A 72,089-nucleotide genomic window follows, 5' to 3' on the forward strand; every position below is an offset into this window, starting at 1 on the left:
TTGTATGAGAAATATAGGCAATAAATAATAATAAATAATAGATAGATAGATAGGTTAGGTTAGGTTAGGTTTATTGGATTTATATGCCGCCCCTCTCCGCAAACTCGGGGCGGCTCACAACAATAATAAAAAACAGTACAGTACACAATACCAAATCCAATGCCCACCCATCCAGTTACAATTTAAATTAATAATCTCATAAAAACAGTATATATAAAAAACAGGCACACAATCAATCAATCAACAAAACAACATGGGCAAGGGGGAGGTAGATAGATAGATAGATAGATAGATAGATAGATAGATAGATAGATAGATAGATAGATAGATAGATAGATAGATAGATAGGCAGACAGGCAGACAAACAAATAATAAAATGTCATATTTGTATGAGAAATATAGGCAATAAATAATAATAAATAATAGATAGATAGATAGATAGATAGATAGATAGATAGATAGATAGATAGATAGATAGATAGATAGATAGATAGGCAGACAGGCAGACAAACAGATAATAAAATGTCATATTTGTATGAGAAATATAGGCAATAAATAATAATATATAATAGGTAGGTAGATAGGTAGACAGACAGAGAGATAGATAGGCAGGCAGGCAGACAGACAGACAGACAGGCAGACAGACAGACAGACAAATAATAAAATGTCACATTTGCATGAGAAATATAGGCATGCTACAAGAGCAACCAGCCAACTGGATACAGAGTAACTATCTGTGTCAAGACCTTGGAGAATTGCAAGTTCAAACTTAAGTTCATACATAATTTCTTTTTCTTTCCACTGCTGGGCATGTGGAGAGCTTTGCCACACATCTGACTCTTGATCCATTACACATCTCCACAGTGAAGTGTTGCCAAGGGACTTACTTTTTTTTATTCACTGTTCTAGTCTACTTTCACTTAAACACCCCCACATTTGGAGCAGCTCCAGATTCTCCATGACCAGTGCCATTTTTGCTACCCCACTGCGTCCGTCTGCCCCCCGTTCAGGCAGCAGCCCAACCCTGGTTGTACCCCATGATTTGCGCCAAAGACAAATTCCTTGTGTGTCCAATCACACTTGGCCAATAAAGAATTCTATTCTATTCTAATTCCACTCCTTTCTGAGCCAGCCGCAGATCCCTTACTCTGTTTAAATGTCTTATTCTCCCCCACGTTTGCCCTGTGTGAAGCCCCACCCTTTAAATTGCAGCCTTGGTATATTCTGCGGCCCAATCCTGCCCAAATCCCTCCATAAACGTTATTTTCGTGCTCCTGCACCCACTGAAGTCTCTTGAATATTTAATCTGAAATGCTCTGCAGGCCCATTAAAGAATTCTGCCTGCTGTGCCTGCCACTTTTCATTGTGTTCCTTACAACAGCAGTGTTGCGATGTCGCACCGCAAGCTTCCCCTCCTCTTTGGGCATGTATGTGACAACATGCCACAGAGCCAAGACTTGAATATCACAAAAAGTATTGCCCACAAGATCATATGTTGCAATGTCCTGCCTGTCAAAGACTACTTCAGCTTCAACCACAACAACACAAGAGCACAACAACAGATTCAAGCTTAACATTAACCGCTCCAAACTTGACTGTAAAAAATATGATTTAATATTCGGGTTGTTGAAGCGTGGAACTCATTACTGGACTCTGTAGTATTATCCCCTAACCCAGCGTTTCCCAACCGGTGTGCCGCGGCACAGTAGTGTGCCGCGAGACACGGTCAGGTGTGCCACAGGAAGCTCCAGGTGGGCGGGGCACTGCCAGTGCCAGACCGCCAGTGCCTCCGACCTGGAGCTTCCACTCGCAGCCCGATGCAGCTGTTTCCGGCTGGGCCCCAAAGAAGGAAGGCGGGAAAAAGGAGGCAGGGGCGGGGAGGTCCGGCAGTAGGAGTAAAGGGAGCCGCGGCCGCCCCTGCCTCCCCACGGTGCCTCTGGCCAAACGCGCCCCTGGCTTCTCTGCCCTGCCCCATTGCCCGCCCGATCCGCCCACTCTCCTCCTCCTCTGCCGCCGCCTCCTGTCTTGGGGCGTGATCCGCCCCCTCTCCTTCGCTGCCGGAGAGAGAATGGAAGGCGCCGTTGTCTTCGCCTCCGCCCGCCGGCTCCCCTCGCCCTCCCAGACGTCCCCAGCGCCCGGCCACGCGCCGCCTCCCGTTAGCCCAGCCGACCTTTCCCTGCTGCCGTTTTCTCTTCATGGCGCAAAGCCACACAGTCCCGGACTCCCGGATCGCTCGCTTCTCTGGTCAGCAAAGCCATCTGCCCAGGAAAGCGCCGCGCCGCGCTTGCTGGCCGGAAAAGCGAGCGATCCGGGAGTCCGGGACTGTGTGGCTTTGCGCCATGAAGAGAAAACGGCAGCAGGGAAAGGTCAGCCGGGCTAACGGGAGGCGGCGCGTGGCCGGGCGCTGGGAACGTCTGGGAGGGCGAGGAGGCTGATGGCTGCTATTGCCTCTTAGCTGCAGAGCTGGCGGGCGGAGGCGAAGACAACGGCGCCCTCCATTCTCTCTCCAGCTCTCTCTCTCTCTTTCTTTTTCTCTCTGTTGCCGGCATGGTGAACGAGAGAGAAAGAGAAAGAGAGAAAAAGGAGGGGAGAGAGAATGAGAGAGAAAGAAAGCAAGAGAAAGAGAGGGAAAGAAAGCAAGAGAGAGAAAGAGAGGGGGGAAGGAGGGAGAGGGAAAGACATGGAGGGAGAGAGAAAGAGCAAAAAAGAGGAAGAAAGAAAGAGGGATGGAGAGAGAGAAAGAAGGGAAGGAAGAGAGAGAAAGAGGGAGGGAGAAATAGAGTGAAATGGAGGAAGAGAATTTTTTTTGGTCCAAACTTTTCTTTATCCCCGCCCCCCGCCCCCCCCCTTCAGTGTTCCCCAGAATTTTGAAAATATTAGTAATGTGCCGCGGCTCAAAAAAGGTTGGGAAACACTGCCCTAACCCCCAACATTTTACCCTTAGACTATCCATGGTTGACCTCTCCAGATTCCTAAGAGGTCAGTAAGGGGCGTACATAAGCGCACTAGAGGGCCTTCTGTCCCCTGTCTTATAGTCTCTCCTATATCTCGTATTTCTTCTCTACTATATCGTCTATAACCATCATTGTGTATTATTGTGTATTGGACAAAATAAATAAATAAATAAATAAAAATAAAAAACTCTTTCTCTAGTCCAGGGGTCCTATTGTCTCTCCTATATCTCATATAACTTTTCTTCTATTCCTCTATCCTTTCTCTATTCTTTCACTGATACAAAGTGATCCCTCATTTTTCGCGGGGGATGCGTTCCAAGACCACCACGAAAAACGTATTTCCACGAAGTAGAGGAAATATATTACTCGTATTTAACGAGTATTTGGACTTTAAACCCTCCCTGTATTGTTAACAACCCACCGTGGCTGACCGCTGAGAGAGATCGGCTTCTCTCAGCTACCACGCGGGCTGAAGGAGGCCGCCTCTGCAGTTCTCTCCCACCCCACCCCGCACACACAAACTGCCCCTGCCCCGGCATTCTTTTCCCTTTGCAAAAACCCGTGAAATAGCGAATCCGCGAAAGATGAATCGCGAAGTAGCGAGGGATTACTGTACAGTGGTACCTTATCTTACGAACGCCTCTTCTAACGAACTTTTCATGATACGAACCCGGTGTTTAAGATTTCTTTGCCTCTTCTTCCGAACTATTTTCACCTTACGAACCCAAGTCACTGTTGCTGGGATGAAGGGGTTTCTTTTTTTCCCTTTTTTTGAAGAAAGAAAAGGGAGGGGCGGCTTGGAGGGGGAAAGAGTTTGCAAAGAAAAGAGTGCTTGAAGAGGCACTGAAAGGGTGTTTTTTGAAGAAAGAAAAGGGAGGGGCGCCCCCCTTGCCTTTCTTCCTTCCCACTCACCCTTTAGCTGCTCCTCGCTGCCCTCTGTTCGCCTCCCTTCTAAAGTTTGAGATTTTCCTGAAGGATTTGCACGCATTATTTGCTTTTACATTGATTCCTATGGGAAACATTGTTTCGTCTTACGAACTTTTCACCTTACGAATCTCCTCCTGGAACCAATTAAGTTCGTATCATGAGGTACCACTGTATTTTATTCCTATACATCTTCTATTCTTTCTCTGATATATTATACTATGAGTGTTCTGGTTTCTGGTAGAACTTTAGTTATAAAAAATAACTCTTACTGAATGCAGTATTTTTTATTCCATTTTTATTCTCTTCACTTCCTTATTCAAAATGCAATATATACTGGTGCATTCCTTTTCTCCCATTGTCTCTCTTAATTACATTACACCTGCATTCCTTCCAGCCTCCTCGGTCTCCCAAGATTTATGTACTTACAGCATGCTTCAAAAACAGCAGGAATGACTGAAAAATAACACAGAATGAACTTACTCGCTTACACATTTCATTTTAGAACTACAACATTGAAACTCCACCCTTCTTCCCCACTAGCCCCCTGACATACCAAATACATCACTCCAGTATTTAACCCATTCCTCCCCTTAATATCTTTTTCCTAACACCTGTTCCTTGCGTTTTTGGACCCTTCTGAATTGAGGATTGACCCAGCGAACGTCTGTTTCTTCCTCACTAGATTCTGGACTTATAGCAACATCCTGTGGCTGGCCTCCCACCTGTTCTAATACCTGTAACCCAGGGCCTACCACTAATTCATAAACATTATCTGTATCAGAGTCCTCAAGCTCTTCATCATCCTCCAATTGACCAGGGGTATGTACAATGAGTATATCCTCTATAACCTTCATTGTGTATTGGACTAACTAACTAACTAACTGTTCTGTCCGACTCTCTGGTAGACTCCTCCCAAAAATTCACAGGTACAAATTTCAGACACACACACGGTTGAAAATTCAAAACAATGTTCTTTATAATGAAAATTCACTTAAACTAAGCCCTCTTTTGGTATAGCAAAGAGCACTCGTCTCCAAACAAACTGGTAATTTGTAAAAGTCCCTTATCAGTTCTGTGATACTTAGCTTGCAGCTGTGAGGCAATTCACAGTCCTTCTTCTTTCACAAAGTGAAACACACTTCGCTCTGGTTTAGTTTCAAAGTGGGGAAAAATCAGCACACAAAAAGTTAAAGTCAGTAAAGCAGTCATGAAACACAACAATCAGATAATCCTCCACAATGGCCAAACCCACAGGCTGCTCTTTATAGCAGCCTCACTAATTACCACAGCCCCACCCAACCACAGGTGGCCTCATTTTCTTTCATAATAATCTCTCATTTGTTGTTGCCTATGCATCGCTCTCCGCATGCGTGGCTGTATCATTAACTCTTGTTCTGAATCCAAGGAGGAGCTAGATAATTGATCTCCTTCTGAGCTGTCTGCCACACTCTCCTCCTCCCTGTCACTCATGTCTTCTTGGTCAGAGGAGCCTTCATCAGCAGATTCCACCGGGGGCAAAACAGGCCTGCAGCATGTGGATGTCTCCCCCACATCCACAGTCCTTGGGGCAGGAGATGGGCCAGAGCTAACCACAACACTAACTAACTAACTAGCTAACTAACTAACTAACTAACTAACTAACTAACTAACTAACTAACTAACTAACTAAATAAATAAATAAATAAATAAATAAATAAATAAATAAATAAATAAATAAAATAAACCCGCAGCTCTGGAGCCACATGTGGTTCTTTCACCTCTCTGCTGCGGCTCCCTGGCCCCCAAAATATGTGTCACAACTGCTAAGGTGCGACACCCGCTGGCACGCAATTTATTGAGCTTTTCAATCCCGGGTCGACCAACCATGATAAATCCAAGAAAAGAAAAATTGCAGAAGAAAAGGGAACCTTTAATTCTACTATATATGCTAGTTTTGTGGCTCCTGAGGAAACAGTGAGGCATGGGAAGAATTTTGTGGCTCCCGGTGTTTTCTTTTCTGTGCGTTTTAAGGAGCTTACAAAAGGCGAGGAGGGTGGGGGCAATTCTGATCTCTTGGGGGAGCTGGTTCCAGAGGGTCGGGGCTGCCACAGAGAAGGCTCTTCCCCTCTTATTATTATTATTGTAAATAAACAGAAGCTACCAAGTGCTTTTAAAAGTTGTCAAGGTTTTAAAGAGAAGTTAGACTAATATTTCTATTCAATATGGGATCCACCAGGGTGTGGCGTAAGAGGCCGGAGAGACCAAGGGATTCCCTGGCCCAGCATTCTGCCCCCTTAATGACCCTCCAGCTGTGTCCCGCAAGCTCATAAGCAGGAAGTAGGGGCAACACAATCCTTCCATCTAGGTCGCTCTTCACTGGTATTGAAACCTTCCCCCACTTCCCAAATTTTATACAGGAGAGGTCATTGTTGGAATTACTAATTATCCCTTCCTTTTATGAATCTGTCAGTTTCTTTTCACAGCCAGCCCTGGAGCCAGGATGTCCAATAGAGCGCTAGATTCACCCACTTCTCCATGCAATGTGATAGATAATAGATAGATAACAGATAGATGGGATTGCTAGGTAGCTAGATGATAGATGTTATAGATAGATAGATAGATAGATAGATAGATAGATAGATAGATAGATAGATAGATGATAGATAGATATTATAGATAGATAGATGATAGATAGATATTATAGATAGATAGATAGATAGATAGATAGATAGATAGATAGATAGATAGATAGATAGATGATAGGTAGGTAGGTAGGTAGATAGATATTATAGATATATAGATATATAGATATATAGATATATAGATAAAAAGATATATAGATAAATAGATAAATAAATAGATAGATAGATAGATAGATAGATAGATAGATAGATAGATAGATAGATAGATAGATAGATACACAGAGAGAGAGAGAGAGAGAGAGAGAGAGATGATGGATGGAGGGACAGACAGACAGATGATAGATAGATGGTGGATGGATGGATGAATAGATTGGTAGATAGATGATAGATACAGAGATAAATAGATAGATAGATAGATAGATAGATAGATAGATAGATAGATAGATAGATAGATGGATGATAGGTAGGTAGGTAGGTAGATAGATATTATAGATATATAGATATATAGATATATAGATATATAGATATATAGATATATAGATATATAGATATATAGATATATAGATATATAGATATATAGATATATAGATATATAGATATATAGATATATAGATATATAGATATATAGATATATAGATATATAGATATATAGATATATAGATATATAGATATATAGATATATAGATATATAGATATATAGATAAATAGATAAATAGATAAATAGATAGATAGATACACACACACACAGAGAGAGAGAGATGATGGATGGAGGGACAGACAGACAGACAGACAGACAGACAGACAGACAGACAGACAGATGATAGATAGATGGTGGATGGATGGATGGATGGATGGATGAATAGATTGGTAGATAGATGATAGATAGAGATAGATAGATAGATAGATAGATAGATAGATAGATAGATAGATAGATAGATAGATAGATAGATAGATAGATAGATAGATAATCTGAAGGCCAATAAAAGGGATCTTTTGAGCCATGGTCCTTTAACAGAGACAGATGCTGCTGATGAGAGGAAACAAATGATTTGTTCAGGAGAGGAATCAGGAAGTTGGATCTGCTCCTAATAAAGTGGGAACATTTGGGACCCATCAGCGAAAGGAAAAATAAAGTGAGTGTCATGTTCCTACTGTCCATTTTGGCTTTCCTCCATTGTTTGCTTAGGTTCAGGAAAGAACAAAAACAAAGCAGTCCGTTTTGCCCTCTCGCAAAAATTATATACACCAACAAGCCAATCTAGCCTGACATATGATTTTCTGGTTTTTAGAAAAAGGATAGTGTCCAAAGCTGCCGTGTTTAGGCAAAGGTCACGTTGCGCCTGATTTTTCACACTCTGAATGTTGGCACGAGAAAGTGCAATTCCCACGGGAGAGGAAGTGACCCCTGTGGATTGGCCATGCTTCCCCCAACCCCAACAGCTCGGGTTGCCCAGAGGAAGAGAGAGATCATGCATACCACAAGTCTGTGCAATGGGAGGACCAGTGATGGGCAGCCAAAATTTTTACTGCCACACTGTGGGTGTGGCTTATTTTGTGAGTGTGGCTTAATGGTCATGTGACTGAGTAGGAGTGGCTTGCCGACCATGTGATCAGGTAATATTATTATTATTATTATTATTATTATTATTATCATCATCATCATCATCATCATTATTACTACTACTACTACTACTACTACTAGTACTTGTTGTGATTCCGTCTGAGGCCCCTCAGGGAACGGCTGATCCTCTGCCGGCTTCCTGCTCAGAGGGAGAGGATGAGGAACAGGAGGTTCAGGCAGACGGGGAGGAGGAATCTCAGGCTGAGGGAGAGGGAGGACAGCCAGAGTCCCCCGAGGGGGAGCTCTCCCCAGCAAGCAGCCTGGATTCCTTACATGAAAATGCACAAGCAATCATCGATCTCCGGCAGAGAAGAGCAACACAACGAAGGGGACAATTTAGCCAGGTACTTTCAGCACTAAAGAGGCAACAGCTGGGTTTGGGTGTGGTGCTCTCTGGAAAGGCTGAAAAGGCAGACCCACCCTTCCTGGCTTGTGGAGTATTATCTTTGGGAGTCCTGGGACCTGGCTGTGATCTTTGGCGTCTTGGAATTCTGGTTTGTGACTTTGAATACTGAAACCTTGGGGGGAAAAGGTGTGGGTCTTATTCTCTACAGTGGTGGGTGTGCCAGCAAGAGGTCTGCTGTATTGTCTGGCCATCAGGACTCTGCTGTGAAGTCTCATAGCCTGCCTGTTGGGAAGAACAGGTTTTTCTCTGTGTTTATTTGTCAAACTATAAAGTGCCTTTGTTTGTACCAGCGTGTCTGGCTGTTTTTTCCAGTTGGTGTTGAAGTCTGGGGGCACCCAGACAGAACACTACTACTGTTGTTGTTGTTATTATTATTATTATTATTATTATTATTATAATTCTGGAGACCTCACCTACAAAAAGATATTGACAAAATTGAAAAGGTCCAAAGACGGGCTACAAGAATGGTGGAAGGTCTTAAGTGTAAAACGTATCAGGAAAGACTTAACGAACTCAATCTGTATAGTCTGGAGGACAGAAGGAAAAGGGGGGGACATGATCGAAACATTTAAATACATCAAAGGGTTAAATAAGGTTCAGGAGGGAAGTGTTTTTAATAGGAAAGTGAACACAAGAACAAGGGGACACAATCTGAAGTTAGTTGGGGGAAAGATCAAAGGCAACATGAGAAAATATTATTTTACTGAAAGAGTAGTAGATCCTTGGAACAAACTTCCAGCAGACGTGGTTGGTAAATCCACAGTAACTGAATTTAAACATGCCTGGGATAAACATATATCCATTGTAAGATAAAATACAGGAAATAACAAAGGGCAGACTAGATGGACCATGAGGTCTTTTTCTGCCGTCAGTCTTCTATGTTTCTATGTTTCTATTATTATTATTATTATTATTATTATTATTATTATTATTAATAATTATTATTATTATTATTATTAGATTTGTATGCTGCCCCTCTCCGAAGACTGTCCAAAGAGGTAGGAGTGGCTTGAACGATCATCATCGTTCAAGTGAACTGTTAAGTCCTCGGCTTACAACCTTACCAGTGTCATTTGCTGTGGTGACAATTTACTTCACATTTCCTGCATTCTCCTTCCTGGGTCGCCCCTCCCGCCTCAGGCTGGATAGCTAGGCGAACGGGTGCTGCCAGAAGCATAAATGCTGCCAGTGCCGCTTTCACCCACGCCTTCTGCTTGCACTTCAGGCGTGAGGCTGGAGGGGAGCCAAGCAGGAGAGAGGGAACCTCATCTGAGGCCAGGAAGGAGGAAAGAGGAAAAAAGCGAGGAGCGCAGACGCAGCAGCAGCAGCAGGGGGAAAAAGGAGAGCCGAGCAGAGATCAGTAATCCAGGAAGTGACAGCCACCGATCAGCTGGAGCTGCACACGTATCTTCATTTTCACCAGTGGAACTGCGTTCCACCCCATCCTGCCTGCTGCCCACCCCAGGGGAGGACCGAGAAGGGAACTGCCTTTGCTGGTTGCTGCTGGGCTTCCCTTTAATCTCCCTGCTTGCAAACAGACCAGTTTCAAGGATGCTGAAAGGATACTGGAAATGTAGTGGAAACAACAAAGTGCTGGGTTCAAATCAGTAGTGTGTTGTTGCAAGGACGGTCCGGTGCGCAGTCCCAGTTGGAAAAACAGAGATGGTCATGCATCTTCGCGTTTCTGACATGCGCCTGCATGTGCCCACACAAGATTAAGCTGTTCTATTTATTTATTTATTTATTTATTTATTTATTTATTTATTTATTTATTTATTTTGTCCAATACATAATACACATTGAAGAGAAAGATATGTAATAATATAAGTAAAGAAAAGAATAGAAGAAAAGATATAAAAGTATAGGTGAACATATTTGAAAGGAAGAAAAGATACATGAGATAAGGAGAGACAATTGGACAGGGGACGGAAGGCACACTAGTGCACTTATGCGTGCCCCTTACTGACCTCTAAGGAACCTGGAGAGGTCAATCGTGGATAGTCTAAGGGAAAAATGTTTGGGGTTAATGTTTTTATTCATTGGATTTGTATTGTATATTGTTGTTGTGAGCTGCTCCGAGTCTTCGGAGAGGGGTGGCATACAAATCTAATTAATAATAATAATGATGATGATGATGATGATGATGATGATCATAATAATAATAATAATAATAATAATAATAATGATAATAATAATAATGATAATAACAACAATAACAACAACAACAACAACAATAATAATAATAATAATAATAATAATAATAAATCTCACACAAGGACGCATGGGCGGAAGCAAGGAGATCCCCCAAAAAAGCAAAATGTCACACGCACACGCATCCTCACATGAGATTTCACTTCCTGTGTGTGTGCAGAAGCCAAATCTTGCACCAGACACATTGTGAGGCTTACATCAGAAGTGTTCAACCTTGGCAACTTTAAGACTTGTGGACGTCAACTCCCAGAATTCTCCAGCCAGAGTTGAAGTCCACACAGGTCTTGAAGTTGCCAAGTTTGGGGACCCCTGGCTTACCTTAAATTACTGAAGACCCATCTATACCGCCAGGCATGGGGGAGGTGAGACACCTTTCCCCCAGGCTTTTTTATATTTATGTTTGGATATGTATGTGTTCTTTGCTTTTTAAATATGATAGGGTTTTAATGTGCTTTTTAATATTAGATTAGATTAGATTAGATTTATTGGATTTATATGCCGCCCCTCTCCGTAGACTCGGGGCGGCTCGCAACAATGGTAAACAATACATAGTAATATTTAGCAATCTAAATTACAGTTTTAAGATAAAAAAAATCAAAAAGAACCCCAATATATAAAAAACAAGCACACAATCGAGTCATACACAAAAACTACATGGGCAAGGGGGAGATGTTTCAATTCCCCCATGCCTGATGGCAGAGGTCGGTTTTAAGGAGTTTCCGAAAGGCAAGGAGGGTGGGGGCAATCCTAATTTCTACGGGGAGCTGGTTCCAGAGGGTCAGAGCCACCACAGAGAAGGCTCTTCCCCTGGGTCCTGCCAGACGACATTGTTTAGTCGACGGGACCTGGAGAAGGCCAACTCTGTGGGACCTAACCGGTCGCTGGGATTTGTGTGGCAGAAGGCGGTCCAAGAGATATTATTTATTTATTTATTATTTATTTATTATTTAGATTTGCATGCCACCCCTATCCGCAGACTCGGGGCGGCTCATAGCAGAATAAAACAATTCATAACAAATCTAAATTATAGTTTAAAATATTTAAAAACCCCATTTACTAAACAAACATACATACAAACATACCATGCATAAATTGTATATGCCTGGGGGAGATGTCTCAGTTCCCCCATGCCTGACGACAAAGGTGGGTTTTAAGGAGCTTACGAAAGGCAAGGAGAGTAGGGGCAGTTCTAATCTCTGGGGGGAGTTGGTTCCAGAGGGCCGGGGCCGCCACAGAGAAGGGTCTTCCTCTGGGGCCCGCCAACCGACATTGTTTAGTTGACGGGACCCGGAGAAGGCCCACTCTGTGGGACCTAATCGGTCACTGGGATTCGTGCGGCAGAAGGCGGTCTCGGAGATATTCTGGTCCAATGCCATGAAGGGCTTTAAAGGTCATAAGGTTAGATTTGTTTTCGCTAGAATATTGTTTTTATTGTTGTTGTGAGCCGCCCCGAGTCTTCGGAGAGGGGCGGCATACAAATCTAATAAATTGAATTGCAAGTGTGAAAGTACAAGGCACTTTTAACTTCTTGTTCCTTCCTAAGTTTCTTTCTTCAACCATTAAACCAGTGTTTTTCAACCAGTGTGCCGTGAGACATGGTCAGGTGTGCCGTGGGGAAATTAAACATGGGTCCCCAAACTACCATTCCTGCCAGGTTATCCCTTTTGTGTTCACACTCATTTAGAAACTATATTATTAACTATAGGTATAATATGTACTACGCTAGAGTGTCATTTTCTGTCATTTTGATTGGTGGTGTGCCCCAGGATTTTGTAAATGTAAAAAATGTGCCACGGCTCAAAAAAGGTTGAAAATCACTGCATTAAACCACTGGGACTCCTGCCTCTCTTATCTGATGGCTGCCTCCCTCAAGATCATGCACACATTCTATTACACTAGATAAGCTTCAAATGAAGTTTCCCTTTCCCTCCTGTTGTCTCTTATGAAACAAGGGTTCCTTGGAAATTGTTTGAAACCTCTTTCCTTGAAGCATCAGATAACACGTTTTGTTATGAATGTTCTCCTCTCACATACTTTTGTTTACCTTTCCTCCATGTTCCAACAACTGTCATAAGCGGCGTTCCCCAGGGAAGCGTACTAGGTCCTACTCTCTTCATTCTCTACATCAATGATCTCTGTGACCATATCGAAAGCAACTGTGTTCTTTTTGCCGACGATGTGAAACTTTTCAACACCACTGACAACACACTCACCCTCCAAAAAGACCTGGACTTTCTCTCAGAGTGGTCTAACACCTGGCAACTTCAAATATCAACCAACAAATGCTCTACCCTCCACATTGGCAAAAAGAATCCTAACCGCACATACGAACTGAATAAACAATCCCTCACTGCTAACCTGCATTCTGTAAAAGACTTTGGAATACTAATATCGAATGACCTAAGTGCTAAAGCCCACTGCAACAATATCGCCAAAAAAGCCTCTAGAGTTGTCAACCTGCAGCTTCTGCTCAGGCAATCTCACTCTACTCACAAGAGCCTACAAAACTTTTGCCAGACCCATCCTAGACTACTGCTCATCACCGTTCCCCGAAAGCTGCGCCCGCGCGCCCCAAAATACACCCCCGCGCGGCCTTTTTCACGGCCGTGTGCTCCCCATCCCCATGCCAGCCGCGGGGGGGGGGGGGGCGGGGAGGCGCCGGCAGCAGAAGGGAAGGGAGCCGCGGCCGCCCCTGCCTCCCCACAGTTCCTCCGGCCCCTCGGCCTTTCAGCGCTGCCCCCCGCCCGCCCCCTCTGCTCCTCCGCCGCCTCCTGCCTTTCGGCGCGGCTCCTCCCGTACCCGGAACACACACCCTGCCCGTCTCACCTTTGCCGAGACCACTTTCGTCCCGGGCTCTCGGCAAGAGGATTGCAGGAGAGGCGGAGCAGGCATTCTCTCAGCGGAGGCCGGCGAAGGTGATATTCAATGTCGGGGGCGCGCGAGCGGTTGCGCGCGCTCCCTATCTTCCTGCTAGCCCGCTCGGAATATTCAAAATAAGAAAAGCCTTCGCCGGCGAAGGCTTTTCTTATTTTGAATGTTCCGGGGGGCTAGCAGGGGGATTTGGAGCGCGCGCAAACGCCCACGCCCCCCCGACATTGAATATCACCTTCGCCGGCCTCCGCTGAGAAGAACGGAGAGAGAACAAGAGACAGTGAGAGCAACAGACAGCAAGATAGAAAGTGAGAAAGAGAGAGAGAGAGAGAAAGGGGGGGAGAAAAAGATAGCAAGAGAGAGAGAACAAGAGAGAGAAAGAGTGTGAGAAAGAAAACAAGAGAGAAAGAGTGAGTGAGAGAGAAAGAAAACGAGAGGGAAAGTGAGAAAAAGAGAGAGAAAGAGGGGGGGAGAGAGGGAAAGAGAGAGAAAGCAAGAGAGAGATGAGAGGAAGGAAGAGAGAGAGAGAAGAGTGGAAGGAAGAGATAGAGCGAAATGATAGAAAAAAGGGGAGAAAAGAGAAATGAGAAAATGATTGAGGCAGAGAATGACAGGAAAGAGAGAAAAACAGAGAGAGAAGTGACTCTTGATTTAAAGCATATGGTAAAAGCACTTAAATAATAACAGAAAAAAAACCCAGCCCTCACCTGTTTTTATTAATAGTTATGTTTTTGGTTTTGCTGGTTGATTTAGTTTTAATAGTAATGGATTTTGGTTTTTTTAAATTATTAATTTCTTTTAATAAAAAAGAAGGGATTTTTTTTCTTATTTATTTATTTATTTATTTATTTATTTATTTATTTATTTATTTATTTATTTATTTATTCTTTTATGCCGCCCAGTCCCAAAGGGACTGTCGCTCAGACACTATACTTTTCCGCCCACACCGGAAAAAAATTAGAGGGTACATTGCTGCTCATCTGTCTGGAACCCATATCACATCTCAGACATCAACACCCTTGAAAATGTCCAAAGATATTTCACCAGAAGAGCCCTTCACTCCTCCACTCGAAACAGAATACCCTACGAAAATAGACTAACAATCCTGGGCCTTGAAAGCCTAGAACTATGGCGCCTAAAACACGATTTGAGTATTACCCGCAAGATCATATGCTGTAACGTTCTACCAGTCAATGACTACTTCAGCTTCAACCGCAATAACACAAGAGCACGCAACAGATTCAAACTTAACATGAACCGCTCCAAACTTGACTGTAAAAAATATGATTTCAACAATCGAGTTATCGAAGCGTGGAACTCATTACCGGACTCAATTGTGTCAACCCCTAACCCCCAACACTTCTCCCTTAGACTTTCCACGATTGACCTCTCAAGGTTCCTAAGAGGCCAGTAAGAGGCATACATAAGTGCACTGGTGTGCCTTTCGTCCCCTGTCCAATTGTCTTTCCTTTCTTTTACCTATCTTATATATTCTCTTCCTTTCATATATCCTCTCCTCTAAGTTCACCTTCACCCTCTTTTATATTATCACATGTCTATTTTTCTTCCTATGTATTTGTGTATTGGACAAATGAATAAAAAATAAATTAATTAAAAAATTCCATTACACCAGATAAGATTCAAATGAATTTTCCCTTTTCCCCCTGTTGTCTCTTATGAAACCTAAACAAGGGTTCCTTGGAAATTGTTTGAAACCTCCTTCCTTGAAGCATCAGATAACATGTTTTGTTATGAATGTTCTCCTCTCACATACATTTGTTTAACTTTCCTCCATGTTCCAACAACTTCTCTTGATTCTTCGACCCCAAACATCTACCAAAGGAACAATAACACTCAGGACAGCGGAAAGCTGTAGCAGGCTGACGCTGTATTTTGGTGGCAGGGAAAGGGCATGTGCTAGAAGAGAGGAGTTAAGGTTAAGAGTTCAGCCTCCAAGATACTTAATTTATTGGGGGTTTATTTTAAAGGAGGGGGTCACCAATTCAGTGATTTATAATTTGTTTTCAATGGAAGACCATCTAAGATTTCAGAGTAAGATCAAAGCTCGTTGGGTGTACTTGTGCTCTGTAAACTGAACAAGAATGGCCATTTTGGTGGGTAAATTCAAGGAAAGAAGAAAGGAAATACTGTAGAGTCAGTCCCACAAAAGTTTAATGTTCTATGTTGGTTGAGGCAGGCAGGGTTCCCTTGGGTCCCATTTGTTGGGGCTCAAGGGAAAGGGAGGGTTTTGCCTTCTCTTTCTGCTCAATTGGTGGACCACTGTGGGACACAGAATGCTGGACTGGATGGGCTTTGGCCCAATTCATCAGGGCTCTTCTTAGGTTCTTATGTTACAATTTGTTTTTGAAATAATTTTAGATGGTGCTTTTTACCTTTTGATGGAAATGTATTTCATAGGTATAATGTAAAGATAGAATACTGTTGAACACTTTGGATGGGAGCTGCCGATAGCCAAAACGAATCTTTGAATATCAGAGTTGGAAGGGAAGTTCTAAAAGTGCACAAATAGTTTTTCTGTTCTTGTATGCATTTGGGAGAATGTTAAGTTCCTCCTGGATGAACATCGAATCCCAGCGACAGGTTAGGTCCCACAGAGTTGGCCTTCTCCGGGTCCCGTCGACTAAACAATGTCGTTTGGCGGGACCCAGGAGAAGAGCCTTATCTGTGGCGGCCCCGACCCTCTGGAACCAGCTCCCCCCGGAGATTAGAACTTCCCCCACCCTCCTTGCCTTTCATAAAGTTCTTAAGACCCATCTCTGCCGTCAGGCATGGGGGAACTGACACATCTCCCCCGGGCCTATACAGTTTATACATGGAATGTTTGTGTGTGTGTTTGCTTTTAATAATGGGGTTTTTAGCGTTTTTTAAATTATTAGATTTGTTTTTACATTGTTCTTGTTATTGTTGTGAGCTGCCCTGAGTCTACGGAGAGGGGCGGCATACAAATCTAATTAATTAATTAATTAATTAATTAATTAATTAATTAATTAATTAATTAATTAATTAATAGACAGACAGACAGAGAGACAGACAGACAGACAGACAGATAAATAAATGCAAACCTATTTAACCTAAGTATCCCAATTTTGTTGACTTTTGCTACAATCCCATTTCCTCCCATATTCACATTTTGTTCATGAGGCAAGAAAAAAGATACAAGCCGTTTAATGTTTCCAAAGATAGAAGCTGCAGTTTAATGTTTCCAAATGTAAAATAATGCACTTGGGGAAAAGGAATCCTCAATCTGAGTATTGTATTGGCAGTTCTGTGTTAGCAAAAACTTCAGAAGAGAAGGATTTAGGGGTAGTGATTTCTGACAGTCTCAAAATGGGTGAGCAGTGTGGCCGGTCGGTAGGAAAAGCAAGTAGGATGCTTGGCTGCATAGCTAGAGGTATAACAAGCAGGAAGAGGGAGATTGTGATCCCGCTGTATTGTGCGCTGGTGAGACCACATTTGGAATACAGTACTGTGTTCAGTGCTGGAGACCTCACCTACAAAAAGATATTGACAAAATTGAACGGGTCCAAAGATGGGCTACAAGAATGGTGGAAGGTCTTAAAGCATAAAACGTATCAGGAAAGACTTAATGAACTCAATCTGTATAGTCTGGAAGACAGAAGGGAAAGGGGGGACATGATCGAAACATTTAAATATGTTAAAGGGTTAAATAAGGTTCAGGAGGGAAGTGTTTTTAATAGGAAAGTGAACACAAGAAAAAAGGAACACAATCTGAAGTTAGTTGGGGGAAAGATCAAAAGCAACATGAGAAAATATTATTTTACTGAAAGAGTAGTAGATCCTTGGAACAAACTTCCAGCAGTATGTGGTAGATAAATCCACAGTAACTGAATTTAAACATGTCTGGGATAAACATATATCCATCCTAAGATAAAATACAGAAAATTGTATAAGGGCAGACTAGATGGATCATGAGGTCTTTTTCTGCCGTCAGTCTTCTATGTTTCTATGTTTCTAAGCCATGTGAAAAGGATGACAAATGGGAAGGAAATGCCTTGGACCTCTCATAAAGCCATAATGGAGACACGTTTATTGCATAAGTAGGCAAAGTCATCTTTGTTTATAATGCTTCTAGATTTTCGGTCTTCTTTTTCTTAAGCCAGAAAAAAAAATCTGTTGACAGAATGGGAATAGCCCCAGAATGACTTTAGATAGAAAAGGTTAGGCACTCTCCATTGGGAAGCACTATAATAATATACAAAATGCAGGGGGTCCATGGCTATAATATTTTTCTTTGCAAAGAAAAGAGGATTCCCTTCGAAACTTTCAGCTGCTGCTGCTAATGCGCACAGCTTCGTACGATCCTGTGTTCGAGTTACCTTCTTAATCCATTTTTGAAGGGTTGCACAATACACAGAATCACAAATTAAGAGGGCATGACTGGTAAAGCGAAGCGAAGTTAATTTTATAGCTTCTAGATCAGGGCTGTCAAACTCAAGGCCCAGGGGCCAGATCCACCCTGCGGGGTGCTTAGATTTGGCTTGCAGGGCTGCCTGGAAACAGCGAAGGATCGGTCCACGTCCTTTGCCAGTGATAATAGATTTAAGGAGGGCCGCAGGCAACTTGGTTTAGGACCGGATTAGTTATGTGTTGTGGTTAGCTCTGGCCCAGCTCCTGCCCCAAGGAATGTGCAGGTGGATGTGGGGGAAACATCCACATGCTGCAGGCCTGTTTTGCTCCCAGTGGAATCTGCCGACGAAGTCTCCTCTGACCAAGGAGGCCTGAGTGACAGGGAGGAGGAGAGTTTGGCAGACAGCCCAGAAGGAGATCAATCATCTGTATCATCTCTGGATTCTGAACAAGAATTAATGACACATCCACGCATGCGTAGAGTGATGCATAGGAAGCAACAACTGAAGGATTATTGCAAGAGAAAATGAGGCCACCTGTGGTTGGGTGGGGCTGCTGTAATTAGTGCTGCTGCTATAAATAGCAGCGTGTGGGTTTGGCTGTTGTGGAGAGTTATTTGATCCTTGTGTTTCATGAATGTCTTGCTGCCTCCGGCCTTTGTTGAGTTTTCACCACTTTGAAACCAAAGCAGAGCAAAGTGTGTTTCACTTCGTGGAAGAAGAAGGGCTGTGACTTTCTTCACAGCTGCAAGCTAAGTACTTACGAACTGATAAGGGACTTGTACAAACTACCAGGTTGTTTTGGGACGAGTGCTCTTTGCAATACAAAAAGAGTGCTTAGTTTATTTTGAATTTTGTGATAAAGAACATTGTTTTGAATTTTCAAATGTGTGTGTGTCTGAAATTTGTACCTTTGAATTTTTGGGAGGCTCCTACCAGAGAGTCCAGCAGAACAGTTATGGGACCGTTTACTACCTCATATATCCCAGTGGCTGATTAGAGCCCACAGAGTCAGCCTTCTCTGGGTCCTGTCAGCCAAGCAATGTCACCTGGCAGGACCTAAGGGAAGGGCCTTCTCTGTGTTAGCCCTGGCCCTCTCGAATCAACTCCCCTCAGAGATTGGCGCCTCCATCACCTTCCTGGCCTTTTGTAAGGCTCTAAAAACACATCTTTGCTGGCAAGCTTGGGGCCGTTGAGCATTGTCTTCTCGATTCAGCTGACAATATGAGTGAATGATTATGACTGGTTTGCAGTTAAATGATTTTTTCATTGTTACGGTCTCAGATTTGGTTTTATATTGTGTTTTCCATATTTTGTATTTTCTATTGATTTTATCTTGTCAGCTGCCCTGAGTCTGTTGGAGAAGGGAGGCCAAGAAATCCAATAAATAAATAAAATAAACTCTCTGCAGCAGAAAGTTGCAGTTGGTCGTTGCAATCGAAAATGAAGTTTGGGAACCAATTTTCACTGGCAGAACACTGGAGCCATCACAGGCACCTCCCAACATTGAGCTGGCCACGCCCATCCTGGCCACGCCCACCTCAGCTCCCTGAGGTCAAACACAACCCTGATGTGGATTGACACCCTGAGTTTGACACCCCTGTCCTAGATGAATTGGCAATACTATTTCCAGAATTCCCAGTCGATATGGGTTTTCCAACTGGGAGTTTTAGTGCTCTCAATAAATTAGAACAATATGCACAGAAACATAGACAAGAGAGATGGCAATCTATGTGCCCAGTGTTCAACTATTGAGATATTTCTAAGAAGTTAAAATTGAAGAGATGAGGAAGTCCGTGCATCAGAAGATGAGAAATTCATTTCCGATGCTTGTATTCTGTTGGTTGGTTGGTTTTTGTTCTTCTTGCTGCCTTTTTTATTTATTTATTCATTCATTTATTTATTGTTAGAGTTGAAAGGGACCATGAAGGCCATCGAGTTCAACCCCCTGCCCAAGCAGGAACCCTATAGTACACCAGTCAAGTGGCAGTTCAATCTTCTCTTTAAAATGTCCAGAGTGTTGGAGTTCACAACGTCCGCTGGTAGGTTGTTCCATTGGTTGATCACTCTGACCGTCAGGAAGTTCCTCCTTATCTCCATGTTGAATCTCTCCTTGGTCAGCTTCCAGCCGTTGTTCCTTGTCCGGCCCTCTGGTGCCCTGAAGAATAAAGTGACCCCCTCCTCTCTGTGACATCCCCTCGTATACTTGTGGACTGCTATCATGTCCGCTCTGGCCCTCCTTTTCTCTAGGCTATCCATGCCCAGTTCCCTCAGATTGGTTTCCAATCCCTTAATCATCTTGGTTGCTCTTTTTTGCACCTTCTCCAGAGTTTCAGTGTCTCTTTTGAAGTGTGGTGACCAGAACTGAATACAGTACTCCAGGTGTGGTTGGACCAGGGAGTAGTAGAGTGGTATTAAGACTTCCCTGGTCTTGGAGTGTATCCCCCTGTTGATGCAGCTTAGGATTGTGTTGGCTTTTTTAGCTGCTGCAGCACATTGAGGCAGACAGGATTCCCTTTTTATTTTTTCAGCTTTGCTGAAAAGTACAGAGATTAAAATATTGCTTGGCAGTCCTGTTCTCTGATTTTACGAAGCTTTTCTGTGGATTTCAGGCGACCTGAGTCTTAAGAAAACGGCAGGCAGGGGCCAAATCTGGTAGCCACCTTGAGACATAACCTGGATGCCCCAGAAACTGTTGGCAAGATCAGACCATACTGTGCCATGGGAGACTTCTGATAATTGGTGGGTGGGGAACCAGTTCTGTGATTGAATGTAGGTCAGTTAGGAAGTTTTGATCACTGAATTAAATTAAAAGAGAAGGGAAGTTTTCAATGTGTAAAATGCAGAAGAGAACTCCGCTGGCGTCATGCCCGTGGTTGGTTTTGGCAGATCGGATTCCTTGCTTGAATTGCATAAAAACAACAGGGGGATGGGTTCGATCAGTCACTGTCATCGTCTATGTTCCGGATCCGCCCCGTTTCCCAAAGTTGAGCCAGGGCGCTCCTCCGGCAGATCGGTTTGATGGAATTCACAACCTGTGATAAAGCAAAGCCTTCATCAGATAAGAAGAACGCTCCTGTCTCAAGCCTTTCCATAGAGGCCCACGGAGAGAAAGAGAAATCACTCGCAGTCCGGTCATAGCCAGGTATAGTATTTAAGACCCACCGTTAGGTACAATATGCAATACAGCATGTTTAACATTTCCCGTCAACTAAACAATGTCGTTTGGCGGGACCCAGGGGAAGAGCCTTCTCTGTGGCGGCCCCGACCCTTTGGAACCAACTCCCCCCAGATATCAGAGTTGCCCCCACCCTCCTCGTCTTAAAACCAACCTCTGTCGTCAGGCATGGGGGAATTGGGACTTTCCCTCCCTCTAGGCTTATAAAATTTATCCATGGTATGTTAGTATGTATGATTGGTTTCTAAATTGGGGTTTTAAATTAACTTAAATATTAGATTTGTTTACATTGTATTATTATTGCTGTGAGCCGCCCCGAGTCTGCGGAGAGGGGCGGCACACAAATCTGATAAATAAATGAATGAATGAATGAATGAATGTTAAATCCTTGATTAACTCCCCACCTAAGCCACATTCTGTATATTTGCCTTCATTTGTTGACTATTTCTTGAATATTTGAATGACTATTTGTTCATTTGTTGAACTTTAAACTGTCTACAGTCAACCTCACCCTGTTCCTAAAGGTCTATAAGGGCCTTGCATAAGCACCATCATGCTACTCTCCCTGTCTTATTGTCCTATTGTCCTGTTTACCTGTACCTACTTTACTTATGTTTATGTTTATTATTCAATATCTGCTATCATGTACATATTTTGACAAAATAAAAGTAAATAAATAAATATTTATCTGCTTAGATTATATAATTTGAGATCATCCAAGGGCATGGCGTGAGTTACCATCAGTACACTGATGATACTCAGCTGTACATCTCCACCCCATGTCCACTCAGCGAAGCAGTGGAAGTAATGTGTCGGTGTCTGGAGGCTGTCAGGGTCTGGATGGGTGACAACAGGCTCAATCTCAAGCCAGACAAGACGGAGTGGTTATGGGCACTGTCTCCAAAGGACACGTCCATCTGTCCGTCTATCACCCTGGAGGGAGGGAACTATTGACCCCATCAGAGAGGGTTTGCAACTTGGAGATCCTCCTTGATCCACAGCTGACGTTAAAACACCATCTTTCGGCTATGGCGAGGGGGGCATTTTCCCCGGTCCGCCTGGTGTAACACTTGCGGCCCTATTTGGACAGGGAGTCTTTGCTCCTGGTCACTCATGCCCTTATCACCTCTAGGTTTGACTACTGCAATGCTGTCTACATGGGGCTACCTTTGAAGATTGTTCGGAAACTTCAGCTCGTCCAAAATGCAGCCACGTGAGCAGTTTTGGGCCTTCCGAGACATGCCCATATCTCATCATCACTCCATGGACTGCATTGGCTACTGATCTGTTTCCGGACACAATTCAAAGTGTTGGTTATGACCTATAAAGCCCTACATGGCATAGGACCAGACTATCTCCGAGACCGCCTTCTGCTGCACGAATCCCAGTGACCAGTGAGGTCCCACAGAGTTGGTCTCCTTAGGGTCCCGTTGACCAAACAATGTTGGCTGGCAGGACCTAGGGGAAGAGCCTTTTCTATGGGGCCCGGCCCTCTGGAATCAGCTCCCCCCAGAGATTCATACTGCCCCCACCCTCCTCATCTTACAAAAGAATTTAAAAACTCATCTTTGCCGCCAGGCCTGTGGTTCCTTAGATCTTCCCCCCTGACCAATGAATGCTTGAATGTTGAATGAATGATATTGATAGTTTTTTAATTAGAATTTTAAGATTGCTTTTTAATGTATTAATTGGATTGTTATTATTGTTTCTTGTTTTCTGTACATGCTGTGAGCCGCCCCGAGTCCTTGGAGAGGGGCAGCATACAAATCCAATTAAATATGAATCTAAATCTAATTTGCATTATGTATAGATTTTGTAATTATTTTTTGTCCTTTTAATATTGGGAACCACCCAGAGTTACCCTGTGGTAAAATAGGCATTCAATTAATTTGGTAAATAAATAAAATAAACAAAAATAGCAGATGATAAAGAAAAAGGGAACTGAGCTTGCTACTGCCAATATAGTCAGTGAAGTGTATCTGATTTTTACTTGGGGTAAAACTGCTGCAATTTATTGGTTGCTTAAGGAGAAAACACTACCATAATGGTAACATAACTAAGAATAACTTCCATCTGTCTGCAGTATGGGCTTGGGGTAGAGGTGGGCTGCTCCGGGTTCGCTCAGGTTCAGGTGATCCTCTAGTGAAAATTCTGCGTAGTTTGGTTGGAAGATGAGGAGGGTGGGGGCAGTACGAATCTCTGCGGGGGAGCTGATTCCAGAGGGCCGGGGCCCCTAGAGAAGGCTCCTCCCCTTGGTCCCGCCAGCCGACATACATATATAAAAACACAAAATGAATTAGCTGCTTGAACTAGTCTGTTTTCCTGTTATTCCCAAAGAAATGCTAAGATGTACTTCTTCTCACAGTTACCTCAGTGTCGATCTCGTCGTTGAGTTCAATACCAGCATACTGAAAAATAGAAAAAATAGGACAAGGAGTAAGACAAGAAGTTCGAAGGCAGGAGTTAAAAGCAAAGTTTGCAAACCGTGAAATGTTGACTGTCTTCCAATATTTTGGGGGGCAGGGCCAGTCAGAGGTGGTATTTACCGGTTCTCCGAACTACTCAAAATTTCTGCTACGGGTTCTCCAGAACTGGTCAGAACCTGCTGAAACCCACCTTTGATCCTAATGAAAGACAGGTTTCTGAATATAAATATGGGCTAGTGTTCTTTCTATGTTCAGTTTGTATAAGGCAGTGTTTCCCAACCTTGGCAACTTGAAGATATTTGGACTTCAACTCCCAGAATTCCCCAGCCAGCGAATGCTGGCTAGGGAATTCTGGGAGTTGAAGTCCAGATATCTCCAAGTTGCCAAGGTTGGGAAACACTGGTATAAGGAACTGGAAGAGTGGATGTACAGGGAGTGGACATAAAAATAGAAACACTTGACTTTTTGACACCATAATGTTTGAACATGTTCAAATCAATCAAAACTTGACATATTTTAATGTTTTTTAAATTCTGTTATTTGATATGGTTTTTAAACTACCTTTTTTTAAAACAGAAATTTAAGGAAATTGGTTATAACCTTCTAGAAATGACAAACCTCTCAGACTTTCAAAGAGGCCAAATTGTTGGTGCTCGAATGGCAGGCGCTAGTGTAACAGAAAGTGACCGAATGTTTGGCGTTTCAAGAGGTCATGTCTCAAAAGTAATGACTGCTTTTGAAAGAGAAGGGAAAACGTCCTCAGCCAAGCACAGGTCTGGTCAAAAGTCGAAGTTGTCTCAGAGAGACAAGCGAATTGTTAGAGTGGATCGCAAGACCGCAGCTCCTAAAATCACTGCAGAGCTCAATAGACACGTACAGAACCCAGTTTCCACAAAAACTGTTCGAAGGGAGCTTCACAAATCTGGATTCCACGGAAGAGCTGCAAGGTGTTTCCATTTATTTGTCCACCCTCTGTAATACTCCATATAAACGGTCTACCTAACGGACTGTCTCTTGCCTTGTGTATCCCAGCGGCTGGTCTGGGTTCACAGAGTTGGCCTTCTCCAGGTCCCATAATGCAATGCTTTCCCCCACCCCACGCATGTGTTCACAACCATTGTTCGCAACAATGTGTTCCGGAGGGTGGGGGGCAGTAATGGGTTGGAGCCGGTTAGGCTGGGATAGGGGCTCCGGTAGCAGAAATTGAGATGCACACTCCCAATGTGTGTACACACACACCCATGCGAGCTTTGCCTTCTGCACATGCACAGCAAGCGAAATCTCACGCGAGAGATTATGCCGATTTTTGGCAGGTTTTTTTGCTTCTGCACATGTGCGGAAGCGAAGAAAACAGCTGAAAATTGGTGAAACCTCACGCACACTGGTGTCCTCATTCGAGATATTGCTTGCTCCACATGCGCAGAAGCCAAATCTTGTGCCGACTGCTGCGCATGCACCCGTTGGACACGCCTGCGCCTGCTATGATCCCAGAGAACATACCAGTAGCAGCCAGTACGTGGAACCCCCGCCTGGTAGGGGGAGGCCGTTTTTGCCCTCCTTGGGCTTTAGGAAAGCCTCTGGAGCCTATGGATGGAGAAAAACGGGCCCAACGGGCCTACCAGAAGTTTGGAAACAAACTTTGGGTTGGGCCGTTGGGCTATTTATTGCTGTCCCCAGGCTCCTCTTGAGGCCTGGGGGGAGTGGAAACCAAGGGTGGGCAGCAGGCAGGACGGGGTGGAACGCAGTTCCACCGGTGGAAATGAAGATGCGTGCGCAGCTCCAGCTGATCGACAGCTGTCACTTCCTGGATTATTGGTCTCGCCTCAGCTCTCCTTTTTTTCCTTGCTGCTGCTGCTGCTGCTGCTGCTGCTGTGTCTGTGCTTCTTGCTTTTTTCCTCTTTCCTGGCCTCAGACGAGGTTCCCTCTCTCCTGCCTGGTTCCCCTCCAGCCTCACGTGGCCACCTCCCGCCTGAGGTGCAAGCAGAAGGCATGGGTGGAAGCAGCGCTGGCAGCATTTATGCTTCTGGCAGCACCCGTTCGCCTAGCTACCCAATCCTGGGGCAGGGAGGTGACCCAGGAAGGAGAGTGCGGGAAATTCCTATATCTCCTATACCTTTCTCCTATTCCTATATCTCTTCTTCTATTCTTTCATTGATATGTTCTATTACTATATCTTCTTTTCTATTATTTCTTAGATATATTTTACTATGAGCATCTCCTCTATAACCTTCATCATGTATTTTACTATGTGTATATTGATATATACCCACTAAAACCCTCATTGTGTATTGGACAAAATAAATAAATAACTAAACTAAATACGAAGTAAATTGTCACCCCAGCGAGCGACACTGTTAAGGTTATAAGTCGAGGACTTAACAGTTCACTTGAACGATGATGATCATTCAAGCTACTCCCACCTGGTCACATGGCCGACAAGCCCCTCCTACCCAGTCACATGACCATTAAGCCACACCCATAAAATAAGCCACACCCACAGTGTGGCAGTAAAAATTTTGGCTGCCCATTACTGGTGGAAATGTCCTCCCCCTGCCTTCCGGAATGCCAAAAATCAGTTGGTCAGCATGCTGGAGTGGACATAGGGCAACATCTCATTTGCCCTCACTTATGGCTCCACATGCCACCTGTGGTACATGTGTCATAGGTTTGCCATCACAGAAATAGAAGATCTCCGAGGTCCCTTCCTATTCTATTATTCTATGTTCTAAGATATTTTCTTCTGTTGGAGTTCTGTGATTCTGATTACAGATGAGTTTGGCTTATCCATCATCCCTGCTACTTCTAATAGCAGTCAAAAAAAATTCCTTCTGGTGTTTAAGGTACAGTGTCCCCTCGATTTTCGCAGGGGATGCGTTCCGAGACCGCCCGCGAAAGTCGAATTTCCACGAAGTAGAGATGCGGAAGTAAATACACCACTTTTTGGCTAAGGACAGTATCACAAGCCATCCGTTAACACTTTAAACCCCTAAATTACCATTTCCCATTCCCTTAACAACCATTTACTCACAAATATTACTGGTACTCACCATTGAATAAAACACAGTGATATTTATAAACATCCTGATATTTATAAACATAATTATTTATTAACAATAATTTTTTTTTGTTATTTATTTGCAAAAATTATTAGTTTGGCGATGACGTATGACATCATCGGGAGGGAAAAACCGTGGTATAGAAAAAAAATCGCGAAGTATTTTTTAATTAATTTTTTTTAAAAAAAACGTGGTGTATAGGCTATTCGCAAAGTTTGAACCCACGAAAATCGAGGGAACACTGTACTTCTATTGATCCTTGGCTAGTAGTGTTTTGAGATAAGCTATCTCTGATCCTGTAGGCTTCACCTAGCCATTCTGACCAACTGTTATTGCTGGAAACTCCTCTTCTGGGTAAAGCCTCCCTCCATTAATCCAACTCTTTTCCCAATCCTTACCTTGCCATCCTCCTTTGGTCTCATCCTCGATTGTCTTGGACTCTGGCAACTTCTGGAATTTGTTTCAGGGGAGTTTGTTGTCCAACTGGGTCGGTACAGGATGGGTGAAGTAGGTAATCTCACAGGTGAATTGGGAACAAGGACAGGTGAAGAGGAGACGGAGTATCTGCCAGTATCTCCAGATGCAGCTAAAGAGGAAAAATGTAGGAGTGTTAAAGTCCAGCCAAACCATTGCTTCACCACGTGTCCCCCTGCTAATCCCAGGAGGAGTCAAGCGGAAAGACAAAAGAGAAGAGCTTGTGCTGGAGTGAAATTTGAACTCAGAGCTTTCTCATTATTTGTTTGTTTGTTTGATTGATTGATTTCTATGCTGCCTTTCTCCTGATACTCAGGGCGGCTTACAACATTATCACTTGTTGTCTTCTGATGGGCAACTGAACCTGATGTCTTGCATGCAACTGACAGTTCTGTGGATAGTGTTAAAGTAACTGTAGACATGCATAGATATGCAAAATAATAATAATAATGAGGGTAAGTGCTCTGAACTGAGTGGAGAAGGAGAAGAAGAAGAGGAAGAGGAAGAGGAAAAAGAAGATTATTGTTATTATTATTATTAATAATAATAATACATTTTTATTCACAAATAGAAAAACAATACAATTCAAAAAGAATAGTAAACGATTATTACAAACATGTAATTAAGAGAAAGAAAAGAAAGAGTAGGGAGAAGGGGGGGGAAAAGGAAAAACCTAGCAAAAGAGGAGAAAAAGAAACGAGAAAGATGGACATAGAGAGAAAAAGAGAGAAAAGAAAATAGAAGAGAAAGAAAAAGAATAGAAAAAGAGAGGAAAATAGTTACATAGTACATCATTTCTATTTTGTTTGCATTCCTGGGGAATCAAAAAGCAAACTCTATATATCTCCTTATTGCTTTATCTCTAATCCATATTTCAATTGTTTACATTTTTATGGTGTTATTTATAGTTAGCAATTATATCCATATATTATTTACTTGTTTATTAGTTATTTCTTCTGGTTTCAAGTCTGAACGCCATTCAGGCCCCCAGTTGATGTTTCACTTTGCAAACAAACTCCATTGGTGATGTTACATAATGTTTCTCTCCTTGTTTAGTTTCCACCCATTGCTTCTTGTTCTACCCTCAGGTGCTTTGGAGAATAGTTTGATCCCCTCTTCTTTGTGGCAGCCCCTGAGATATTGGAAGACTGCTACCATGTCTCCCCTGCTCCTTTTTTTCATTCAACTAGACTTGCCCAGTTCCTGCAACCATTCTTCATATCTTTTAGCCTTCCATCCCCTAATCATTTTTGTCGCTCTTCTCTACACTTTTCATAGAGTCTCTACATCCTATTTACATCGTGGCGGCCAAAACTGAATGCAGTATTCCAAATGTGGCCTTACCAAGGTGTTCTGTCTGGGTCACTCCGGCAGCCAATACCAACCCAAAAAGAGAAGCCAGACACACCAGTAAAAGGCAAAGGCAGTTTATAAAATTCAAGAAAATCACAGGTAACAGAAAATGTCCTTACAAACAGGAAAACGCTGTATCTTCAAATAAATCCACGAAGGCAAAAGTCCATGCAGCAATACAGGATTCTTGCTGCCAAGATGAGGCTGTAGATAGCAGACCTACACCTCCCACGGGTCTTCCAAACTACTGGGCCACAAGCCAGGAACAGAGACGCCGAGAACAAAGCAGGACACCGTAACTCCAACGGATAACACTCCACATGGCTTCAAGGGCTTGCCTGCCTTTTAAACCCTGCTAAGGAGGACCACACCCAAGCCCAGCTGTTCCTAATTCAGTGCTGATAATACTTCTTTAATTGCTCCTTTCTTTGATCTGACCGTCTCTGTCGCATGTCAATGACAGCTTGTGCTTCATCACCTAATGACTCCAAGCTACTGGCTGGGGAGAGCCCCCCCCCTGGGGCTCTCATGCTGTTCTCCTTCGTCCCATTCCTGACTTTCCTCTCCCCCGTCCGACTGTTCAGCCCCCTCCTCTTCGCTGTCATCCTCCTCCGGGCATGGAGCCAGCAGAGACACAGCCGGTCCCTGAGCAGCCTCAGGCTGAACCACAACACCAAGGTATTAAGAACTGGCATTAACAATGGAATACAACTTGGAATACAAGTAGTCCTCAACTTCCAACCACGGTTGAAATCAGAATTTCTATTGTTAAGCAGAGCAATTATTAGGTGAGTCATATCCTCTTTAAATTTTATTTATTTTTTGAATGGTTAACATGAATCATTGCAATTGTTAAATGAATCAGGCAGTCCTTCAGAATCTGGCTTCTCCCATTGTCTCTGCTTGTGGGAAGCCATCTGCGAAGGTCACAAAGGTGACCCCGGGACATTGCAAGTGTTTATAAATATACACTGGTTGCCAAAAGTCTGAATTTTGCTCACATGACCGTGGCAATGCTGCAATCGTCATAAGTGGACGATGTAAGTTGTAAGTCATTTATTTTTCATTGCCACGGTAACTTTAAACAGTCGCTAAACAAAAGGTTGTTGAGGACTTCCTGCACTATTTTAAATCACTGTAAAACAGGTTTAAATAAAGAGTGATGAGATATATTAATCTCAGCAATTTAAATCAGGGAGTTTCCAATCTTGGCAACCTGGCGGACTTCAACTCCCAGAATTCCCCAGCCAGCAAAGAATTCCCCAGAGCCTAAATCTGTCTGGGGAATTCTGGGAGTTGAAGTCCGCCAGGCTTAAAGTTGTCAAGGTTGGAGCCCCCTGATTTAAAGGGAGGAAAAAAGTGGAAGAAAATGGTGGGCAGATGGAAGAATATTGGCCCCAATTTTTAAAATCTTAGTTAAAAGAAGAGCAGCCTTTTATTAAAAGCAGTTTATCTGTTTTATCCAGAACAAGATTTTAGGATAGAGCTAAAAAAAACCGGAACTGACAAATATACAGTATCTCTCTCCACAGTAACTGAATTTAAACATGCCTGGGATAAACATAGATCCAACCTAAGATAAAATACAGGAAATAGTATAAGGGCAGACTAGATGGACCATGAGGTCTTTTTCTGCCGTCAGTCTTCTATATTTCTAAAAAAAAAATCACTGAAATCTCACGCGCTTGTCCCTTCACAAGATTTCAGAGCATTTTTTTGCTTCCTGCGCATGCACAGAAGCAAAAACACGCTGGGGCACGTGCACGCACATGCAAGAGAACCAAAGCTACGTGCATTGTGCACTGGTAGCAGCAATAATGGCGATGCAACCCTGAACCAGAGATGGGTTCCTTCCAGTCCAAACCAGTTCAATGGAACTAGTAGTAACTTGGTGGCCTTAGTTGCTGCCACACACAATGACTCAGGCCTGTTATACCCACACCTTGTTTTTTGCTTCTGCGCATATGCGCACCCCCGCGCACTACACGGAGCAAATCGGCAGTGAAGAAAACCAGAACCCACCCCGGGGACCAACCATGTCAAATGCTGACTTAACACTCTTATTAATCCAGTTAGTACTAGAAATCTCTTGAGCAGTAACCATCCTTGAACAATGCAATCCCAGGCCTGTAAAAGGAAATAGCAATAGCATTTAGCATTTAGAATATACCACTTCACAGTGCTTTACAGCCCCATCTAAGTGGTTTAACGAGAGTAAGCATAAACAGAGAGTAAGCATATTTTGGATGCAAAAAAGGATGTTGAGACTCTAGAAAAAGTGCCGAGAAGAACGAGAAAGATGATTAGGGGACTGGAGGCTAAAACATAGGAAGAACGGTTGCAGGAACTCGGCATAGCTAGTTTAATGAAAAGAAGGACCAGGGGAGACATGATAGCAGTGTTCCAGTATCTCAGGGGTTGCCACAAAGAAGAAGGAGTTAAGACCTGAGGGTAGAACAAGAAGAAATGGGTGGAAACTAAACAAGGAGAGAAGCAACTTAGAACTAAGGAGAAATGTGCTGACAGTTAGAACAATTAATCAGTGGAACAGCTTGCCACCGGAAGCTGTGAATGCTCCAACACTGGAAACAACTTTTCAAGAAGATGTTGGATAACCAGTGTAGGGTTTCCTGCCTAAGCAGAGGGTTGGACTAGGAGACCTCTAAGGTCCCTTCCAACTCTGTTGTTGTTGTTGTTTGTTTGTTTGTTTGTTTGTTTATTTATTGATTAGATTAGGTTAGGTTAGGTTAGGTTAGGTTAGGTTAGGTTAGGTTAGGTTAGATTAGATTAGATTAGATTAGATTACATTAGATTACATTAGATTACATTAGATTACATTAGATTAGATTAGATTTGTATGCCGCCCCTCTCCGTAGACTCGGGGCGGCTCACAACAATAATAAACAATATATAACAAATCTAACAATTTAAGAGAAACACTAAAAACCCCATTATTAAAAGCAAACATACACACAAACATACCATACATAAACTGTATAGGCCTGGGGAAGATGTTTCAATTCCCCCATGCCTGACGCCAAAGGTGGGTTTTGAAGAGTTTACGAAAGACGAGGAGGGTGGGGGCAGTTCTAATCTCTGGGGGGAGCTGGTTCCAGAGGGTTGGGGCCGCCACAGAGAAGGCTCTTCCCCTGGGTCCCGCCAAACGGCATTGTTTAGTTGACGGGACCCGGAGAAGGCCAACTCTGTGGGACCTAATCGGTCGCTGGGATTCGTGCAGCAGAACAAATTATTACATTGCCCCCAACAATCTGGGTCCTCATTTTACCGACCTTGGAAGGATGGAAGGCTTAGTCAACTTTGAGCATACTGAGATTCGATCTGCCAAACTGCTGGCAGCCGGTGATCAGCAGAAGTAGCTTGCGTTGCACTCTAACCACTGCACCACCGAGGCTCTCTGCCGCCGATGCCATAGTACATAGCACTATGGTATCTTTTCCACTTATGCTACATCATTGGTCAGAACCCGCCACGCTTCCGTTGCTATTCTCCGTTTCTCTTACCTGAACATTGGGAGGATGCCGGTGAAGTTGGGAGCTCCTGCGCAGTCAAACTCGTTTTTCTCCTCTGCTCTTGAAGTTCCAGTTCTCTTTGCAAAGCATCCTGGATCTCCTGGTCAATCAGAATGGACGTCCGGGGCCGCCAGGTCTTCACAGTATAAAGTTCCTCCCGCAGAGCTGGTTTCTGAGATTGATGCTCCCTTCTCTGAAGGCTTTGAGGTCCCTGCTCTTCAGGAAAAGAGAACTGGAATTTGCGAACTGGGATGGCAAAATGCTTCTTCTTCAACACGAACTTGTCTCTTGGAGCTTTCAAATCCTGGCTGCAGGGAGGACACCGGCTAGGGGAATCCATCTTCGGAGAAGCAGCAGAGCGCGTTTTTAAGGATGGCTCATTTCCTGGGGTTTTCTTGCCAACAGCTAGAAGTGAAGAGGGCCGATGGATCTCCGAGCTCCAGTTCAGATCCTGGCTTACAATTCCCTCTCTGGGTGGGACAACATTGCAACAGGGTGTTGCAGAGTCTCCACCGAGGAAGGTCTCCAGCCGTTCCCCCTGTTTCTTCTTCTCTTTGCCCAGAGGAGGCAAGGGAACCTCTTCCTCCTCCCGCTCAAAAACTTTCCGACGTTCTGCAAGTTCTTGGCGAAGCCCTGGGTCGTACGTTCCCAGCAGCCTCCCTTCCTTTCGCAGGTCCTCCTCACGCTTGGCTTCCTGCTCAATCTCCCTCTGGACATAAAAGGAAGTGTGAGGTTTATCCTTCCCTTTCCTGGAGGAAGTTGGAGAAGTGGCCAGGGCAGAGAGGAGCGGCTTGGATCGGATCTCCACCAGGTCATCTCTGGAACTCATTCGCTCGATGCCTCTTTCCTTCCAAAGGTTCTCCTCCCGCTCCAGGGCCAACCTGATTTCCCGCTCAATGGGGGTCTCGTTCCAAACTTCTGGCTCTTTGGCAGGTCCTTGGCCTCTGGCCAGTGGATTTCCTGATTCTTCGTGGAATGTCCTCTCATTAACATTCCCGGTGCTCATATCCAAGCCAGAGAGCATCTTTTCTGCAGAAAGCAAAGTGGCTTCTCTTTGGGGGAGAATGAGAAGGTTTCCACCTATTGGGGTTTCTCTCCATTGTCTCTGGGTGGACTCATCTAATTCCTTACCATCCCTTGGCATTTCAGGATTCTGGGGTTCTTTGCTGCCATAAGCAGGGCTTGTGGCCTTGAGCTCCCTTGGAGAAGCAACGTGTCTCTTGGGTTCCATCAACATCTTTGGGTTTGTCTTTTCCAGCGTGAGAAACTGTTGTCGGGCAGCTGCAAAATCGATCTGTTCTGTGTCTATGTTCTCAGGATTGACAGGAGCGATTGTCCAATCCGGGGAAGGGTTGTCAAAACAAAGAGCAAAGCTGGTGGGGTTGTTCCTTCTGGGTTCTGTGGCCACCTGGCCAAGAGAGGACGTGTCAATGGCTTCCAGCTCATTTGTCGAGCTCCATTTTTCTGCCATCGTGTTGCTTTTCCTCACCACTTGTCTCCTGATAATCTCCTGCCGTTCATCATCCAGTTCTCTGGCTATTTCTGGTGAGACACCCTTGGAGGGAATCTTATACTGCAACTCCTCCTCATCCTCGTCTTCATAGAGTCTAGAAGGCTTCTCCTCCCTTTTGTAAGCCCGGATGTCATAGTGCGAGCCAGATCTGAGAACTTCCAACTTGGATTCTCTGTCTGGGGATGGCCTCCAGGGGTCTGTCCTTCCATTTATAGATGTGGTCATGTGCAGGGATTGATCTTCTGCGGCATCTAACATCTTCCATCCATTTTCAACCTTAAACACAGGTTGTTGACCCAAGTCAGGAATCTCACCTTCTTTGTCCTCAGGTCTCATTTCTTGTTGTAAGGCCACTCCTTGACCACTCTGCTCATGTTGATCTTCATAACTAAGCTCTGTGTTCTGGGGGGAATTGAAGGGTGTATCCTCAGTGCTGGACTTCATTTTTGGAAGAGAGGTTTCATAGATGTTGTCTTGCGTTTGTGAAAGACGTTCTTTAGTGATAGGGATCTCTTGGGTCATCCAGTTTTCTTGAGAAATATTTGCATCAACAACTGGGCTTTGTCGATTCTGAAGGACAAGATAGGACATTTATTATTATTATTATTATTATTATTATTATTATTATTATTATTATTGGGGCAGCTTACAACATATAAAAAACAAACAATATAAGCTTTCTAATCCAATTAATATAACTAATTAGTCTAAAACCCAATAATATTAAAAAAATCAGTCATTCCCATGCACGCAATACATACATTACATTTCAACGGCCAAGGGGCTAGAGCAGGGCTAGGCAAAGTTGGCTCTTCTAGGACTTGTGGACTTCAATTCCCAGAATTCCTGAGCCAATCATGCTAGCTCAGGAATTCTGGGAGTTGAAGTCCACATGTCGTAGAAGAGCCAACTTTGCTAAAGTCTAATAGCCCCAAGCCTGGCAACATAAGGAGTCTTTAGAATCTTGCGAAAGGTGAGGAGGGTGGGGACAGTCTGAATCTCTGGGGGGAGCTGATTGCACAAGTTGGGCCCCCCACAGAGAAGACTCTTCACCTAGGCCCTGCCAAGTGACATTGTCTAGTTGATGGGACCCAGAGAAGGCCGACTCTGTGGGATCTAACCAGTCACTGGGACTCATGCGGTATGTAATTTAGATAAATTAAACTTATCTAAATTACAATGTAATTTAAACGAATCCCAGCGACCAGTTAGGTCCCACAAAGTTGGCCTTCTCCGGGTCCCGTCGACTAAACAATGTCATTTGGTGGGACCCAGGGGAAGAGCCTTCTCTGTGGCAGCCCCGACCCTCTTGAACCAACTCCCCCCAGAGATCAGAATTGCCCCCACCCTCCTCGCCTTTCGTAAGCTTCTTAAAACCCACCTCTGTCGTCAGGCATGGGGGAATTGAGATATTCCCTTCCCCCTAGGCCTATACAAGTTATGCATGGTATGTTTGTGTGTATGTTTGGTTTTTTTAAATAAGGGTGTTTTAATTATTCTAAATATTAGATTTGGTATATGTTGTTTCATTATTGTTGTTAGCCGCCTCGAGTCTACGGAGAGGGGACGGCATACAAATCTGATAAATAAATAAATAAATAAATAAATAAATGAATAAGTCGTTTGGCGGGACCCAGGAGAAGAGCCTTCTCTGTGGCGGCCCCGACCCTCTGGAACCAGCTCCCCCCAGAGATTAGAACTGCCCCCACCCTCCTTGCCTTTCGTAAAGTTCTTAAGACCATCTCTGCCATCAGGCATGGGGGAACTGACACATCTCCCCCGGGCCTATACAGTTTATACATGGAATGTTTGTGTGTTTGTTTGCTTTTAATAATGGGGTTTTTAGTGTTTTTTAAATTATTAGATTTGTTCTTACATTGTTCTTGTTACTGTTGTGAGCCGGCCCGAGTCTACGGAGAGGGGCGGCATACAAATCTAATAAATAAACAAACAAATAAACAAACAAACAAACAAATAAATAAACAAACAAACAAATAAATAAACAAACAAACAAACAAATACATAAATGGATGGATGGATGGATGCATGGATGGATAGATGGATAGATAGATAGATAGATAGATAGATAGATAGATAGATAGATAGATAGATAAATTACATCTCTTAATATATATTACACAAAATAGAGTAATGCTTAAGACATTGAACTAAAACTGGGAAGACTCAAAGTCAACTCTGCATTAGATCTATAATTCTTTGGGTGATTTTGGGCCTCCTCTCCTCCCTTCCCCTCTATTCCCCTCCCCTCTTTTCCCCCTCATCAAGTTACCTCATATGATAGTGTGGTAGAGATAAGGTAACCATATGGTAGATAAGGTTTCAGGATTAAATCTTAGAAAGTGGATCTATTTCACTAGAAATTCATGAGCCCTTGGGTGCAGAGCAGAAAATTGATGGGTATTTACGAGGGTTATCTGGAAAGTAAGGTTACAAGGCACGCAGCTCCCTTGGGAAATGTTTGCGGGGAGGGGGGAGTTGGTATTATTATCGTGTAGCGGGAAAACAGCGGGAGAGACCGAGCAGTGCCAGGGGTCAGTAGATCCTTGACTGGCATTGTGGTGAAGGTTAGAGATGAGCGTCCTCATTCCGTTTCCCTCCAAGTGTGAAATGTGTGCTGTTATATGCTACCTGACCACTGCTGTGATGTTTGCCCAAGATTTGTGCGCGATGGGTGCCCAAGATTTTTCTCGCCGATTGCTGAGTTTTGAAATTTTGGGGCTGAAGAAGAATGGGTATGGCGCCACCCGTTTTCTGAATGGGGATTGAATGGGAGTCCGGGGTCAGAGGGTGGTGGCTTGTCGGCTGAGTCCTCCGCGGGGAGAGAAGAGGGAGGGTGAAAGAGGGAAAAGAGAGAGAGAGAGAAGTGGAGAGAAAGAAAGAAAAGGGGAAGAGGATGGAAAAAGAGCGAGGGAAAGAGAAGTGGAGACGAAGGAGGGAGGGAGGGAAGGGAGGGAGGGAAGGAAGGAAGGGGGAGAAAGAGAGGGAGAGAGAAAAGGAGGGAGGGAGGAAGAGAGATAGCAAGAGAGAGAGTGAGAAAGAAAGCAAGAGAGAGAGAGAAAGAAAGCAAGAGAGAGAGAAAGAAAGCAAGAGAGAGAGAAAGAAAGCAAGAGAGAGAGAAAGAAAGCAAGAGAGAGAGAGAGAAAGAAAGCCAGAGAGAGAGAGAGAAAGCAAGAGAGAGAGAGAGAGAGAAAGAAAGCAAGAGAGAGAGAAAGAAAGCAAGAGAGAGAGAGAAAGAAAGCAAGAGAGAGAGAAAGAAAGCAAGAGAGAGAGAAAGAAAGCAAGAGAGAGAGAAAGAAAGCAAGAGAGAGAGAGAGAAAGAAAGCCAGAGAGAGAGAGAGAAAGCAAGAGAGAGAGAGAGAGAGAAAGAAAGCAAGAGAGAGAGAGAAAGAAAGCAAGAGAGAGAGAGAAAGAAATAAGGTATGTGCAGTGTGCATAGGAATTTGTTCATAGTTTTTTTTATAGTCTGGCCCCCTGTGTAAAAGGTTTGGGGACCCCTGTGCTGGAGTATGGGGATAAGCCTGAGTTTCATCTCCTGTCACTATACAGTTAAGAAAAGCCTTGCTTTCAATCTCAAAACGGTCAAGAAATTCTTGGGTGGCTCTGACTCTGTCGATTTTGTGGGCTTCAGTAAGCATCTCAGGCAGTGCATAAGCTGACATAGGGTAGCACCTTGCGTGCCCTCGGATATGGCTCTATGTGCCACCTGCAGCACCCGTGCCATAGGTTTGCCATCACTGGCATATCTCATTATTATCCCAGTATCCCATGGATCTCTCAGCTCTGCAGTCTTGTGGGCTTCTGCAGGCAAGGCTGGGCAAAATTTTGACAGGGGTCCTATTTTACCTGCATAAGTTTAATCAGCTTATGGGGAATTGCAATTGGTTGCCGATTGGTTTCCGGTCACAATTCAAAGTGTTGGTTATGACCTATGAAGCCCTTCATGGCATCGGACCAGAATATCTCTGGGACTATCCTCTGCCGCACGAATCCCAGCGACCAGTTAGGTCCCACAGAGTGGGCCTTCTCCGGGTCCCGTCGACTAAACAATGTCGTTTTGCGGGACCCAGGGGCAGAGCCTTCTCTGTGGTGGCCCTGACCCTTTGGAACCAACTGCCCCCGGATATCAGGGTTGCCCCCACCCTCCTTGCCTTTCGTAAGCTCCTTAAAACCCACCTCTGTCATCAGGCATGGGGGAATTGAGACATTCCCTTCCCCCTAGGCTTATAAAATTTATGCATGGTATGTCTGTTTGTATGATTGGTCTTTTAAATTGGGTTTTTTAAAATTACTTTTTATATTAGATTTGTTATATTTGTCTTTTTTACTGCTGTTAGCTGCCCCGAGTCTCGGAGAGGGGCGGCATACAAATCTAATAAATATAATATAATATAATATAATATAATATAATATAATATAATATAATATAATATAATATAATATAATATAATATAATATAATATAATATAATATAATATAATACAATACAATACAATACAATACAATACAATACAATACAACACAACATAACATAACATAATATAATAGCAACAACAGAGTTGGAAGGGACCTTGGAAGTCTTCTAGTCCAACCCCCTGCTTAGGCAGGAAACCTTACGCTACTTCAGACTGATGGTTATTCAACATCTTGTGTGCTTCAGTAAGCATCTCAGGCAGTGCATAAACTTCCAGTGTTGGAGCATTCACAACTTCGGGAGGCAAAATGCTCCATTGATTAATTGTTCTAACTGTCAGGAAATTTCTCCTTAGTTCTAAGTTGCTTCTCTCCTTGTTTAGGGTCCACTCATTGCTTCTTGTTCTACCCTCAGGTGCTTTGGAGAATAGCCTGACTCCTTCTTCTTTGTGGCAACCCCTGAGATATTGGAAGACTGCTATCATGTCTCCCCTGGTCCTTCTTTTTATTAAAAAAAGCCATGTCCAATTCCTGCAACTGTTTTTCATATGTTTTAGCCTCTAATCCCCTAATCATCTTTGTCACTCTTCTCTGCACTTTTACCCTTTACTCACAATACCATTCTTTCTTTACATGTGTTGATTTGTTAGGGTATGAAGAGGAGTTTGCCCCTGAAATTGAGACCTGAGAGGATGTCTTGTTTTGGACAAAATTCTGCAAAGCATTAAACACAAGACACCACTATCCCAGGATCTGTGGCTCGGCCAAGCTGACTACCCTGTGATAAAAGATGAGTAACTATTACCCTCTACTGGATGGATCAAGAGTTTCAATTTATGTTGAATAGGTGTGAGAGAAAACAAAACTTGTAAAAACAACCATTTATTTTTACACAATCCACAATTAGCAGAATCCAAGCTTATTTTTAACGAGTATGTTACCAGAATTGAGGTTTTTGACACCGTTTTGAGGGCAAAGCAACAAAAAGTATGTGTGGTAAATTGTTTCACAGCAACAAAACAGTATACAGGTAGTCCTTGGCTTATGATCGTTTAGGTCCCACAGAGTTGGCCTTCTCCGGGTCCCGTCGACTAAACAATGTCGTCTGGCGGGACCTAGGGGAAGAGCCTTCTCTGTGGCGGCCCCGGCCCTCAGGAATCAACTCTCCCTGGAGATTCGAACTGCTCCCACCCTCCTCGCCTTGCGCAAGACTCTGAAGACCCATTTATGTCGCCAGGCATGGGGAGACTAATTGCGCCCCCCTTCTGACTAGTAAGACTTGAGTATGGTGTGATTGTGTAGTATTGATTGTTTTTTAATGATAGTGGGGTTTTAATTTTAGTTTTAACTATTAGATTTGTACTATATTGTTACCTTTATTGTTGTTGTGAGCCACCCCGAGTCCTCGAAAAGGGGCGGCATACAAATTTAATAAATTATTAAATTATTATGATGATGATGATCGCAATTGACTCCAATATTTATGTTGTTAAGTGAGTTTAGCCCCATTTTACTAACTTTCTTGACACAGATGCTAAGTGAATCATTGTAGTTGTTAGGTTAGCAACAGTGGTGAGGGAATTATTTATTTAGCGGAGTGATGGCATTCGGGGGGGAAACTGTTCTTGTGTCTAGTTGTCTTGGTATGCAGTGCTCTATAGAATAGAATAGAATAGAATAGAATTTTATTGGCCAAGTGTGATTGGACACACAAGGAATTTGTCTTGGTGCATATGCTCTCAGCGTACATAAAATAAAATATACATTTGTCAAGAATCATGTGATACGACACTTAATGATTGTCATAGGGGTCAAATAAGCAATGAAGAAACAATATTAATAAAAATCTTAGGATATAAGCAACAACTTACAGTCATACAGTCAACACGGGAGGAAATGGGTGATAGGAATGATGAGAAAAACTAGTAGAATAGAAGTGCAGATTTAGTAGAAAGTCTGACAGTGTTGAGGGAATTATTTGTTTAGTAGAGTGATGGCGTTCGGAAAAAAACTGTTCTTGTGTCTAGTTGTCTTGGTGTGCAGTGCTCTGTAGCGACGTTTTGAGGGTAGGAGTTGAAACAGTTTGTGTCCAGGATGTGAGGGGTCAGTAATATTTTCCCCGCCCTGTTTTTGATTCGTGTAGAATACAGGTCCTCAATGGAAGGTAGGTTGGTGATGGCGAAACTTTTTTTTTCTTGGGTGCCAAACGGGTCCTTGCGTGTGCCCATACCCATCATGCAATGCCTTCTCCACCCAACATACACACACAGCTCCCTGTGCTGGCCCCTCCGCGCATGTGTATAGGCCTCACTGAAGGCTCCAAATTTCCGGTAGGCCCGTTGGGCTGTTTTTCGCCATCCACTGGTTCTGGAGGCTTTCCTGAAGCCTGGGGAGGGCAAAAATGGCCTCCCACCCACCCTCCAGGAGGCTGAAAATAGGGCTGGCCATCGCTGGAGCTGACATAGGGCAAAGCCTCGCATGCCCTCAGATATAGTTCCATGTACCACCTGTGGCACATGTGCCATAGCTTCGCCCTTACGGCTCTATAATGTCATTTTGAGGGTAGGAGTTGAAACGATTTATGTCCAGGAAGCGTGGGGTTTATTAAATGGCTTTATGTCTATTAAATGGCTTTCCTCACCCAGTTCAGATTATGACATTTAGACCTGTCGGGCTCTCTGGTAGACTCCTCCCCAAAATTCACAGGTACTAATTTCAGACACACACACGTTTGAAAATTCAAAACAATGTTCTTTATAATGAAAATTCACTTAACCAAAGCCCTCTTTTGGTATAGCAAAGAGCACTGGTCTCCAAACAACCTGGTAATTTGTACAAGTCCCTTATCAGTTCTGTGATACTTAGCTTGCAGCTGTGAGGCAATTCACAGTCCTTCTTTCACAAAGTGAAACACACTTTGCTCTGGTTTAGTTTCAAAGCGGGGGGGAAATCAGCACACAAAAGGTCAAAGTCAGTAAAGCAGGCATGAAACACAAGGATCAGATAATCCTCCACAATGGCCAAACCCACAGGCTGCTATTTATAGCAGCCTCACTAATTACCACAGCCCCACCCAACCACAGGTGGCCTCATTTTCTTTGATAATAATCTCTCAGTTGTTGCTGCCTATGCATCGCTCTCCGCATGCGTGGCTGTATCATTAACTCTTGTTCCGAATCCAAGGAGGAGCTAGATAATTGATCTCCTTCTGAGCTGTCTGCCACAGTCTCCTCCTCCCTGTCACTCATGTCTTCTTGGTCAGAGGAGCTTTCATCAGCAGATTCCACCGGGGGCAACACAGGCCTGCAGCATGTGGATGTCTCCCCCACATCCACAGTCCTTGGGGCAGGAGCTGGGCCAGAGCTAACTACAACAGTTTCCATTTAAGTTTTGTGGAAAAAAACCTAATATGCAAAATAAAAAATAGCAACACTGTACTGTTTCCTTGGAGCCCTGCTTCCAAAGGAAACCAAACCCAGAAGATAAATCCCCTCGGGAGAACATTTCAGGACCCGCAATCCTGTGGAGCTAGTAATTCTGGTTTTAGAAATGGGATCAAATTTCTTTGCAAGGGAAATAAAATTTGACCCGAAGAGAAGAAACAGCCCAACTCCAAGTTGGAGAGCTGTCAGATTTCATCTTCTTTCAATCTTCCATTTTTTGCAATCTTAAATTTCATTATTTTCCTGCATCAGTCTGGGAATTTTTTTTAAAAACCCAAAACTTTGCAGGTACATTTACCAAATCCCACTGCAACAATATAGCCAAGAAGGCTTCAAGAGTTGTAAATCTAATCCTACGTAGCTTCTGCTCTGGCAATCTCACACTACTTACCAGAGCTTACAAAACCTTTGTCAGACCCATCCTTGAATACAGCTCATCTGTTTGGAACCCATATCGCATCTCAGACATTAACACCCTTGAAAATGTCCAAAGATACTTCACCAGAAGAGCCCTTCACTCCTCCACTCGAAATAGAATACCCTATGAGACTAGACTTTCAATCCTGGGCCTAGAAAGTTTAGAACTAAGACGCCTTAAACAAGATCTAAGTATTGACCACAAGATCATATGCTGCAATGTCCTGCCTGTCGGTGACCATAGTTCCCTCTAAGCTGAGCGGTGAGCAATCGCTCACTTAAAAATCATCATCAACTCAGAGTTTTCCAAACCTGCCCAGAAGCCGAGAGGGAAAGAGTGAGAGGGAAGGAGAGAGAGAGGAAGAGAGAGAAACAGATAGAAAAAAGAGAGGAAGGAAAAGAGAAAGAAAAAGAATGGGAGTAAGGAAGAGAGAAAGAAAATCAAAATCTAGTTTGAAACTAGCTCAACTATTTAAGTGGCATTTTGATATTGATAGAGTTGCCCTATTACGAGCTCACTGTTATAGACAAACAGTACAGTATTTTATTTTGAAATTCTTTGAGGCAAAACAGGGTGGGTTTTTTATTTGTTTGTTTGTTTATTTATTTATTTCGTTATTTATTTAATATTTCTGTGCCGCCCAGTCCCAAAGGGACTGCCGCTCAGACACTATACTTTTCCGCCCCCCCCCCAAAAAAATAGAGGGAACACTGTCGGTGACTACTTCAGCTTCAACCACAACAACACAAGAGCACACTTAATATTAAACTTAATATTAACCGCTCCAAACTTGACTGTAAATAATATGACTTCAGTAACCGAGTTGTCGAAGCGTGGAACTCATAGTGTCATCCCCAAACCCCCAACACTTTACCCTTAGATTATCTACGGTTGACCTATCCAGATTCCTAAGAGGTCAGTAAGGGGCGAGTACAAGTGCACTAGAGTGCCTTCCGTCCCCTGTCCTATTACTCTCCTATATCTCCTATACCTTTCTTCTATTCCTATATCTCTTCTTCTGTTCTTTCATTGATATGTTCTATTACTATACCTTCTTTTCTATTAATTCTTAGATATATTTTACTATGAGTATATCCTCTATAACCTTCATCATGTATTTTACTATGTGTATATAGATATATACCCACTAAAACCCTCATTGTGTATTGGACAAAATAAATAAGTAAGTAAGTAAGTAAGTAAGTAAGTAAGTAAGTAAGTAAGTAAGTAAGTAAGTAAGTAAGTAAGTACGTAAGTAAGTAAGTAAGTAAGTAAGTAAGTAAGCAAGCAAGCGAATGAATGAATGAATGAATAAATGAATGAATGAATGAATGAATAAGTAGTTTTGGTCTGCACTCCGCCTTTTCCAGTGTTCTTCATTAACATATCTACTTTGCAAATTATATTGTTATCTTTAAGAAAGAACCATATTGCAAAACTCAGATGGCTGCAAATTCTTGCACCAACCTAAAAATAAAATGTGGTGAACTAAGAATTTCTCTTCCGTCCCCACGCCAGGTATAATTGAAGCTGACCCTAAAAACTTTAACAAAACAACCCAGAGACAAACTTTGATGTCTCAGAGTAGCATTGGGAAGCGGAAGTAGTACAGGTCATTTTTGAGTTATTTCTTGGCACCTGCTGCCAAGCTTCCTGATTTACGTAGCCTAAAGGGAAGTTTCTTTTAATTAAAAGAAAAAGAGCATCTCGAGCCTCCAGTGTGTGTGTGTGTGTGTGTGTGTGTGATGTGTGTGTATATATATATATATACACACACATCACACATCACACACACACACACACACACACACATATATACACACAGTGTGTATGTATATATATATATATATATATATATATATGACACAGTGTGTATGTATATATATATATATATATGACTTTGTAAACTCCATTAAGATGCTCAGGATTAAATACGACACCTCCGTGCAGTCGGCAACTTCAATTGAAAGAGTTAGGAAAATAAATTAGGAAAGGGAAGAAAGGAAGGGAGGGAGAATGGATTAAGGGAATTGAAATCCATCCTCAAATTGCAGGAAAAGAACATCCTTACTGCCCACTTTCAGCTCAGGAGAGAATAATTCAGTGTACCTTCTGTTCTGAGCTGAGCTGATTGGAATCCCTCACCTGGATTGGAGCACCACATTTCTGGGTTTGGGACCAACCTCCTTAGGGCCTGACCCACATTTATCACCTCCCCAGATGGCTTGATGTCCCCAAACGAACCTAGCCCAATCCCATTCTTTATACATTACCTGAAGACGCTGAAAATGGTCCCTGTGGTGTGAACAATCCCACCATGACAACAGAAAGGCGACTAGTTTGACTGTGATGTGGAGACAGGGTGGAATTTGACGCCCAGAAGGTATATTTTGGCTGCTGCCCCCTCCACCCAATGCTACATAGATAGCTCGGTTTGTTCAGGCTCCAAGCCAGATGCTTCCCTTTGCCACCCCAGGGAGCAGAGAGATGTTTGAGGCGGATGTGGGGTGGGGAGAACAAAGTGTGCAATAGACTGCCGTTATCTGAGTCACAGGTTCTCTCCCCAGGAGAACAAGCTGGCCTTGTTTAATTCTCACTGCGCAGTGGGAATCGCATCTATTGTGTGCGCTCCCAGGTGTTTGGTATCTAATGCCGAATTCTTTCTGTTCCTCGAATGTTCAGCTCCGAGGCTTCTCTGTGTGAAAGGGATTACTTGAGAATCTCCACTGGGCAGGCAAACTGAGATTTATTTATTGATTGATTGATTGGACTTTTATGCCGCCCCTCTCCCATGGACTTGGGGCGGCTCACAACATATCAATAAAAAACAATAGAAACAAAAGATTGAGGGCAGAAAAAGACCTCCTGGTCCATCTAGTCTGCCCTTATACTATTTTCTGTATTTTATCTTAGGATGGATATATGTTTATCCCAGGCGTGTTTAAATTCAGTTACTGTGGATTTACCAACCACGTCTGCTGGAAGTTTGTTCCAAGGATCTACTACTCTTTCAGTAAAATAATATTTCAGTAAAATAATATTTTCTCATGTTGCTTAGCTATCTAAAATCCCTAATTATATTAAAATCAATCACACCCATTCTGTACAGCAATCTTTATTACTCTCTTCCTTCGCTGTTGTTGGGGGGTTTAAAATCCCTTAAAAACATGTTAACAAAACCAACAATAGAGCTACCAAACCAAACAGAAGAAAACTCTCATTTGCCTCGAAGAAAAAAAGGCACCAAAAATTGTTCCGCTCTCTTGTTTTCTTCTTGTTTTATGCCTAATTTTATTTCTGGGTGGATGACAAAAATGACCTGTTGACATGCTTCCTTCCTTATGATGCCAGGGCCTTGCTAACTCCCACTGCTAATATATTAAAATGTACTTTAAATCAATCCCCTGGAATGCTACTTAATTGAGTTAGTTATTTACTTAGCTGAGTAGCTATTTCTCGGCTTTTCAGAGAGCGGGAAGGAGATTTTTGTTCCATGTCCTCCCCCATAAGGTAAAGCCGAAGTAGCAACTCAGGAATTTCTGTCCACACCCTCAACCCGTCCCGGCTGTCCCCAGGTATTCCCCCCCTCCCCTTTTCACTAAATTCTTCAAGTTGTACTCATTCCACCAGTTTGTTCACTCTATTCGGCCTGACCTTTGGCCACAGCCAAGATAGATGTTTATGACCTCTCTCTTCAGCTTATCATGCCTGGGAGTCGAAAGTCCAGCCAAAGAGGGTTCTGGCTATTGTAGAAATGCCAGTCAGGCATTAGCTTGTTTTTATTTTATTGTTTTGTCATATTGGTAGTAGAAACACAGAAACATATAAAATTGATGGCAGAAAAAGACCTCATGGTCCATCTATTCTGCCCTTATACTATTTCCTATATTTTATCTTAGGATGGATCTATGTTTATCCCAGGCATGTTTAAATTCAGTTACTGTGGATTTACCAACCACGTCTGCTGGAAGTTTGTTCCAAGCATCTACTACTCTTTCAGTAAAATAATATTTTCTCACGTTGCTTCTGATCTTTCCCCCGACTAAGCTCAGATTGTGCCCCCTTTTTCTTGTGTTCACTTTCCTATTAAAAACACTTCCCTCCTGAACCTTACTTAATCCTTTAACATATTTAAATGTTTCGATCATGTCCCCCCTTTTCCTTCTGTCCTCCAGGTTATACAGATTGAGTTCATTAAGTTTTTCCTGATACGTTTTATGCTTAAGACCTTCCACCATTTTTGTGGCCCGTCTTTGGACCCTTTCATTTTTATCAATATCTTTTTGTAGGTGAGGTCTCCAGAACTGAACACTGTATTCCAAATGTGGTCTCACCAGCACTCTATACAGCGGGATCACAATCTCCCTCTTCCTGCTGGTTATACCTCTAGCTATGCAGCCAAGCATTCTACTCGCTTTCCCTACTGCCTGACCGCCCTATACAAAGATATAACAATGTTTATATACAGTACATGATACTAATAAAAGAGAAACATTAGGACAGGGGACAGAAGGCACACTGGTGCACTTATGCACACCCCTTAATGACCTCTTAGGAATCGGGAAAGGTCAACAGTGGATAGTGTAAGGGTAAAAGTTTGGAGGTTAGGTGATGATACTACAGAGTCCGGTAGTGAATTCCATGCATCAACTACTCAGTTACTAAAGTCATATTTCCTGCAGTTGAGTTTAGAGTGATTTACTTTGAGTTTGTTTCTGTGGTGTGCTCCTGTGTTGTTGTGGTTGAAGCTGGAGTAGTCATTGACAGGAAGGACATTGTAGCAGATGATTTTATGGGCTATTTATTTATTTATTTATTCGACTTCTATGCCGCCCAACCCTGAAGGACGCAGGGCGGCTTAGGTCGTGTTTAAGGCGATGTAGTTCTAAGCTTTCTAAGCCTAGCTTATAGCTGGTATCAACGTGAAATAGTCTCTCCCCCCCATTCCCTTTGCCAAGGGTATTATTTGAGTTTGGAGAATGCATTTGCTGAGAAAAATCCAATTTTCGGGTTAGGATAGTCTGGGGCTGGATGGGAATGGAATGAGAGGTTGTTAGAAGACCCACTCAGAGTATTGGCTTCTATTGGTGAGTTTGCCCCCATTGCACCGGTAGGAAAAATGGAGCTGCATGCATAGCTCTGGGTGACTGGCAGGGGCGTGTGTGCCCGTGCAAGATTTGGCTTCTGCGCATGTGCAGAAAATCAAATCTCATGCGAGGACGCTCTCACACATAACATTTTGCTGGTTTTGGTGGGGTTTTTTGCTTCCATGCAGCAAAAAAAAAAAAAAAAGCCAAAAATTGGCAAAATACATTTTTTGATTTGATTTGATTTGATTTGATTTGATTTGATTTGATTTGATTTGATTTGATTTGATTTGATTTGATTTGATTTGATTTGATTTGATTTGATTTGATTTGATTTGATTTGATTTGATTTGATTTGATTTGATTTGATTTGATTTGATTTGATTTGATTTGATTTGATTTGATTTGATTTGATTTGATTTGAATGCTGCCCCTCTCCGAAGACTCAGGGCGGCTAACAACAATAAAAAAGACAATGTGAACAAATCTAATATTAAAAATAATCTTAAAACCCCAATTTAAAGAACCGATCATACAAACAAGCATACCATGTATAAATTCTATAAGCCTAGGGGGAAGGGAAAATTTCAATTCCCCCATGCCTGACGACAGAGGTGGGTTTTAAGGAGCTTGCGAAAGGCAAGGAGGGTGGGGGCAACTCTGATATCTAGGGGGAGCTGGTTCCAGAGGGCCGGGGCCGCCACAGAGAAGGCTCTTCTCCTGGGTCCCGCCAAATGACATTGTATGAGATTTGGCTTCCTGTGCATGCACAGAAGCCAAATCTTGTGTGGGCACGCATGCACACACAACAGTCACTGGGAGCTGCACGCACAACTGCATCGGCAGCTGTGGCGAAGAAGAACCCTTGCCTGTACCCATCCACACACACACCTATACACTGTCCTCTTTTTTCCACAAAACACACTGCTCAAAAAAATAAAGGGAACACTCAAACAGTCTCAAAATGGGTGAACAGTGCAGTCAGGCGGTAGGAAAAGCAAGTAGGATGCTTGGCTGCATAGCTAGAGGTATAACAAGCAGGAAGAGGGAGATTGTGATCCCGCTGCATAGAGTGCTGGTGAGTATTCTTGGAATACTGTGTTCAATTCTGGAGACCTCACCTACCAAAAGATATTGACAAAATTGAATGGGTCCAAAGACGGGCTACAAGAATGGTGGAAGGTGGAAATAGTACAAGGGCAGACTAGATGGACCATGAGGTCTTTTTCTGCCGTCAGTGTTCTATATTTCTTAAACAATACAATATAACTCCAAGTAAATCAAACTTCTGTGAAATCAAACTGTCCTCTTAGGAAGCAACACTGATTGACAGTCAATCTCACATGTTGTCAGCACATTCAACTTTGTACAGAACAAAGTAGTCAATGAGAATATTTCATTCATTCAGATCTAGGATGTGTTCTTTGAGTATCCCCTTTATTTCTTTGAGCAGTGCATATTTCCCTCCTTCCTCCCTAGCCAGGTAGGAGAGGTAATAAAAGAGAGAGAAGAACATCTGTAAATCATTGGCTCTGGGGCTGACAAGCAAAGAGCCTCTTAAATCAGGTTGGAATGAAACCTGACCCTTTCGGGTTTCAAAGTAAACTTCCCATGCATGCTTATCTGTGTCTGAACTATAATCCAAAAATTTAAAGAACTCCAAACAGGCCAAGTGTCTGGTCCAACACCTCCTTTTTCAATACAGGGAGTCCTCAACTTTTGACCTCCAGTGGGGCCACAATTGCTAAGCAAGGTTCAGTAGGTCCCCCTGTCCAATGGCATGATCTTTCTTCCCACGGGTTGTTAAGCAAATTATTATTATTATTATTATTATTATTATTATTATTATTATTATTATTAAGAAAATTTATATGCCGCCCCTCTCCAAAGACTCCAGGCGGCTTACAACATACAATTAATTAAAATTAAAATTAAGAATTTTAAGAAAAATTTAAAAAGCCTATTAGCATACACACATGTCTATTCAAACAAGCCCATTATACATTCGTTGGCCATGTGGTAGAATCTAATGAGCCCAAGCTTGGCGGCATAAATGTGTCTTTACACTCTTACAGAAGGCGGGGAGGGTGGGGGCAACACGAATCTCTGGGGGGGAGTTGATTCCAGAGGGCCGGGGCTCCCACAGAGAAGGCTCTTCCCCTGGGTCCCACCAAGTGACATTGTGTCAAACTCGATTTCATTGAGGGTTGTGTTTGACTTGCGTACCCAGCATGGGTGTGGCCAACTCAAAGTCACTTGTGTCAGGGGCTCCATTTTTGGCTGCGACAGTCTCCTGCCAGCGAAAACGAAGCTTGGGAGGGCTGTGTTAGCCCCCTCCAAGAGCTGTTTTCAGCCATGATGCCCCCTGCAGCCAGTGGTGGGCTACTAGCCGAAACTCCTAATTGGGTTCGCCTCTGCGGCTCATTTCTCTGAAATTTATCTATCCATCCATCCATCCATCCATCCATCCATCCATCTATCTATCTATCTATCTGTCTATCTAATCTATGTATCTATCTATGTATCAATCTATGTATGTATGTATGTATGTATGTATGTATGTATGTATGTATGTATGTATCTACCTACCTACCTACCTACCTACCTACCTACTTACTTACTTACTTACTTACTTATTTATTTATTAGATTTGTATGCCACCCCTCTCCGCAGACTGGAGGCGGCTCACAACAACAATAAAACAGTGTACAATGAACAAATCTCATATTTAAAAAATATCTAAAAACTCATTATTTTAAAAACATACAACACAAGCATACCATACATAAAACTATATAAGCCTGGGGGAGATGTCTCAATTCCCCCATGCCTGGTGGCAGAGATGAGTTTTTAATGACTTACGAAAGGCAAGGAGGGTGGGGGCAATCCTAATCTCCGGAGGGAGCTGGTTCCAGAAGGTCGGGGCCGCCACAGAGAAGGCTCTTCCCCTGGGTCCCGCCAGAGGACATTGTTTTGTCGACGGGACCCGGAGAAGGCCAACTCTGTGGGACCTAACCGATCGCTGGGATTCATGTGGCAGAAGGCGGTCACGGAGGTATTCTGGTCTGATGCCATGAAGGGCTTTATAGATCATAACCAACACTTTGAATTGTGACTGGGAACTGATCGGCAACCAATGCAGACTGCGGAGTGTTGGTGTAACATGGGCATACCTTGGGAAGCCCATGATTGCTCTCGCAGCTGCATTCTGCACGATCTGAAGTTTCCGAACACTCTTCAAAGGTAGCCCCATGTAGAGAGAGTTACAGTAGATGAACCTCGAGGTGATGAGGGCATGAGTGACTGTGAGCAGTGACTCTCAGTCCAGGTAGGGCCGCAACTGGTGCACCAGGCGAACCTGGGCAAATGCCCCCCTCGCCACAACTGAAAGATGGTTCTCTAATGTGAGCTGTGGATCGAGGAGGACGCCCAAGTTGCAGACCCTTTCTGAGGGGGTCAGTAATTCCCCCCCCCAGGGTAATGGACAGACAGATGGAATTGTCCTTGGGAGGCAAAACCCACAGCCACTCCGTCTTATCAGGGTTGAGTTTGAGTCTGTTGACACCCATCCAGACCCCAACAGCCTCCAGGCACCGGCACATCACATCCACTGCTTTGTTGACTGGACATGGGGTGGAGATGTACAACTGGGTATCATCTGTGTACTGATGATATCTCATCCCATGCCCTTGGATGATCTCTCCCAGTGGTTTCATGTAGATATTGAATAGCAGGGGGGAGAGGACCGACCCCTGAGGCACCCCACAAGGGAGTAACCTTGAAGTCGATCTCTGACCCCCCACTAACACCGACTGTGACCGACTGGAGAGGTAGCAGGAGAACCACTGAAGGACAATGCCTCCCACTCCCAACCCCTCCAGTCGGCGCAGAAGGATACCATGGTCGATGGTTTCGAAAGCCGCTGAGAAGTCAAGAAGCACCAGGACAGAGGATAAACCCCTGTCCCGGGCCCACCAGAGATCATCCATCAAGGCAACCAAAGCAGTTTCTGTGCTGTAGCCGGGTCTGAATCCTGACTGCTGAGGGCCTAGATATTAGATTTGTATTTGTATTGTTTTATTGTTGTTGTGACCCACCCTGAGTCTTCGGAGAGGGTCGGCATACAAGTCTAATAAATTATTATTATTAATTATTATGTGCATAAGATTTCACCAATTTCGGGCAATTTCATTGTTTCTGCACATGCACAGAAGCAAAAAAAAAAACCCTGCCAAAAATGGTGAAATCTTGCACACACACACAACATAGAAACATAGAAGACTGACGGCAGAAAAAGATCTCATGGTCCATGTAGTCTGCCCTTATACTATTTTCTGTATTTTAATCTTAGGGTGGATATATGTTTATCCCAGGCATGTTTAAATTCAGTTACTGTGGAATTATCTACCACGTCTGCTGGAAGTTTGTTCCAAGGATCTACTACTCTTTCTGTAAAATAATATTTTCTCATGTTGCTTTTGATCTTTCCCCTAACTAACTTCAGATTGTGTCCCCTTGTTCTTATGTTCACTTTCCTATTAAAAACACTTCCCTCCTGGACCTTATTTAACCCTTTAACATATTTAAATGTTTCGATCATGTCCCCCCTTTTCCTTCTGTCCTCCAGACTATACAGATTGAGTTCATTAAGTCTTTCCTGATAAGTTTTATGCTTAAGACCTTCCACCATTCTTGTAGCCCGTCTTTGGACCCGTTCAATTTTGTCAATATCTTTTTGTAGGTGAGGTCTCCAGAACTGAACACAGTATTCCAAATGTGGTCTCACCAGCGCTCTATATAGCGGGATCATAATCTCCCTCTTCCTGCTTGTTATACCTGTAGCTATGCAGCCAAGCATCCTACTTGCTTTCCCTACCGCCTGACTGCACTGCTCACCCATTTTGAGACTGTCAGAAATCACTTCCCCTAAATCCTTTTCTTCTGAAGTTTTTGCTAACACAGAACTGCCAATACAATACTCAGATTGAGATTAAATATGTCAAAGGGTTAAATAAGGTTCAGAAGGGAAGTGTTTTTAATAGGAAAGTGAACACAAGAACAAGGGGACACAATCTGAGGTGAGTTGGGGGAAAGATCAGAAGCAACGTGAGAAAATATCATTTTACTGAAAGAGTAGTAGATGCTTGGAACAAACTTCCAGCAGATGTGGTAGATAAATCCACAGTAACTGAATTTAAACATGCCTGGGATAAACATATATCCATCCTAAGATAAAATACAGAAAATAGTATAAGGGCAGACTAGATGGACCATGAGGCCTTTTTCTGCCGTCAGGCTTCTATGTTTCTATGTTTCTATTTCAAAAACAAATCGAAGGTTGTACTATTAATGACTTAATCATGATGGCTTCCAGATGCAGAGGCAGTCTATCTCTGAATTATGAAGAATTCTTGCCTCCATATTCAGAGTTTCTCAGAGGCTCCTGATTGAACCTTGCTGGAAAAAGGATGTTGGGATAAATAGTTCGGGGCACCTTGATTGAATCTAGCAGGGACCTTTATATAAGTCTTGTTTAGTTTTTTCCCTTATTTGCCTGATTTTCAATTTTTTTCTCCTGACATTTTGCTTAGGAATTACAACATCAACTCAAAAAAAAAATCTAAAGAAGAACACTTGTTCTATCTTGTTCTAGAGATAATGGATTAACGTTACATCACAAGTGTTCGCAGAGTTCAATTTAAAAAAAGTCATCTGTTTTTTTATAAAAGGAGTTGCACATTTCAACACCCACAGAGGTGGCGGACTTCCTGTCATTGGAGAATTCTGGGAATTGAAGTTTGCACATCTTAAAATTGCCAAGGTTGAAAAACACTGGGCTAGGTAGCCATCTCTCCTTAGTGCTTGGATTTGGGTACTTGAACTAAGCAAAGGTTGGATTCTGTGGCCCAAATATCGATACCATACTAATATTGAATGACCTAAGTGCTAAAGCCCACTGCAACAATATCGCCAAAAAAGCTTCTAGAGTTATTAACCTGATCCTACGCAGCTTCTGCTCAGGCAATCTCACACTACTCACAAGGGCCTACAAAACTTTTGCCAGACCCATCCTAGACTACTGCTCATCTGTCTGGAACCCATACCACATCTCAGACATCAACACCCTTGAAAATGTCCAAAGATATTTCACCAGAAGAGCCCTTCACTCCTCCACTCGAAACAGAATATCCTACGAAAATAGACTAACAATACTGGGCCTAGAAAGCCTAGAACTACGGCGCCTAAAACACGATTTGAGTATTGCCCACAAGATTATATGCTGCAACGTCCTACCAGTCAATGACTACTTCAGCTTCAACCGCAACAACACAAGAGCACGCAACAGATTCAAACTTAATACGAACCGCTCCAAACCTGACTGTAAAAAATATGATTTCAACAATCGAGTTATCGAAGCGTGGAACTCATTACCGGACTCAATTGTGTCAATCCCTAACCCCCAACATTTCTCCCTTAGACTCTCCACGATTGACCTCTCCAGGTTCCTAAGAGGCCAGTAAGGGGCGTACATAAGTGCACTGGTGTGCCTTTCGTCCCCTGTCCAATTGTCTTTCCTTTCTCTCACTTATCATATATATTTTCTTTCTTTCATATATCCTCTCCTCTAAGTTCACTTTACCCTTATATATATATATTACTACATGTCTATTTTTCTTCCTATGTATTTGTGTATTGGACAAATGAATAAATAAAAATAAATAAATAGCCCTTTCTAACTCTTGTGATTCTATCTGTCTGTCTGCCTGCCTTTTTACCTACTTACCTACCTACCCACCTACCATCCATCATATTTTTAAACTGCCCATCTCCCTCACTGAAGGACGCTTCCAATATCTTTTAGTTTTCCTTGCATCTTACAGAGTAGTAATTTGCTTCCACAAAGTCAAATAAAAGGAAATCCAAAGATTTTAGGAATACAAATCAACCTTTTGCTAGGAATAAGCAAACATTCAGTTCCCCTCATTTTCACAATCTTCACTAATACGTTTAAAGATTGCATTAGCTTTTCTCAAAACTCAGATTCCTATGTGCAATTCTGCACGATATTTACCTCTTAAAACCAAGTTCTATATTATAATGCTGGCTTGCTGTTTTTTTGTAAATACAGTACCTCAATGTACATTCATATCTATTATTTTCCATCATCATTATTGCTCGTTGTAGGCATTGTAAGCTTGGCAGAGCTGGGAATTTCAAACCGCAGTTAAATTTCATCTGAGTTTAGAAAGGAAATTAGGTAAGCTTGCCCTCAAACATCTTGTAACTCAGTTTCTCTCCTATGCTTGGCCGGTACTACATTCTCTGGTCGTTCGGGGACTTGTGATTCTGGAATCAGGAGCCATGTTCAAAATTTGGCTTGGAATCCTATCTTAGAAACATAGAAAAAGTCTGACGGTAGAAAAAGACCTCATGGTCCATCTAGTCTGCCCTTATACTATTTCCTGTATTTTATCTTAGGATGGATCTATGTTTATCCTAGTTGGTTGGTAAATCCACAGTAACTGAATTTAAACATGCCTGGGATAAACATATATCCATTGTAAGATAAAATACAGGAAATACTGTAGTATAAGGGCAGACTAGATGGACCATGAGGTCTTTTTCTGCCATCAGTCTTCTATGTTTCTATGTTTCTAGGCATGTTTAAATTCCGTTACTGTAGATTTACCAACCACGTCTGCTGGAAGTTTGTTCCAAGCATCTACTTCTCTTTCAGTAAAATAATATTTTCTCACGTTGCTTTTTATCTTTCCCCCAAGTAACTTCAGATTGTGTCCCCTTGTTCTTGTGTTCACTTTCCTATTAAAAACACTTCCCTCCTGAACCTTATTTATTTATCTTCGCCCTCTTTGTTCCTCCATCCAAGCTTACATTTGAGCAAACCTTTCCCACGTCCCCGAGAACTCACCTGCCCAGGATCCCAGAGACCCATGTCTGAATTTGCAGAGGTAGCGTCCCAAATCCATGCCTAGCACAGGCAGAACCAAAAATGTTGGCTAGTCCCAGCCTTCTGACTCCAGACCAAGGTTTCCCAATTTGAATGCCTGTCTGCAATGGGAGGCCTTCTCGGGGGCATCCGATCGAGGGAGGTATTTGCAATTTTGAGCTACGTTGGCAGTTTTGAGTAGGAATGGGAGGGGCAGAGACACTAGTCTATGCGCTGTGTCGCACTGATAAGCCTTCTCCACCAGGATCTCACCCCCACACACTCACTGTAGCACACACACACACAAATTCCTAGAACTTGAAACAGCAGAGGTGCAATTCATTTCAGGCCCAAACGTGCCCCCTCCTCACTTTGCCACCTGTTACTGAAAGGAAAAATATTCCTAGTGATTTTTCAAGGAAGGAAGCCAAGACTGGGTAAACAACGAAGAAGAAAATTAGCCAACCCTCCCACTGGCCCACATCCCTAAATTCCTATCTTGAATCTGCCTTGAGGTGGATATTAATTACCCAAGGTCACACGTTCAGGTTGTAATTGTTCCGAAATTATCCTTATCTAAGCACACCATTGTGCCTACCGTCCCTGTCCTTTTATTCTTTCTATCACTACTTTCTACTTATGTTATGCCAATATAAACTATAATTCTTTACTTGTTTGACAAACAAACAAACAAACAAAATCTAAAAAACAGCTTTTGTAAAGCCAGAGACGGTCTGAAAATTAAAAGTAAGGATGGTTCATTGAATCCCGCTGGGTTCCAGAGATGACATGTTTTTTCAAAGCACTGTGCAAAGTCCTATCTGTTTCGTCAGACTTTTGTGGGGATTTAATTAACCCTTTTGCATTTTGAAAAGTCTTTACAATCCTTTTGTAGTTTCATCTCTTTTCCTGGATTTATTTTGGTTGTGGTATGTGTGTTGTATGGTTTTTTAAATGGTGGGTTTTTAACTGTTTTTTAATATTAGATTTGTTTCCATTGTAACATTGTTTTATTGTTGTTGTGAGCCGCCCGGAGTCTTTGGAGAGGGGAGGCATACAAATCTAATAAATTGTTATTGTTATTGTTATTGTTGTTCTGTCGGGCTCTCTGGTAGACTTCTCCCAAAAATTCACAGGTACAAATTTCAGACACACACACGTTTGAAAATTCAAAACAATGTTCTTTATAATGAAAATTCACTTAAACTAAGCCCTCTTTTGGTATAGCAAAGAGCACTTGTCTCCAAGCAAACTGGTAATTTGTACAAGTCCCTTATCAGTTCTGTGATACTTAGCTTGCAGCTGTGAGGCAATTCACAGTCCTTCTTCTTTCACAAAGTGAAACACACTTTGCTCTAGTTTAGTTTCAAAGCGGGGAAAAATCAGCACACAAAAGGTCAAAGTCAGCAAAGCAGGCACGAAACACAACGATCAGATAATCCTCCACAATGGCCAAACCCGCAGACTGCTATTTATAGCAGCCTCACTAATTACCACAGCCCCACCCAACCACAGGTGGCCTCATTTTCTTTGATAATAATCTCTCAGTTGTTGCTGCCTATGCATCGCTCTCCGCATGCGTGGCTGTATCATTAACTCTTGTTCTGAATCCAAGGAGGAGCTAGATAATTGATCTCCTTCTGAGCTGTCTGCCACACTCTCCTCCTCCCTGTCACTCATGTCTTCTTGGTCAGAGGAGCCTTCATCAGCAGATTCCACCGGGGGGGGGCAAAACAGGCCTGCAGCATGTGGATGTCTCCCCCACATCCACAGTCCTTGGGGCAGGAGCTGGGCCAGAGCTAACCACAACAATTATTATTATTGTTTTCTGCCGGTTTTGATCTGTTGGGTAACAATGGTGGATTGGGAGACTGTTCCACAATTGTCATTTCAAGAAGCCTGGGAAATAAGACTTTAGGGGGGGGAAATCATTTAATAAACCTACGTGTCTCCTTCGAAAGTCTGTATTGATGAATTTCGGTCATACTCATTTGGCAGTGAAACACCCCTAATAATTGGTTTAGGATGGCTAAATTAATTGTTATATCTTTGGTTTGGGATTTTTAAGAGACTAGTTAAATGATGGTGTCCTTGACTTACAACCATTGCTTTAGCAACTGTTCAAAGTTACAACAGCGCTGAAAAAAACTCACTGAAAAAAGTGACCTACAAACAGTGAAGGGCTACCAAATTTTTTACTACCACATTGTGGTTGTGGCTTATGCAGGACGCCCTGCATTTTCTTTCAACAACTTTCAGTGCAAATTGGGTGCTCTGGGGTGGAGCTCCATTTTCACTACCCCACTGCGTTCCCACCCTGTCCGGCTAGTAGCCCACCCCACCTACAAATGACCTTCACACTTACAACTGTCATAGCATCCCCAATCCTTTTCTCTAGACCAGTGTTTCCCAACCTTGGCAACTTGAAGATATTTGGACTTCAATTCCCAGAATTCCCCAGCCAGCATTTGCTGGCTGGGGAATTCTGGGAGTTGAAGTCCAAATATCTTCAAGTTGCCAAGGTTGGGAAACACTGAACTAGACTAGCCCTACCCAATTCCTGCAACTGTTCTTCGTAGGTTTCTGTCCCCTGGCTCTTAATCATCTTGCTTATTTGCTCTTCTTTGCACTTTAGTCTCAGTTGTGATGGTAAGTTGTGGGCTACCCATATACAGCCTTTTATTTCATGACTGTTCAAATTTACAGAGGTGCTGAAAAAAGTTATTTATGACACTTTACTGACACTCACATATCTCTGCATCCACACAGTCACCTCATTGTAATTCAGGGGCTTGGCAACCGTTGTGCAGTTACAACAGTAACTACGTGAAAAAAGGCAGCAGGGAAGGTTGCAAATTGTGGTCGTGTGATGTCTTGCTTAATGACTGCAGGGATTCACATAGCAACTGCAGGAAAAATCACCATAAAATTGTATGCAGTTGTGTGATCCTCACTTAATAACCATTCTTCTTCTTCTTCTTCTTCTTCTTCTTCTTCTTCTTCTTCTTCTTCTTCTTCTTCTTCTTCTTCCTCCTCTTCCTCCTCCTCCTCCTCTTCTTCTTCTTGTTCTTGTTGTTCTTCTTGTTGTTGTTCTTCTTCTTCTTGTTGTTGTTGTTCTTCTTCTTCTTCTTCTCATTATCATTATTTATTAGACTTGTATGCTGCCCTTCTCTGAGACTTGGGGTGGCTCACAAAATACAATGCAATCGATCAGGCAAGGAGGGTGGGGGCAATTCTAATTTCCGGGAAGAGGGCTGGGGCCGCCACAGAGAAGGCTCTTCTCCTAGGTCCCGCCAAACGACATTGTTTTGTCGATAGGACCTGGAGAAGGCCAACTCTGTGGGACCTAACCGGTCGCTGGGATTCGTGTGGCAGAAGGCGGTCTCGCAGATATTCTGGTCCGGTGCCATGTAGGGCTTTATAGGTCATAACCAACACTTTGAATTGTGACCGGAAACTGATCGGCAACCAATGCAGAGTGCGGAGTGTTGGTGTAACATGGGCATACCTGGGGAGGCCCATGATTGCTCTCGCAGCTGCATTCTGCACGATCTGAAGTTTCCGAACACTCTTCAAAGGTAGCCCCATGTCATGGGCTTGCCTAGATCCCCTCTTCTTTGTGGCGACCCCTGAGATATTGGAACACTGCTATCATGTTTCCCCTGGTCCTTCTTTTCATTAATCTAGCCATGCCCAGATCCTGCAACTGTTCTTCATATGTTTTAGCTACCAGTCCCCTAATAATCTTTGTTGTTCTTCTCTGCACTCTTTCTAGAGTCTCCACATCTTATTTTTTTAACATTGCAGGCTCAAAGTAGTCCAGTCTTACCCCAAAATAATCCAGATCCAGGAAAGAATAGCTGTGTGTCAGCCTAGTTCCCAGAATATTTCTTTATAACAAAGAAAAACCTGTTAGGTGCCCGTAGGTGACCCTTTAAATCTCACCTTAGTGGCGTATCCAAAGCAAAGTCCACAGCAACTACTGAAAACATCAGGCACCACCCGTGAGACAGCTACATTTTTATGACCCAATAGAAACTAGATTGCTTTCATTTTATTATTTAATTTATTAATGTAAAATTGTTATTTTAAACTTTAATATTAGATTTGTTACTGTATATTGTTTTTATCATTGCCGTGAGCCGCCCCGAGTCTGCGGAAAGGGGCGGCATACAAATCTAATTAAAATAATAATAATAATAATAATAATAATAATAATAATAATAATAATAATAATAATAATAACCCACTAGAGTTAACGAGCCCCAGGTTTCATTAACTGTAGAAACTGAGTAGTTTCTGGGAGTAGTTCTTTGATTTCTGATAAACTGAATTAGCCAACCTTAAACCGTGTTAAGCCAGAATAATCATTTGGCAGGAATTAATGCAAGCCTACTAATGCTAAGTAGGTATAAGCTTCAATTTCCAGAATTGGATTCAAATATCCAGATGATCATTAGATGGCATCAAATACCATCTTTTTCGGAGTATAAGACACACGTAGCTTTCGGGGGGGGGGGACCAACTGCCTCCTAGCAATTTGCCTGCTTGCAGCATACAAATCTAAATAATAAATAAATAAATAAATAAATAAATAAATAAACAGCCTGTTTCAGTTTCAGCACAGCCTGATTAGCACAAACAGCTGATTGTCGGTTGTATCGGCCTCCCGATTGTTGTGGTTGGCTCTGGTCCAGCTCCTGCCCCAGGGAATGTGGAGGTGGATGCAGGGGAAACTTCAACATGTCACAGGCCTGTGTTATTGCCGACAGAGTCAGTTCAGAGTTTAGTTTCCTCGGACGAAGAAGAAGGTGGGAGTGACTTGGAAGAGGGGGGCTTGGCACACAGCCCAGGCAGTCAATCTCCATTATCTTCCATTGATTCGGATGAAGACGTCTTGGACCCACGCAAGCGCAGAATTATGTGTAGAAGAGACCAAGTAAGGACATATTACAGGAGATAAGAAAGGCCACCTGTGGTTGGATGGGGCTCCAGTAATTAGGGCTGCTGCTATAAATAGCAGCGTGTGGGTTTGGCTGTTGTGGAAGAGTATCTGATCGCAGTTCTTCAGAAATCCTGTGTTGCTGTTTTCTGGACTTTGTTTGTTGATTTTTCACGCCTTTGAAACCAAAGCAGAGCAACATGTGTGTGTGTGTGTGTGTCTCACTTCGTTGGAAGAAGAAGGGGTGTGAAGTTTCTTCACAGCTGCTAGCTAAGTACTTAATGACTGCTTAAGGGACATTGTACAGACTACCCGGTTGTTTTGGGACGAGTGCTCTTTGCAGTACAAAAAGAGTGCTTAGTTTATTTTGAATTTTGGGATAAAGAACATTGTTTTGACTTTTCAAACATGTGTGTGTCTGAAATTTGTACCCTTGAATTTTTGGGAGGCTCCTACCAGAGAGCCCGGCAGAACAGCCATTATCAGCTGTTTCAGGCTGCAGGGATTGCCATCCCCATTTCCGGCCTCTTCAAGCCCCGTTTTCCACCTGTTCTGGGCAGCGGGGATCGGAATGGGCAGAAAACAGGGCATTTAGAGGCAAAAAATGGTACATGTAGGCAGAAAATGAGCACATGGAGGCGGCAATAGGCAACGGCAATCCCTGCAGCCTGAAACAGCTGATGGTTGAGAGGCCGGTCCAACCGACAATCAGCTGCATGTGCTAATCAGGCTGTGCTAGAAGGTGAAACAGGCTGTTTTCTATTTGCTGCAAGGAGGCAAATTGCTGGGAGGCAGAGGCCCAAAGGTGGCGGCTGGTGGGTGGGCATGGCCAATAATGGGTTCCAGCCGATACGGGCCACTCTATAGCGTGGTAGTGAAAATGGAGCTGTGCGTGCAGCTCCATGTGACTGGTGGAGATTTGGATTCTGCACATGCGCAGGAAAACAAATCTCGCACAAGGATGCTTATGTATGTGAGATTTTTTTTTGTTTTTTGCTTCCGTGCATGCACAGAAGCAAAGAAATCGCTGAAAAATCAATGAAATCTCACACACGTGAGCGTCCTCATAAAAAAATTGGCATCCTGCACATGCACAGAAGCCAAATCTCATGCCGACGCACCCATGCCCATCTGCTAGAGGCACACCCTTGCGTGTGCTGGTCGCCAAGATCGCACCGGGAGCACCAGCAACAGGGAACCCTTGTCTGGGCAGGGCCACTTTCTGTGTATAAGACGCACCCAAATTTTCACCCTCTTTATGGGTAGGCAGTGTGTCTTATATTCTATTTATCTATTTATCTATTTATCTCTCTCTTTCTCTCTCTCTCTCTCTCTCTCCCTACCTACCTACATCTATCTATCTATCTATCTATCTATCTATCTATCTATCTATCTATCTATCTATCTATCTATTTAATTGGATTTGTATACCACCACTCTCCGAGGACTCCGGGCGGCTCACAGAATGTACAGAAAAATAAGAAACAATAATAGCAATCCAATTAATACATTTAAAAAAACAGTCTTTAAAATTCTAATAAAAAAACAATCAATATCATTCATTCAACAATCAAACTAAAGCATTCATTGGTCAGCGGGGAAGGTCTAAGGAACCCCAGGCCTGGCAGCAAAGATGAGTTTTTAAACTCTTCCAGAAGGCGAGGAGAGTGGGGGCAGTGTGAATCTCCGGAGGGAGCTGATTCCAGAGGGCCGGCCCCCCCACAGAGAAGGCTATTCCCCTAGGTCCTGCCGGCCGACATTGTTTGGTCAACGGGACCCTAAGGAGACCAACTCTGTGGGACCTCACCGGTCGCTGGGATTCGTGCGGCAGAAGGCAGTCTCGGTCGATATAGAATATTCTAACTTTCTGTAAAGGTAAATTGGTCACTTCATGCGCATGTCTATGTCACTTACATGATGGCAATATAGAAGTAATGTGCTACTGCCTATATATGTAATGTATGTCAAGGACCAGCAAGATATAGAGCGCTGGTGAGACCACATTTGGAATACTGTGTTCAGTTCTGCAGACTTCACCTACAAAAAGATATTGACAAAATTGAACGGGTCCAAAGACGGGCTACAAGAATGATGGAAGGTCTTAAGCATAAAACATATCAGGAAAGACTTAATGAACTCAATGTGTATAGTCTGGAGGACAGAAGGAAAAGGGGGGACATGATCGAAACATTTAAATATGTTAAAGGGTTAAATAAGGTTCAGGAGGGAAGTGTTTTTAATAGGAAAATGAACATAAGAACAAGGGGGCACAATCTGAAGTTAGTTGTGGGAAAGATCAAAAGCAACATGAGAAAATATTATTTTACTGAAAGAGTAGTAGATCCTTGGAACAAACATCCAGCAGACGTGGTAGATAAATCCACAGTAACTGAATTTAAACATGCCTGGGATAAACATAGATAAACATCCTAAGATAAAATGCAGGAAATAGTATAAGGGCAGACTAGATGGACCATGAGATCTTTTTCTGCCGTCAGACTTCTATGTTTCTATGTAAATGACTTTTTTAGGCCGGCGTTTCTTGACCTTAACCATTTTAAGACATGTGGACCTCAATTCTCAGAATTCCCCAGCTGAAATCCAGGAGCTGAATCCACGCATCTTAAAATTACTAAAATGGAGAAGTCTATTGAGTCCCTCAGGCGAGGGGGGGCTTATAAATTTGGAAAACCAACCAACCAACCAACCAACCAACCAACCAACCAACCAACCAACCAACCAACCAACCAACCAACCAACCAACCAACCAACCAACCAACCCTGGACTAGACCCACACTGCAGCAATGCAGCTCAGTTTCATTAGAAAAGCCATCTATATAGAGCACACCTGTGCAAGGTGTAGCCTGCAGGCCGCATCCAGCTCTCCCGCTATCTGTGACTGGTCTGCGGAGGTTGGGGTCCGCTCCAGTGCGAGGATGAAAGAGCTCACCGTGTCCGCCGGGACTCCTCCGATTCCTGCTTTCCTGATGAATCACGCCTCCAACTCTATGCTAAAACGGGCGGCCGTGGAGGTGTGGCGTGATCTAAACAGGCTAGATTACTCTCATTGAACATTTTCATGTTATTGAAATGTTTCATTTACTGTTCTGTACTAAGTTAAAGGGATACATAGAAACATAGAAGACTGACGGCAGAAAAAGACCTCATGATCCATCTAGTCTGCCTTATACTATTTTTTGTATTTTATCTTAGGATGGATATATGTTTATCCCAGGCATGTTTAAATTCAGTTACTGTTGATTTATCTACCACGTCTGCTGGAAGTTTGTTCCAAGGATCTACTACTCTTTCAGTAAAATAATATTTTCTCATGTTGCTTTTGATCTTTTCCCCCAACTAACTTCAGATTGTGTCCCCTTGTTCTTGTGTTCACTTTCCTATTAAAAACACTTCCCTCCTGGACCTTATTGGGATGCCAGTCTTTAAAAAACTAACATGATATCTTGACCTAAAATAGCAAGATTTTCCAAACACTGTTAAAGTTAACAATTTTCTCAAGTGAACAATCACAAGCTGGTTGCAGTTCATCATCTCATCATTAAATATTTTTTATATTTCAATATTTTCATTGTATTGTAAGTCTTTGCATTGTTTAACATACTGTTTGTTTATGAAAAGCTAGCCTATGTATACTACATACAGTATTGGGTAGAACTGAGTTAATTATATTAGTCTGGCCCTCTAAAACCATCCCACTATCTCATGCGGCCCCATGGCAAAATTAATTGCCCACCCCTGATATAGAGTTCGGCCAGTGTCCTGAAAGGAAAACAAAGCCACTTCTATTCAGATTGCCATCCCTGCTCAGTGATTAATTGGGTCACTGGTTCAAAATGACTTTCTAGGTTTATTGCGAGAATAAAATGGAATGTCTGCTTGTATAATCCCTTCATGGCATCAGATCAGAATATCTCCGGGACCGCCTTCTGCCGTACGAATCCCAGCGCCCAGTTAGGTCCCACAGAGTTGGCCTTCTCTGGGTCCCGTCGACTAAACAATGTCGTCTCACGGGGCCTAGGGGAAGAGCCTTCTCTGTGGCGGCCCCGACCCTCTGGAACGAACTCCCCCCAGAGATTAGAATTGCTCCCACCCTCCTTGCCTTTCATAAGCTACTTAAAACCCACCTCTGCCGTCAGGCATGGGGGAATTGAGATCCTCTTTCCCCCTAGGCCTTTACAATTCTATTCATGGTATGGATGTATGGATGTTTGGTTTTTATATTAATGGGTTTTTAATCGTTTTAGTATTGGATTACTATTGTACACTGTTTTATTGTTGGTGTTAGCCGCCCCGAGTCTCCGGAGAGGGGCGGCATACAAATCCAATAAATAAATAAATACATTTGGGTGCAAGATTTCGGTGATTTTTTTTTGCTTCCGCACATGCGTAGATTGAAACTTCAAATCTATGTACTTAGTCTATGATACCTTCAAATGGTCCCTAAGCAACCAGTTGTAAGTCAAGGACTGCCTGTAGTCAAATAGAGGTCTCTGTGAAGCACAATGGCATGATTTTAAACCTGAGGGTCCTTTATCCAATCTTGACCACCACTGTTGAATTCTGCCCTTGTTGGGGGGGGGAGCTGAGACCTGATTATTATTATTTATTATTTATTAGATTTGTATGCCGCCCCTCTCTGTAGACTCGGGGCGGCTTACAGCAGTGATAAAAACAATATATAACAAATCTAATATTTAAAATCTCTAAAAAACCCTTATTTAAAAAGCAAAACATACACACAAACATACCATGCATAAACTATATAGGCCTGGGGGAGATGTCTCAATTCCCCCATGCCTGGTGGGAGAGGTGGGTTTTGAGGAGTTTACAAAAGGCAAGGAGGGTGGGGGCAATTCTAATCTCCAGGGGGAGTTGGCTCCAGAGGGTCGGGGCCGCCACAGAGAAGGCTCTTCCCCTGGGTCCCGCCAAGCGACACTGTTTAGTTGACGGGACCCGGAGAAGGCCCACTCTGTGGGACCTAACTGGTCGCTGGGATTCGTGCAGCAGAAGGCGGTCCCTGAGATAGTCTGGTCCGGTGCCATGAAGGGCTTTATAGGTCATAACCAACACTTTGAATTGTGACCGGAAGCTGATCGGCAGCCAATGCAGACTGGGGAGTGTTGGTGTAACATGGGCAGATTTGGGAAAGCCCATGATTGCTCTCGCAGCTGCATTCTGCACGATCTGAAGTTTCCAAACATTTTTCAAAGGTAGCCCCAAATGCATCGCCTTGCAAAATTTTGCTTGTAGTGGCAACCCGCACCTGTGTTGAATGTTAGCCACCTCGAGATATTTGCAAAGCAATACAGGTGGGATATAAACAAATAACCAAACGCACTTTGGCGGAATCCGCCGATAGCCACACTTTGATCTTCATCTTCTTACCTGCAGCTTGGACCCCAGAGTTGTACAGAAGACCTGCCAGGGTGGAGTGTATTTAAAGAGAGCCCCTCTTGAACCAGCCTGTTTGAGTTGAGGGTGGCAGATGGCAGACGGAGGCTGCTCTGGCCCGGCTTCAGGATCCTGGTCATAAGAAAGGCTCCCATTTCTTGAAGCCCACATGGTCTCCAGTTGTGGTCATTCAACCAGCATCGGCCGAGATTCAGAGTCAAACCGAGGCGCTGGAGGAAAAGGAAAGTGAATGAGCACGCACCTGTCCAGGTAAGCTCCTTGTTTCACGGCCACTCCTCGACAGATACTTCGCATTGTCTCCTCCCCGCAAGAGAGAGAAGTTGGAAGGAGGAAGCGAGATGAGAAACCGCAGATGAATGTGGGTCAAAAGCAATCAGGGCAAAGCAAACAGTGTCTCCTTTCAGAGTTGTTACATTGAATAAGGAGGAAGATTTTTTTCTTCTTAAACAAAGGGAGAATTGGCAGGAGTTTCGTGTGGGGAGGACAATCCTTTTCTCGGGCAGCAAAGGTTACTCAAGTTAACTTACCAAACTTTTTAAAAATAGTCTTTTTTAAAAACAAACAAACAAACAAAGAGTATTCTGAGCAGAGACAGGTTACCAGCGGTGTGCCACAAGGGTCTGTTCTGGGTCCTATTCTTTTTTATATGTTTGTGAGTGACATACGGGAAGGTTTGGTAGGGAAGGTTTGCCTATTTGCCGATGACTCTAAAGAGTGCAATAGGGTTGATATTCCTGGAGGGGTCTGTAATATGGTAAATGATTTAGCTTTACTGTACTAGATAAATGGTCAAAGCAATGGAAACTGCAGTTTAATGTTTCCAAATGTAAAATAATGCACTTGGGGAAAAGGAATCCTCAATCTGAGTATTGCATTGGCAGTTCTGTGTTAGCAAAAACTTCAGAAGAGAAGGATTTAGGGGTAGTGATTTCTGACAGTCTCAAAATGGGTGAACAGTGCAGTCAGGCGGTAGGGAAAGCAAGTAGGATGCTTGGCTGCATAGCTAGAGGTATAACAAGCAGGAAGAGGGAGATTATGATCCCGCTATATAGAGTGCTGGTGAGACCACATTTGGAATACTGTGTTCAGTTCTGGAGACCTCACCTACAAAAAGATATTGACAAAATTGAACGGGTCTAAAGACGGGCTACAAGAATGGTGGAAGGTCTTAAGCATAAAACGTATCAGGAAAGACTTAATGAACTCAATCTGTATAGTCTGGAGGACAGAAGGAAAAGGGGGGACATGATCGAAACATTTAAATATGTTAAAGGGTTAAATAAGGTTCAGGAGGGAAGTGTTTTTAATAGGAAAGTGAACACAAGAACAAGGGGACACAATCTGAAGTTAGTTGTGGGAAAGATCAAAAGCAACATGAGAAAATATTATTTTACTGAAAGAGTAGTAGATCCTTGGAACAAACTTCCAGCAGACGTGGTTGGTAAATCCACAGTAACTGAATTTAAACATGCCTGGGATAAACATATATAAAATACAGGAAATAGTATAAGGGCAGACTAGATGGACCATGAGGTCTTTTTCTGCCGTCAGTCTTCTATGTTTCTATGTAACACTGAGGTAAAACATGGAATAAAACCATATTAACATCCAAACAACAGTAAATTTATTTATTTATTTATTTACTATTTATTTAGTTATTTAGTTATTTAGTTATTCATTCATTCATTCGTTCATTCGTTCATTCTATTTTTATCCAAACCAGAAGGAACCCAACTGTCTTCCGCCTCACATGTCCCAGCGACCACTTAGGTCACACGGAGTCAGCCTTCTCTAGGTCCTGTCACCCAAACAATGCCGACTGGTAGGTTCACAGGAGGGAGAGCCTTCTCTGTTGCAGCCCCTGTCCTCTGGAACCAACTTCCCCTGGAGATTTGTACTGCCTCCACTCTCCTCGACTTTTGAAAGGCGTTAAAAACACATTCATGCCGGCAGGCCTGGGGACCATGAGCGATAGTTCCGCTCCGGCCATTGTATGAATCAGGGATGATTTATTATTTTACAGTGTGTTTTATCTACATTTTTGCTAATGTTTTTTTTCTTTTTTCTTTAAATATCTTTATTGGTTATTTACATTAATAAAAACAAAATGACATAGAAAGAAAGCATACATACATGCAAACAAGACAAAATAAAGTACAGTGTTTCCTCGATTTTCGCAGGGGATGCGTTCCGAGACCGCCCACGAAAGTTGAATTACCGTGAAGTAGAGATGCGGAAGTAAATACACTATTTTTGGCTATGAACAGTATCACAAGCCATTCCTTAACACTTTAAACCCCTAAATTGCAATTTCCCATTCCCTTAGCAACCATTTAGATTATTACTCACCGTGTTTCTTTATTAAAGTTTATTAAAAAAATATTTATTAAAGGTGGACGAAAGTTTGGTGATGACATATGACGTCATCGGGCAGGAAAAACCGTGGTATGGGGGGAAAACCGCAAAGTATTTTTTAATTAATATTTTTGAAAAACCGTGGTATAGCCTTTTCGCGAAGTTCGAACCCGCGAAAATCGAGGGAACACTGTATTATGCTTTCTACATTAAGAAACTTTGGTATCAGAACTTAAAGTGGATACCTGGTGTTCTGTCTGGGTTTTCCCAGACCTCAACACCAACTGAAAAAACAGCCAGACACTCTGGTAAAAGCCAAAAGTATTTTATAGCTGGGAAAAATAAGCACAAAGGAAAACCTGTCTTCACAACAGACAAGCTATAATACGTTACAGCAGGGTCCTGATGTCCAGTCAATACCACAAGCTTCTTGCTGGCACCCCCCCCCCAAGGTTTCAATAGTCCAAGGCACAAACCAGGATTGTAAGCCACCAAAGTTCACAGACAGGTCTCACGAATCTCCAAGATAAAACTCCACAAGCCAGGAAGGGTGGGTCCGCCTTTTATCCTTTCCCAAGAGCACCACACCCAAACCCAGCTGTGACCTCTAATGCTGGAAATACTTAGCCAATTGAGTCCGTCTCTGATTAGCTCTCCTTTGTCGCATATCTATGATGTCTTGAGCATTTTCCCCTAAGGAATCCAGGCTGCTTGCTGGGGAGAGCTCCCCCTGGTGGGACTCTGGCTGTCCTTCTTCTTCAGCCTGGGATTCCTCTTCCTCGTCAGTCTGCACCTCCTGTTCCTCAGCCTCTCCCTCTGAGCTGGAAACCGACAGAAGGTCAGCCATTCCCGGAGGGGTCCCAGACTGAACCACAACACCTGGTATATAGCAGGATATTTTTTGTTTGCAGTTTATTCATTTGCAACCATTTCAAATCCTACTTACTAATACACATTAGTCTCCTTAAATTACCAATATCTATTTCTCTATGTTTCCTTTTGTTTCAACTATATTTATTCTGTGGTATAATGGTTCATTAAAGCAACTATACATTTGACAACAGTTTGGTTTTTTCTAATGTATTTTGTTTTTACATTTTTTACTTCTTCTTTTTTTACTCTTGTAAAGCTGCCTGTAAGTCCGCGAGGAAAAGGGCGGCATATAAATCAAACAAACAAACAAACAAACAAACAAACAAACAAACACTGTTCCAAATTATTATTATTATTATTGTTATTGTTATTGTTATTATTTATTAAATTTGTATGCCGCCCCTCTCCGTAGACTCGGGGCGGCTCACAACAATAGTGGCAAAACAATGTAATACAAATCTAATAATTTAAACTAAAAACCCATAATTTAAAAACATGCACACAACACACCATACATAAACAATATAGGCCTGGGGAAGTTATCTCAGTTCCCCCATGCCTGACGGCAGAGGTGGGTTTTAAGGAGTTTACGAAAGGCAAGGAGGGTGGGGGCAATTCTAATCTCAGGGGGGAGCTGGTTCCAGAGGGTCGGGGCCACCACAGAGAAGGCTCTTCCCCTGGGTCCCACCAAACAACATTGTTTAGTTGATGGGACTCGGATAAGGCCAACTCTGTGGGACCTAATCGGTCGCTGGGATTCGTGCGGCAGAAGGCGGTCCCGGAGATATTCTGGTCCGATGCCATGAAGGGCTTTTTAGGTCAAAACCAACACTTTGAATTGTGACTGGAAATTGATCGGCAACCAGTGCGGACTGCGGAGTGTTGGTGTAACATGGGCATACCTAGGGAAGCCCATGATTGCTCTCGCAGCTGCATTCTGCACGATCTGAATGCTATTCCAATTCAAAAGGCTCCTAGATCGTCAGGACTGTCAACATCCAAAGAGAGATTTGGAGGAGTCTTAGATTAAGAAGAACAGGAGCAGTTCTGTAAAAGAATCGATGATCAGATAGGAAAAAAAGGGCCTTCAGAAAAAGAGCTACAAAGAGGATTAGGGGACTGGAGGCGAAAACATTTGAAGAACGGTTGCAGGAACTGGGCTAGTTTAATGAAAAGAACGACCAGGGGAGACATGATAGCAGTCTTCCAGTATCTCATGGGTTGCCACAAAGAAGAATGAGTCAGCCTATTCTCCAAAACACTTGAGGGTAGAACAAGAAGCAATGGGTGGAAACTAAAGCCCATGTAACACCAACACTCCGCAGTGTGCATTGGTTGCCGATCAGTTTCTGGTCACAATTCAAAGTGTTGGTCATCACCTATAAAGCCCTTCATGGCACCGGACCAGGGTATCTACGAGACCGCCTTCTGCTGCACGAGTCCCAGCGACCGGTTAGGTCCCACCGAGTGGCCTTCTCCGGGTCCCGTCAACAAAACAATGTCATTTGGCGGGCCCAGGGGAAGAGCCTTCTCTCTGGCGGCCCCGGCCCTCTGGAACCAACTCCCCCCGGAGATTAGAATTGCCCCCACCCTCCTCGCCTTTCGTAAGCTCCTTAAAACCCACCTCTGTCGTCAGGCATGGGGGAACTGAGATATTCTTTCCCCCTAGGCCTCTACAATTTATGCATGGTATGTTTGTTTTTATGGATGTTTGGTTTTACAATAAGGGCTTTTTAGTTGTTTTAGTACTGGATTTACATGCTGTTTTTATTACTGTTATTAGCCGCCCCGAGTCTACCAATTAATAATAATAATAATAATAATAATAATAATAATAATAATAATAATAATAATAATAATAATGAAGAAGGAGAGAAACAACGTAGAACTAAGGAAAAAAATTCTGACAGTTAGAACAATTAATAAGTGGAACAGCTTGCCTCCAGAAGTTGTGAATGCCCAACACTTGAATTTTTTAAGCAGATGTTGGATCTGTCTGAAGTACTGTAGGGTTTCCTACCTAAGCAGGGGGTTGGACTAGAAGACCTCCAAGGTCCCTTCCAACTCTGTTTTTATTATTAAAAAAGGAACACTTCACATGAAGGCAATTCCCTGCAATTCCCTCTTTGGACTCTAGATGGAGATCCAGGGTAAAAACACAGCCAGGCCTATTTTTCCTTCTCCAAAACACAATTTTGGCCTTTGGTTTACCACATTTTTTCCTTTTTAGTGGCCTAAAACATGGAAATTAGGAATGCGGATATAACACAGAGTGCTGCATATTATTAAGGTGGTAGTCTTTGGGATTTGAAGAAAACAAACAGTTGGGCACAAAGACGAATTCAAACGTCTTACTACCGGTATTATTATGGTTGGTCGCACAATCAGCTACAGTATATGTTTATACTGGATTTGGTACTTTTGTCCTTCCAAGAACCTGAAAGAGGCAGATATTGGCTTTTTTGATGATGTTAAAGATATCAATGCAGGATGTAAGGTGTTTAAGAAAAGCAGCCTTCTAATGAGGATTTTGTCAATGCTGATTGTGTTTTGGGTGTTTTGGGATTGCATTCAAATCACGTTTTATGATTATTGGTTGTGTACGGTTACATAGAAACATAGAAGAAGACTGGTGGCAGCAAAAGACCTTGTGATCCATCTCGTCTGCCCTTATACTATTTTCTGTATTTTATCTTAGGCTGGATATATGTTTATCCCAGGCATGTTTAAATTCAGTTACTGTGGATTTATCTACCACGTCTGCTGGAAGTTTGTTCCAAGGATCTACTACTCTTTCAGTAAAATAATATTTTCTCATGTTGCTTTTGATCTTTCCCCCAACTAACCTCAGATTGTGCCTCCTTGTTCTTGTGTTCACTTTCCTATTAAAAACACTTCCCTCCTGAGCCTTATTTAACCCTTTAACCTATTTAAATGTTTCGATCATGTCCCCCCTTTTCCTTCTGTCCTCCAGACTATACAGATTGAGTTCATGAAGTCTTTCCTGATACGTTTTATGCTTAAGACCTTCCACCATTCTTGTAGCCCGTCTTTGGACCCCGTTCAATTTTGTCAATATCTTTTTGTAGGTGAGGTCTCCAGAACTGAACACAGTCTTCCAAATGTGGTCTCACCAGCGCTCTATATAGCGGGATCAGAATCTCCCTCTTCCTGCTTGTTATACCTCTAGCTATGCAGCCAAGCATCCTACTTGCTTTCCCTACCGCCTGACTGCACCGCTCACCCATTTTGAGACTGTCAGAAATCACTACCCCTTGTCTTGATGCCTATTGACTGCCTGGACAAATCCCTGCAATTTTCTTTACCACATTTTTCAGAAGATACTGGCCCTTGCTTTCCTTTTTCCCAGGGCTAAGGGAGAGTGGCTGGCCTAAGGCCATCCAATAGCAATAGCACAGTGATTTACCACCCGCTCTAAGCGGTTTTACAGAGTCAACCTATCGCCCCCCAACAATCCGGGTCCTCATTTTACCCACCTCGGTAGCATGGAAGGCTGAGTCAACCTTGAGCCTGGTGAGATTTGAACTGGTGAACTACAGTCAGCGGTCAGCAGAAGCAGCTTGCAGTACTGCACTCTAACCACTGCGCCACCAAGGCTCATAACTCCA

At 43.1% G+C, this 72,089-nt stretch overlaps 1 protein-coding gene across 2 annotated transcripts; it reads right to left on the minus strand.

Moving 5' to 3' along the window:
- Positions 1–4,834: 4,834 nt before the first annotated feature.
- MISP (mitotic spindle positioning) lies at positions 4,835–55,058 on the minus strand. Of its 2 annotated transcripts, none has more exons than XM_070747458.1 (5): positions 54,839–54,985; positions 32,008–34,099; positions 27,058–27,245; positions 23,547–23,585; positions 4,835–5,026 (listed from the first exon to the last, which is right to left on the minus strand). In XM_070747458.1, exons 1-5 carry the CDS (start codon positions 54,860–54,862, stop codon positions 5,003–5,005), a joined length of 2,367 nt encoding a protein of 788 aa, XP_070603559.1. In that variant the 5' UTR covers positions 54,863–54,985; the 3' UTR covers positions 4,835–5,002. The 2 variants fall into 2 exon arrangements, with proteins under 2 accessions (XP_070603559.1, XP_070603550.1); XM_070747449.1 differs by lacking the exon at positions 4,835–5,026 and adding an exon at positions 16,796–21,034 and having other exon boundaries at positions 54,839–55,058.
- Between the last annotated feature and the right edge of the window lie 17,031 nt (positions 55,059–72,089).

The sequence above is a fragment of the Erythrolamprus reginae genome, chromosome 1, assembly GCF_031021105.1.
Source record: "Erythrolamprus reginae isolate rEryReg1 chromosome 1, rEryReg1.hap1, whole genome shotgun sequence".
Lineage (NCBI taxonomy): Eukaryota > Metazoa > Chordata > Lepidosauria > Squamata > Dipsadidae > Erythrolamprus > Erythrolamprus reginae.

Excerpts from the sequence above, each read along its gene's own strand:
- MISP (XM_070747449.1), bottom strand. The coding sequence starts at position 54,862 with ATGGGTCTCTGGGATCCTGGGCAG. Across the intron at positions 34,100-54,838 it reads GTCTCTGGGATCCTGGGCAG|AATCGACAAAGCCCAGTTGT; the intron begins GTGAGTTCTCGG and ends CTTGTCCTTCAG. Across the intron at positions 23,586-27,057 it reads GACCAAAGGAGGATGGCAAG|TATGCTGGTATTGAACTCAA; the intron begins GTAAGGATTGGG and ends TCTATTTTTCAG.